We start from the raw sequence: 72,089 nt of genomic DNA on the forward strand, positions 1-72,089 counted from the left end.
CACTGATTCCCAGTACAGAGGGGACGTGGACTGGGGTTTAAAAGGGAATAATCAACATCTACCAGAAGGTGGTCTAAACTGTAACCTATTAGGCACTGGCTAGACTGTGGTATGGAGTCTAAGCAATGCCTTAGACACACACAGGGACAGACAGACACAGACACACAGGGACAGACAGACACAGACACACAGGGACAGACAGACACAGACACACAGGGACAGATGCACACACAGGGACAGACACACACACATGGACAGACATACACAGCTAGGCCTCACCACATTCCAGCCAGGCTCCTGTCCATACAGGAACACAGCTCTCTGCTCCTCCGGCTCCTTCCCCACTAGTCACTAGTGTTGGGCTCGAATATTCGAATAGCGAATATTAATCGCGAATATCGACACTTCGAGAATTCGCAAATATTTAAAATATAGTGATATATATTCGTAATTTCGAATATTCACTTTTTTTTTTTCAACAGTAACCTCCCTTCTTTCTTGTGGGCCAATGAGAAGGCTGCAATATCTTTGTCTGAGCTTAGCAACATCCCTAGCAACCAATAGGAAAGTTGCCTATCCCTTACTATACAAGAACCTCCCCAGCAGCCCTTGTATGCAGTATTTTGCAGATCTGAGAGACAGCAGTGTTATTGCTGTGCTCTCTGCTTTCCTGTGTCATTACATTAGTTAGTTAGTTAGTTAGCTTATATATATAATACAGATAGTTAGTGGGAGATAGTCAGTGTAGGTTAGATAATTATATAGTGTAGCTGACCATACATACATGCTACATACAAAGTGCTGTGATGTCACAAGTTGACAACAATACTTAGTGCACCAATTACTAATAAGTAATCATACCTGTTAAAATGTGAAGTTGCACATATTGCGCCAAAATATTCACATCATTGGTGCCGATTTCGCAATCGCGAATATATTGGAGCACTCTATCTGCATATAAATCTATTGTAATGTTCTGCCGTGCCAACCATTTTCTCCATTCTCAGAAAACTTCTAGCAGCTTGAAAAATTTCGCTATAGTGACCCACTCCCATATTTTGAGCGCATTACACGAATATTACATTGCCGATTTTTCACGATCAAGAAAATAATCTTGAATTCACGAATATATGACCATATATGAATAAAACCACATGGCTTACAAACAATGTAAAAAGGGCAATAAATGACAAAAAGAGGGCCTTTAAGAAATACAAATCTGAGGGGATAATAAAATCTGTGAAAATACACAATTAAATACAGGTGGCCAAAGAAAGTGAGCACAACCCCAAAACATTCTTTAAATACATAAACGCAAAAGGTCAAAACATGTAGGGTCCCTAAATGATGGTAACAGGGTGTTGTCACTGGGGATCAAGAGGGAAGAGCTCTTAAATGTTTTTTTTTTGTTCTGTATGTACAAAAGAAGAGAGGGCATCTCATGAGGGTGGTGCCACTGGTGTAAATACCTCAAATAGTATACTTCCTTGCTGACTGTAGATTTGGTCCTTAACCACTTAGGGACCAGGCTCATTTTCACCTTAAGGACCAGGCCATTTTTTGCAAATCTGACCAGTGTCACTTTAAGTGGTGATAACTTTAAAACGCTTTGACTTATCCAGGCCATTCTGAGATAGTTTTTTCGTCACATATTGTACTTCATGACACTGGTAAAAAGGAGTAAAAAAAAGTAATTTTTATTTATAATAAATATAATATATGCTATTTGAAGCTCTGTATTATGAAGATGTTCTCTCCTAGAAGCATTCTGTAACATATATATTTATCTGACCTGCTTCTGAGAACATCAAGAAATTCTTTCCATTTACTGGAAGATATGTCTGATTACCAAGCCATTAACTGCCATTGGATATTGTTGTCATATATTGGCATCCCTACAATCCTTAATATTTTGCTACGTGGTAAATTATTATGGTACTTAAAAAATGGGTTGAATTGTGACAAAGGGGAATAAAACGGGAACATTCAGGTCTTAGAAGCACATTCATAAACAACAGACATTTTTGGATTAGAATAAGAAGTTTGTGCATCTTTAGCATCTGATCTCCAGAATATAGTCAGTTTCCCATGGAACAGAATATGGTGGGGTGCCCTCCTGTCTTGCCTGATGTCATGGGATGTGTCTATACCCCTGTTGAAAGCTTTCTGTGATTTCTTTGCTTTCCAGATCTGGTTTCTTCTATGTCCTGTGGCTGCCAGCCACTCCCGAGCTGTTAGCTGAGCTGCTATATAAAAAGACCCCCACAGCTCCAGAGGAGAAACTCAGCTCTGCAGGACAACTGGAGACACAAGCAGATTTGGTAAGACCATGCACTTGACAACAATAACTCTCTATTACATATGTAAAAACAGAACAGGAAACCATGTATAACATACAAAACAGGTTAAAATGTTAATAGTATAAAAGATAGATGACAGATTGTTAGATAGATAGATAGATAGATAGATAGATAGATAGATAGACAAATATTAATTTGTATTTTTATTTTTACTATTAATTTTGAACTTTGTTAAACTTTTTGTTTTTGTTAAACTTTTTGTTTTATGTGACATTTTACTAACATTCAGATGCCTTAGAGTTGAAAACCCTTTTCAGATCTCACTTTTTGTTGTGTGTGACATTAGGTATTATCATAGCATATTATCATATTCGTTGTGGAGTTACATTTCTATGAATTATTCATGTATGATTATAAAAGTTATTTGATAGCACTGGGTAATTTATTTGCCAGCATCTACTTTGAACTTTTTGAACCATTGTGACTGGCCATCCTATCCTAATGTATTATTAAGCACGGTCTAAACCACTGACTAAACAAGATAAAAAAGCTCAAAGTTTTCTTATGCTGTATGTAAAAACCCGTAGTATTTTGTAAGTCCATAGAGATCACTGTGGCTGATTATATATATATATATATATATATATATATATATATATATATATATGTAGCATCCACATTGTGGTAAGTGAACACTTCTGCATTCTACTCTTGAATTTTTACATACAAAGTTAGAGCAGCATTACTGCCATATCATATGAACTGCATTTCTACTTAACTTTAGAAGTCCTTTCAAGTTTATTTGTGTCTTCTGAGAGAAGAATCTGATGGCTGTGCCTCAGACTTGTATGCAAAATTACAGATACCTACACAAATGGCATGGAGACTGGTCATTTGACAATGTTCTGGATAGGCGCAGTTTGCTCTGCCAAACTTGATTTACCCTTAGGGCAGCAGAGAAATATGTTGATTATGTTTTTTTCCAATAACCCCTTAAGAACAGGGACAATTCTGTTTTTGCATTGTCATTTTTGACTCTTTGCCTTCCTGGAGCCATAACGTTTTCCGTTTTCTGTTCACATAGCTGTGTAAAGGCTCATGCACATGAATGTGCCATGTTTTGCAAAACGGATAAGACTAGGACATGATCTATCATTTTTGTGGGGCCACGGAACGGAGCAACTGAGTGCTGTCCGGATCTTTTGCGGCCCCATTGAAGTGAATGGGTCCACATCTGATCCGCAAAAAATGCAGCTCGGATGAGGAACAAAACCACGTTCGTGTGGATGAGCTCTAAGGGCTTGTTTTATGTGGGACAAGTTTTACTTTGTAATGGCACCAATTTATACTGCATGCAATGTAGTGGGAATGTAGAAAAAAATTCCAGATGGGGTAGAAGTCGAAAATAAAGCATAGTTGAATGGGTTTCATTTTTTCGAGCGTTCCCTGTGCAGTCAAACTGACCTGTTACCTTTATTCTGCAGGTCATTATGATTACAGAGATATCACATTTATATGGTTTTTCTTGTCTTAATTTTTTTTTCATAAATAAAAAAAATATAAAAAACTTTCAAAAAACATATTTTTTTCTTTGTATCACCATATTCTGACCCCAGAACTTGTTCATAGTTATGCTTACAGAGCTGTGTGAGGGTTTATTTTTTTGCGGCGTCATCTGTAGTTTTTACTGACCATTTTGGAGTGTGTACAACTTTTTGATCACTTTTTATTCATTATTTTGGTGGGGAAATGAAGTGACAAAAAAAAAAGCAAATCCACCTTTTGGATTTTCTTTTTCCATTACAGCATTCACCACACGGGATAAATACATTTTGTTTTTAATAGTTTGGACATGCAACGTTCTGTGGTGGATAGATCAATCACTGAAGTCACTTCCAGAAGATGTTCTGAAAAAGGCTTCATACACATGACCATAAATCTTTATCCATGTGCTGTCTGCATACTTTGGGGACAGCACTCTGACCCATTTATTGTTATGCTGCCATGTGCACGTCCATATTTTTTGCAGATCTGTGTGGTTGTTCCACAAATTATAGAACATGTCCTAGTCTTGTCTACATTGGGGATGAGAATTGCCCTTTCTATTAATAGGAGTGAAAAAAACCAGAATAATTCCCATGGTATAAGTATCAGTATTTTGCAGATCCATTGTTGTAGACTGAAATACGGACACAGCCTTGTGCATGAAGCCTGAACATATTGAAAGAGGGGAGCATGTAAAACCTTGTTTTATTAAAAACATATTTTATTAATAAGTATTAATTTAGAGTGTTCTCACAAAGTGCAGGTACCCATACAAACCGTACACAGGGTGCTGGGGTGCATTATTGGACACATACAGTATATATATATATATATATATATATATATATATAGTATACCGGTATATACTGTGCAGCACGTCCAGGCCTTTATTATGAGATATTAGAAAATGTTTCTTGGAAGGAGTATAAGAGGAGAGCACCACAACTCCCAGCATGTCCAGACCGTTATTATGTGATATCAAAGGGCATTACAGAGAGGAGGCATAAGAGGAGAGAGCTACAACTCCCAGTATGTTCAGGCCATTATTATGGGATATCAGAGGTCATTTCAGAGAGGGGTATAAGAGGTGAGGACTACAACTTCCAATGTTTCTCAGGCTCACCACCATTTCTCCCCTCCAATACTGAGCTGCCCCCTTCTGCACTGATCACACGACGATGATGTCATCACAGGTCCTTCTGCTCTCAGTGTAGCAGATACTGAGCAGGTCTTGTTTGGTAGTCTCTGCTGTTGTTTTTTTAGCAGAGTCACTACAGCATCCCCTCCACCCAATTTCAAGTTACCCTGTTGGCGGGGAAATGGGGGATGCTGCCCCCCATTGGAGGGGGAAGGGTCCCCCCTCCCAGACCCAGGCACATGTCCTCGGTGCCTAATTTTAAATACGGCTCTTCCTGCACTCCAGAATTTTGGCTTCAAAAAGTTGCAAAGTAGAGTTTTGTGACTTTTGGGGCTTATTTGCGCAAACATTTTGCGACATTTTGCATTTTTACAGCCCTCACTACAGTTTTGAAAAGTGGGTGGGAAAGTGGTCATGGTTAGCCTGTTGTGCCCATTTAAGCCAGATTTATCTGAGACTTTTTGAAAAGTTGCAATTATCTCACTTTGGTGAAGGGGTGGCATAGAAAACAAAGTACCATACCATCTCAAGACAAAAATGTTCCACTTAAAGACGCACCAAATATATCAAACTGTACGACATTTCATAAATCTCCCTAATGTATGAAATATCCATTGCTTGCTGCATGCTGTAGAATGACTATGTGAAGTTATACTTGTATCTATCACAAAGACTTTGGGAATCATGATAATACAAAAGGGTCTTCTTCCCCCCTGTGCAGGGTGAGTTTGGTCCACCAGAGCACTAGAGAATCATACATTGGGCCCAGGCTTTAACAGAATAATGGGCCCCAGTGGTCCAGATTAGACCTGACTTTGGAGCCAATCACTTGCCACTAGGGTCTCATTTTTAAGTCAATTACAAACTTAAAAATTAGATCTTATTGATGATCTGTACTATGTGTACAATAATAAGGCCTCTTTCAGACGGGCGTTGCTGGAAAATGTGCGTGTGCGTTGCGGGAACACCCGCGATTTTTCAACGCGAGTGCAAAACATTGTAATACGTTTTGCACTCACGTGAGAAAAATCGCACATGTTTGGTACCCAAACCCGAACTTCTTCACAGAAGTTCGGGCTTGGGATCTGTGTTCTGTAGATTGTATTATTTTCCCTTATAACATGGTTATAAGGGAAAATAATAGCATTCCGAATACAGAATGCATAGTAAAATAGCGCTGGAGGGGTTAAAAAAATTAAATAATTTTACTCACCTTAGTCCACTTGATCGCGTAGCCTGGCATCTCTTTTGTCTCCTTTGCGGAACCGGACCTGTGGTGAGCATTCATTCCAGGAACAGGACCTGTGGTGACGTCACTCCGGTCATCACATGATCCATCACCATGGTAAAAGATCATGTGATGGAACATGTGATGACCGGAGTGACGTCACCACAGGTCCTGTTCAGCAAAGGAGACAGACGAGATGCCGGGCAGCGCGATCAAGTGGACAAAGGTGAGTTAAATTTTATTTAATTTTATTAACCCCTCCAGCGCTATTTTACTATGCATTCTATATTCAGAATGCTATTATTTTCCCTTATGACCATGTTATAAGGGAAAATAATAATGATCGGGTCTCCATCCTGATCGTCTCCTAGCAACCGTGCGTGAAAATCGCACCGCATCTGCACTTGCTTGCGGATGCTTGCGATTTTCACGCAACCCAATTCACTTCTACGAGGCCTGTGTTGAGTGAAAAACGCACAAAGAGGAGCATGCTGCGATTTTCACACAATGCACAAGTGATGCATGAAAATCACCGCTCTTGTGCACAGCCCCATAGAAATGAATGGGTCGGTATTCAGTGCGGGTGCAATGTGTTCATCTCACGCATCGGATCCGCGCAGAATACTCGCCCATGTGAAAGGGGCCTAAGATGCAGGATTGCAATGCACATAAGCTGGCTATTCACATAAGATTTATGTCAGTACGGCCACCCTAAAGCATCCTACTGACTTTCCCACAATGGTCAGGGCCGTCTTTACCAAGGGGCAAAAGGGGCAGCTGCCCTGGGCCCAGTTGCTCCTGGGGGGCCCAAGGCAGCTGCCTCTTGAGCCCTGCTAGCTACTGCCCCGGGTGTCAGGCTGTCGGCTACACAGGCATCATGATCGTACTGTGTTAATGATCTTAATTCTAGGACCTTAATGAGTTTTGCTCTAGGACCTTAATGACATCATTACCATGTGACCAGTAACCTAGCAATTACTGGTCACATGACTATGAGGTCATCACAGGTCCTACTGAGTGTTGCAGTGTGGAGCTTTTTTGTGTAAAGATTACATCAGAAAAAGGTGACAGGGGCTGTTATGTTAATATACTGTAAACTACTGTATAGTGGGGTGCTGTATATTGTGTGGTGGGCTGTATATTGTGTGGTGGGCTGTATATTGTGTAATGGGCTGTATATTGTGTGGTGGGCTGTATACTGGGGGGGGGTGGCCTGTATACTGTGTGGTGGGCTGTATACTGTGGGGGGCATGTATAGTGTGGGGGGGAGTGCTATACTGCTGTACTGTTTAGTGTGGGGGGCTGTATTGTGTATAGTTTGGGGTGCTGTATACAGTCAGGTGTTGTATACCGTGAGGTGCTGTATACTGTGGGCTGCTATACTGCTCTACTATATACTGTGGGGTACTGTATAGTGTGGGGTGCTAAACTGCATACTGTGTGGTGCTGTATACTATAGGGTGCTATACTGCATACTGTGGGGTGCTGGGGTGCACTGTAACACTAGGGTGAGCCGAGCCCTGGTCTCCTTCCTGCAGAGCGGTGCCCACTTCCACCCTGAGCCCAGCTGCCCAGAGCACTGATCCTGAGCCGCTGGAGTCTTCAGAACTGGAAGTATTTACAGTCATTCGCTGTACTCTACTAGATGTGTGTATTTTTTGTGTGTGTGTTGTGGTGGAGGGCGTGATTGCCTGCTAAGGTGTGGGAAGGCGGGATCCAGGGGGCCCAAGTAAATTTTTGCCCAGGGTCCAATCAATATTAAAGACGGCCCTGACAATGGTAAGTTGGATTTCAACCGCCTGTTCCTTTTGCTTTCGGGGGAAATAAGCCGCTGCCTGGACCTTTCTCCCCATTCACTACCATACTGCATGCATAGCCGAGCATTGATGTGTCAGAAGATATAGCTGTCGGCCAAATGAGCGTTCTGTCCACAGTTATCTCTTGTTTATTGCCAGCTTATCATGTTCTGTATATATATCTACAGCGGGCCCAAGGAGCTCTCTAGATCAGGGATGCCCAACCTACAGCTCCTAGCATGCCCAGACAGCCTACAGCTATCAGTCTACAGCAGAGCATGGTGGGAGTTGTAGTTTTACAACAGCTGAAGGGCCACAGGTTGAGCATCCCTGCTGTAGATGATTTCCTTATTACACTGTCTGTCTTAGCGGTGATATGAGTATAGCTACTGTATAAAAACCTATGTGCTAATTCTATAGGTGTGGGCCGTCAATTACTTCATAAATACTTTCGCTACTTTCAACTGAAGTTAACTTTGTATCATCTTGGAAACATTACATTAGCTTTGCCAGTTGTTTTGACTAAAGCAGTCCTTCTGGTATGTAGAATACATGATATGTTTTTTTTTAGCTATTTCTTTAGTTAGTATCTTTTTTACTTAAATGTAGCCCTTGTATGTATTTGTGTGTGTAAGGCTACTTTCACACGTGCATTTTGGCTTTCCATTTGTGAGATCCATATTGCGCTCTCACAAGCAGTCAAAAATGGATCAGTTTTGCCCTTATGCATTCTGAATGGAAAAGGATCCGCTCAGAATGCATCAGTTTGCCTCCGTTCTGCCTCCATACTGCTCTGGAGGCCGACACCAAAACACTGCTTGCAGAGTTTTGGTGTCCGTCTGACGAAACTGAGCCAAACTGATCCGTCCTGACACACAATGTAAGTCAATGGGGACGGATCTGTTTTCTCTGACACAATCTGGCACAATAGAAAACAGATCCGTCTTGGCTATGTTACAGATAATACAAATGGATCCGTTCATGACGGATGCATGCGGTTGTATTATTGTAGCGGATCCGTTTTTGCAGATCCATGACGGATTCGCCCAAAACGTGAGTGTGAAAGTAGCCTAGAACAGATCATCAGGAGGATATTGTACAACTAATTTGGCTTCTGTTGCTTTATTTGATTTATTCTGTAGGCAAAACGACTATCGGAGCCATAAGGAATCTACAATACAACGCACAGGTAAAGTCGGAGCTATGTCTTCATTCTGGTGGAGGTCCCAGACATCTAATCCACACCAATACTGACGGCATATCCTAGAGTTAATATGTCAGTTATTATTTGTACGAAACCCGTAAAAAAAAATTGAAGTTCCTTTAAAATGAGAACAATGGATGGATGCAAGTATGTAAATACAATGGGGAAATTTACTAATCAAAATGTGCCAGAACTCTGGGAAAAAACTGGCATATATGTCTTCTGCCACATTTAATAAAGTTGTTGGCCACTTTCTGGTTATTGTTGACTAATGCCTATATGACACTTACTAATATAGCCTTTGTTGAAATTCTGCACCTTTTTCTATATTTCATAAGGTATGCCGCCTTGTTTGTCAAGTCTTTTGTGCTGTCGTATACAGTATGAGGCAGAACAGGCACAATGGGAAAAAAAAAAACTAAAAACTTTACTGACCCTTTTGATCCCCTGTGCTGCTGTTTCGACATTTATCAGTTCCAGGCAGGTTTCCACCTCATGGCCGCAGCTGTCCTCCTGAACAACCCCTTAAGGTTGAGTTCACACAAGTGTCTTCAGTCCAGGACACACACTCCGCGTGACGGCTGTATTTCCTGGAATGAACATTGCTTATTTGATGCAAACTCACAATATCATAATGATTTATGATGCTGTGAGTACCTGCCTGACTGCGGCGTTATGTGAGCACAGTACAGTAGGACCGCCATAACGTATAAGGTACATAGGAACGCACAGCATCATAAGTAATTATGATGCTGTGAGTTCGCTCAGAGGAGCATTCCAGGAAACGCAGTCATCGCACATCATACTCTTGTGGGAAACTGGCCTAAAAAATAAAATTATTCTAAAAAAAATCATCTAAAGCATCTTTTGGACAATCCCTCCTCAGCAGGCAGTGTCGTCATTGCCTATTAATGGCTTTTTGAGACCTACACATCATGAATATTAATATTTCTACAAATGGCATGCACATGAAGGTCATTTCCGTCTTTACACTCGGCTATTATCATGATGATCATTTGGAGACTTCTCTTTTTGTAAGTCTGGCACATGAACCAGTAGTGGGAATATATATTTTTTATGTAGACTCCAAGGTGGGTCATGACAATGTCGGTGAGGAGGCATCTGGCAGGACACCGCACACCATAGTGCATGACATCATGAGGCCTCATCCAAACACATTTCATGACAATGGTGCAATGTAGTGAATGAATGCCAGGCTTCCCTGTGAACAAGGATCCTTTATGTAAACTCCCGCAGCCAGTTAGAGGTTCTGTGTCCGTGAACCAACAGTCATATGTTACGCATTACACAACATTAATGCATAACATAATTGTTATAATGTAAAATCAAAATGCTCTGAACAACATATGTACAATACATGTTCCAGGGTGGAATAGAACACAGAACATAATACAGTCATTGGACATAACATGCATTTGTTATTACATCCATTGGTTTAGCTGGACAAGAAATGCTAAATGGCATTAGTGTGCCAATGTCAGGATGGTTCAAAAAATAAAGAGATACAGCACCCATCGAGAGTAAAGCTAAGTTCACACTTCCGTTATTTGGTCAGTTATTTAAATCAATTGTGAGCCAAAACCAGTAAGATCAGGTATAATGGAAAGATCTGCACCAGTTCTGTGTTTTTGACCCACACCTGGTTTTGGTTCACAATAACTGATGGAAATCACTGACTAAATAACTGAAGTGTGAACTTGGACTAAGAGGGAAAATGGGTGCAAGCCCCAATAGATGCTAGGTCCACTTGTAGTACTTCTACTACTCCTATGACAACAGAATTACTAGAATCACAGCAACTAAAATCACCACCCCACCTAGTGATCTCTCCATCCACGCCAACTCCCAAGATGATATTTCTTAGTAATTTTTATTTTATTATTCATACCACCTCCCCCATCTAGGCAGCCATGGCCCTGTAAGCCTTAGGGCTCATTCACACAACCGTGGTTTTGTTCCACATCCAAGCCGCATTTTTTTGCAGCTCATGTGCGGACTAATTCACTTCAATGGGGCCGCAAAAGATGCGGACAGCACACGGAGTTCTATGGACCCGCAAAAATTATGAGTCATGTCCTATTCTTGTCTGTTTTGCGGACAAGAATAGGCATTTCTATAATGGGCCTTCTGTTCTGTTCCGCAAATTACGGAAGGCACACGGGTGGCATCCATGTGGAAAAAATATATATATTTGGCGTTCAGCAGTGCAGTTATAGGTTCTAAATCCCTTTTTGGCGTGTATTAGTGCCAAAAAATATATATATTATTTGCCATTCAGCGGTGCAGTTCTATGTTCTAAAGGCCTTTTTGGCGTGCATTAGTGGCAATTTTTTTTATATTATTTGCCTTTCAGCGGTGCAGTTATATGTTCTAAAGCACTTTTTGGCGTGTTTTAGTAGCAAAAAAATTTATATTATTTGCTGTTCAGCGTTGCAGTTATATGTTCTAAAGCCTTTTGTAGCATGTATAAGTGGAAAAATGTAAGGGCCTATTTGCCGATCAGCGGTGCAGTTCTATGTTCTGAAGCCTTTTTTGGCGTGTATTAGTGGCAAAAAAATCTATATTATTTGCCATTCAGCGGTGCAGTTATATGTTTTAAGGCACTTTTTTGCATGTATTTGTGGCACAAAAAAAAAGTATTTGGCTTGTGGTGAAGTGAGAAAATTACAGCCCTTTTTGGTGTGTATTAGTGGCAAAAAAAATATATATTTTCCTTCAGCAGTGCAGTTATATGTTCTAAAGCCCTTTTTGGTGTGTATTATTGGCAAAAAATATATATATTATTTGCCGTTCAGCGGTGCAATTCTATGTTCTAAAGCCCTTTTTGGCGTGTTTTAGTAGCAAAAAAATGTATATTATTTGCCGGTCAGCGTTGCAGTTATATGTTCTAAAGCCTTTTGTAGCGCGTATAAGTGGAAAAATGCAGCGGTGCAGTTATATGTTCTAAAGCACTTTTTTGCATGTATTTGTGGCACAAAAAAAAGTATTTGGCGTGTGGTGAAGTGAGAAAATTACAGCCCTTTTTGGCAAAAAAATATATATTTGGCGTTCAGCAGTGCAATTACAGTATATGTTCTAAAGCCATTTTTGGTGTGTATTATTGGCAAAAAAATATATATTATTTGCCGTTCAACGGGAAGAACATGGTGTCAGCACTGCATCAAGGAAGGCTGACCCATGCGCCCTGCATGGCACATGTGTTAAATCTGGTTGTGAAGCTGTTCCTGAAGTCTTTCACCCACCTTCAAGACATCCTAATAATGGCCAAGAAACTTTGCATGCACTTCAGCCACTTGTATACCGCAAAGCACAGCCTCCTTAAAGGGAACCTGTCACCAGTTTTATGGTGTCCTAACTAAGGGCAACATACATAAGTGACTGATTGTCTTAGCAAAATGCTGGGTCACTTTCTTTAATTGACCCAGTCAATCTGCCAACATCTTGTATTGAAAAGCTCTAGCTGATAATGATGAGTCATGAATATTTATGAGCTCCTGACTCTCCCCGCCCACCTGCTGCTAATTGACAGTTTGTTTCCATATGAATCAGAAGCAGGTGGGCAGGGGAGTGGCTATAGCTCTGAATTAAATATACGCTGGACTCAACGACATCACGCCGGACTCGAATCAGCTCATTAGCATGCGGCATCTTTGTGTGTATATTATGAGGTAACCATCTGTCACACCAGTAAGTGAATACATCTAAGGTACTTTTTAGTAGTTAATGATTGTATATAATTAGTTAGATTATAATCAAATATCCACATGACAGGTTCCCTTTAAGCTGCAGCGGCTGAACGGCATCCCCCAACATAGGCTGATATGTGACATTTCTACTCGTTGCAATTCCACCCTCCATATGTTAGACCGACTATACGAACAGAGAAAGGCCATAAAAGATTTCTTGATGATCCAAGCAGACAGAAGTACTCCCCTGTGTAACTTCTATGTCAGCCAGTGGCAGCACATGCGTGACACCTGACGTTTGCTCAGGACCTTTAAGGAGGCCACGTTATTTGTCAGTCACCAGGACTACGGGATAAACAACATCATTCCACTGCATCATGTCTTGGAACAGATGCTGGCAAATCTGGCTGGTCAGTGGACTGGAGGCGTGGTGCATAGATCTCACGGCCACATGAGCCCTGTGGGGGGGTGAACTGGAGTAGTGTTGATCACGAATATTCAAATTGCGAATTTTTATCGCGAGTATCGGCACTTCAAGAATCCACGAATATTTAGAATATAGTGATATATATTCGTAATTTTGAATATTCCATTTTTTTTATTTTTTTTTAAGTACACATGATCCCTCCCTGCTTCTAGCATGTGGGCCAATGAGAAGGCTGCAATATCTATGACTTTAGGAGTAGTGTTGATTGCGAATTTTCGTACTGTGAATTTTTATCACAAATTTTTCAATTGCCGATTCACGCAATCAAGAAAATATGGACTAAGATAACAAATTCTCGAATTTGCGAATATATGGCAAATATTCGCAAAATATCACAAATTTGAATATTGCCCCTGCCGCTCATCACTAAATTGGAGGAGGAGGACATTGGAGCAAAAGCAATGTGTAGCGAAATGGGTGTTTTTTCTACACAGATGACAGGAGAGGAGGAGCAGGAGGAGCTACAGGGCGATGAGGAAGACGAGGTAGAGGACCCAGACACACTGTGGCAGTATGCAGTGGAGATGGAGGCAGGTAGTCCCTCCGAGTCACTTGCACAAATGGCCCGATGCATGCTCACTTGCTTGCATAGTGACAACCGAATTGTCACTATTCGGCAGAGGGATGACTTTTGGCTCTCCACCTTGTTGGACCCTCGCTACAGGGTGGAGAGGTAGGAGCAGTTCCAGCTTCATCAGCAGCAACTTGAGTCTAGAGTTGCTGATGAGCAGCTTTTTTCACCCGCCTAGTGAAGAATCTACTCACCATCAGCAGAAGCTAGACCTGGAGCAGGACCTAAACCAGCAGTTGTGGGCATACTTGGACAGCACCCTGCCACCCCATACTGAGGATCCACTGGTCTATTGGGCAACCAAACTGGATTTCTGGCCGCAACTGGCAGAGTTTGCCCTGGAAAAGCTGTCCTGCTCGGCCAGTAGTGTGGCATCAGAGCGGGTGTTTAGTGCAGCAGGGGCCACAGTTACCACAAGAAGAACTTGCCTGTCCACCCAAAATTTGGAGAGACTGACCTTTGTCAAGATGAATCAGGCATGGATCAGCCAGGATTTCCACCTACCAATGCCTGATGCATCAGACTAGATCATCCATGGTGCCACACCAACACTTTGACAAAAGAGACCGGTTTCTTCTGGCTTCCTGCCTCAGCTGTATTCTGACGCTGTCACCCGCCTGATGCCACACATCTGAAGCCAAGTGCTCCTTCTTTTACCCACCATCTTCAGCTGATACTGGTATTGCCACCCACCGCCCCACTCTGTCATCGGGTCACTCTGTGGTCTCCTGATGCTGCTGCCACCTTCACACTCTGTCACCGAGTCACTCTGTGGTCTCCTGATGCTGCTGCCACCTCTACACTATGTCACTTTGGCACTCTGTGGTCTCCTGATGCTGCTGCCACCTCCACACTATGTCACCTTACCACTCTGTGGTCTCTTGATGCTGCTGCCACCTCCGCACTATGTCACCTTGCTACTCTGTGCTCTCCTGATGCTGCTACCCCCACCACACTATGTCATTTTGCCACTCTGTGGTCTCCTGATGATGCTGTCAACGCCACACTATGTCACCTTGCCACTCTGTGGTCTCCTGATGCTGCTGCTGCCACCTTCACACTATGTCATCTTGCCACTCTGTGGCTTCCTGATGCTGCTGCCACCTCCACACTGTCATTTTTCCATCCTGTGGCCTCCTCCTGATGCTGCTGTCACTGTCTCTACACTCTGTCATTGTGCCACTCTGTGGCCTCCTGATGATGATGCTGCCAACTCCACACTGTCATTGTTCCACCCCGTGGCCTCCTCCTGATGCTGCTATCACCTCCACACTGTCATTGTGCCACTCTGTGGCCTCCTGATGCTGCTGATGCCACCTCCACACTGTCATTGTTCAATTCTGTGGCCTCCTCCTGATGCTGCTGCTGCTGACACCTCCACACTCTGTCATTGTGCCACTCTGTGGCCTTCTGATGCTGCTGCTACCTCAACACTGTCATTGTGCCACCTTGTGGCCTCCTCCTGATGCTGCTGCTGCCACCTCCACACTATGTCATCTTGCCACTCTGTGGCTTCCTGATGCTGCTGCCACCTCTACACTGTCATTGTGCCACTCTGTGGCCTCCTGATGATGATGCTGCCAACTCCACAGTGTCATTGTTCCACCCCGTGGCCTCCTCCTGATGCTGCTATCACCTCCACACTGTCATTGTGCCACACTGTAGCCTCTTCCTGATGCTGCTGCCACCTCTAGACTCTATAATTGGGCTACTCTGTGGTCTCCTCATGCTGCTTCCACCTCACTACTATGTCATAGGGCAACTCTGTGGATTTCTCATGCTGTTCCCACCCTCCCCACTTCATGACTAGGCCACTATTTTGCTTTTCCGCCCGGCTGACATTATCATTTATTTGACCCATCTTCTGATCTGTCCTGATGCTGCTGCTGCCACCACCTCCACACTCTGTCATTGTGCCACTCTGTGGCCTTCTGATGCTGCTGCCACCTCAACACTGTCATTGTGCCACCTTGTGGCCTCCTCCTGATGCTGCTGCTGCCACCTTCACGCTCTGTCATTGTGCCACTCTGTGGCCCCCTGATGCTGCTGCCACCTCTACACATTTTGCTTTTCCGCCTGGCTGACATTATCATTTATTTGACTCTTCTTCTGATCTGTCAGAAGGAAGGAAAAATGAGACGCACAACGGATCCTTTCTATGTAACAGCTGTAAGGCCTGCATGACATGGTCTGTTTTTTTTGCAGATTGAAGTGCTGATTTAGTCAAATATTATCTACTTTTCTGCATCTGTAATGCACTGCAGGTTTTCTCTCTACGATGCCAGAAAATCTGCAGTGTATCCACTACATGTGAACACATCCTTATGCATTAGAGTACGGCCATGCATTCAGGTTTCTTGATGCAGTTTTGGAAGCCAAAACCAGAAGTGAATAAAAAAAAAGTGCAGAAGTCGTATTTGTTTTTTATAGGTTCTCTTCTTTTATGATCCACTCCTGATTTTGGCTTCCAAAAGGAGCCTGCCCTTGTGTTCCTACCCTTATAGCACTAATAGTGTTTCGCTCATCCAGTAGATGTGGATGCTCTTTTAATAAGACGGAAAACTCGTATTAATGTTAGAAGTTAAAACGGAGATTGTCAGTACCATCGTCAGCCAGTTAACAAGAGGAAATGTGGAACACGTCCTTTTAGACATTGGCAGACGTTTCTGGAGGATGTTGTTTCATGGTAAAATAGTGCCAAGGATACTAATGGCACGTGTGGCAGCCTGGCGGGGGTGGTAGATATGTACCTATACAGATGTGAGTATATATATTTTTATTGGAAGACATGCAGGGAACTAATTCTAGGCTTCTACCTCAAGGATACAGGAGCAGATGGCAGCAGGGCCAGAAGTAAATAATGAAAAACCCAGACGTTTCTCCGAAATCACTCCTCTATCAGATGAATGCATCCAGAGCGAGAGAAGCTATAAGCTTACAGCCCAGTGAAACATATAGCAGAGGACTGTTCCAGCGTCTCCCTTCAGATAGCACTGATGCATAAAGCAGCCTGTGTTCTCGTAACATCTTCAAACAATAGCACTGCATGATGTCACACACCTTCACGCAGTCAACTGGTTAGGACATACGATTAGACGCTTGGTTAACAAGTAGCACTTTTGTCTTTTATGTCAGTTTTTTAGATTCTTATTTCAAGGTAAAAAAAAAGTTGAAATTTATCCGACAGACTAAATAAAAGTCTTACTTCTCCTTAGATTTGCAATGAATGGGGTTTAGGCCTCTCGCACCCATGAATCGATGTCTGTTGCACAAAAAACACCAGCAAATAAGAAAAAAAATTCAAATGTCATGGACCCCAGAAAAAAGCACCACAAGTGAAGAATACCGCCTGTACAAAAAAAACTTTGTACTGTGCTTCAGAATGACCATAGACTTACAGCTAACATCTTAAAGTTTAGTTTTTGCCTAAAAATCTCAGCAAAAATGCTAAAAATAAAAAAATATGTGAAAATGCTGCAAATAACTTATGAATGAAACCAGCTTTAATAAAAAAAAAAGTTTACAGTAGAGCAGCAGTATGTTACCTAGTTTAGGCGTATCCTTTTAGTAGGAAAAGAGTCCGCAGAGGGACACGTGGGTGCAAGCAGTGTCGGACCCCGGCTTGGGGTCCCAGAAGTACATCCCAAAATAAATCAGCAGAACTCCTTCCGTTCAACGCAATGTGATGTATTTAGTAACCAAAACGCATCATTAGAGAACGCGATGTTTAAACTCTCCTGAGTCTTTTTCAAGCTTATTGCATTGAATGGAAGGAGTGCTGCGGCTTTCTTTTTGGATGAAACCAGCTTTGGGAATATATCACTAGCTGTAGCAACACATGTAACCCCCTTCGGTACCCCGAAAATAAACAGGCCACTCTTCTATGATTTAAAGCTGCAACTTTGCCCTTCTAGGAGCAGTTTCCATATAGAGGTTGCTGGAAGTTTCGTTGGGTGCCTGTTCAAGATTTATCTCCATTCGGTGGGATTAAACAGCGAGCAGGTCAGCGGCATTTAAAGTGAAAAACTTTGCCAAAAACCGCTGTGGTTTCTGTTGTGGAATACGCTGCAGATTTTACCTCTGGATAATCCGCTGAACATACCCTTTTGTAGAAAAAAACACCATCTCCGGATGTTAGCTAAAAGTCTACGATGGGGGCGTTGTCATTATTCCTAGAGGCTCTGCTCTCTCTGCAACTGTCACACCTGTCACACCCTCTCCACTTTGATTGACAGAACCAGGTATGCGTGATCACATTTACACTGCCTAGGCCTATCAAAGTGCAGAGGGTGCAGCAGTTGCAGAGAGAGCAGAGTCTCTAGGTGTAACAGCAACGCCCCCGTTGCTCCTATAGGCTCATTTGCATATATAAAAAAATATTTTTTCTCAGCAATGCGGGCACATATGTACATAGGACCAACACAGATGCCTTCAGCTGCCAAGTGCACATGTAACAGGTCAGCCAGTTTCATAGGTACAACCTGCTGACAGATGTCCTTGAACACTGGTAACACTGGCGTTCAGTTCAATTTATGATCAAGATATCACCATTTGCAGATTTAGAGCATGGGAAATCTGCAGTGAAATCTCCCTGTGTGGCTATACCCTAGAAAGGGACAGAATCCAATATATCATCCATGAGGTTTCCTCCGTGGAGCTTCCCATAACAGCTGTTTTTTTCTGGTTTCATGTTTCTCTCACAAAAGCAGATTGATTCTACAGACGTCTACCAATCTTCCCATTTCCCGGGGGTGGGGGGTTAGTTGACAGAACAAAAGGTGTGTGAAGCAGTCATTTTTTTGACACTTGAGGATTTTCAACTTCTGGCCTGAAGCTTCCTCCACTGCATGCTAATCTGGGCGTAGGCAGCAGATGACTTTATGGTCTTTCCAAGTTATATGAGACGTAGATGTAGGCAGAGTAAAATGTCACAGAGACACTTATTGATATCATCTGATGTAATGTCTCAAAGGACAGGAGTAGTGCTGCCCTCAGGTAACTACAATCTATGGTGCCAATGGAATCACAAAGATTTCATAGTGTACTAATAGATTGGTTTGTTGAATCCTCAGTGTCATATGTGTTCATTGGCTTAGAAATGCAATAAAATATGGTCAGTCTGGAGAATTTAATTTGAAGTGCGGAGGTGGAAATGACTAGGGAAATTCTGCCAAGGCGATGGAACAATTTTAAACAACAAACAAAATCTAAGAAAGCACCTTTCTCTGCAGAATCTGTTAGAAGTGGCACATGTGAGGTAGAGCAAGCACTGAAAACACAGGATGTTGTCTGCATCTGAACACACAGCGTTTAAGGGGTTATCCGAGACTAACAAATGCTCCCCATAAGTCCAGGCCCATCACCCTGAATCTACTTACCTGGCTCCCTGCGCCGCTCCTGGTCCCTGCACTGCCGCATCTGCTTCTCCCCGTGCGTAGATGAAAACATCTGGTGTCGGAGGGAAAGAAGGGCGTGCCTCCCTACTATTGCGGTTGATGTTAGAGATGCACGCCCTTCTCCCCCCCCCCCCCCCTCCCAACACTGGATGTTTTCATCTGCGCATGGGGAGAAGCAGCTGCGGCGGTGCAAGGACCAGGAGCGGCACAGGGAGCGGGGAGCCAGGTAAGTAGATTCACTGTGAGGGGCCCGGCATATGGGGTAGCATTTGTTAGTCTCGGATAAGTAGTTTAAAAAAATTGCCTTCTTTTTTTTTCAAGACACAGCAGCACTTTGGACCATTGGCTGTACCAATTCAACCCATGGACTTGATTGGTGTTTTAGGGAAAAAAATGTTGTTCCCCTCTTCTTCCTTTTGGAAATGTACAAATAATGTGACAACTAAATGTTCCCATTCCTCTAGGTAATGTCCCTATACAGTGCTGGCAGTGTCACACCACAGAGGCACATGTCCAAATGAAAGGGCAAATGGTAATTAGAGATGAGTAAAGTTTTGAAAAATTCTATTCGGCATCTTCTATGACGTTCTACAAGAAATTTGATTCATTATAAATTAATTGGCCACAAATCGCTATAAATCAGGTATACCCAGGCCACTCTGTCTTAGGGTACAGCCACATGGAGCAGTCGTGCTGCTGGCGTGTTGCTGCCATGCTGTGAAGTAGAGCCACGCAGCCGATTAGCCCGCAGCTGCCTTTTATTTAATAATAAAGACCGCATATATAGTGTATAGTGTTTAGTCCTTCTTCATTGTTAATGGCTGTCCGGCACCTTTAATGCACCTTTAAACATGGCCTGTACCCACTTCTCCAACCCCAGCACTCTCCTGCCCCACAGGTGGGAGACCTTCTTCTGCCATCTGCTTTTCCTCCTTTTCCACATCATCTAATATCAATGAGAATATGTCATCAGGAACATTCAGCTCCTCCACTCTCTGCATCTTGCTGAATTTTCTAATACATGGAGACTTTGAAGGATGATTTGGAAGAAGTAAAGCCTGCAAAAGATGAGGATGTTCATCATTAAGACCTGGCCCCCCTAAGGGGTGCAGACTGGATGGTATTGGTTGGCACTCTGGCAGTAGAATAATAAAGACTTCCACCTTATTGGTATTGAATTACATACCTTAGTTTATGGCTTATGTAGGAATAAGTAAATGTAGGAATAAATAAATGAAACTGATGTGGAATAAGTCTCCCTGCACTGTCCCTGCAGTCTCCCTGAACTCTCCCTGCACTGTCCCTGAATTGTCCCTGCACTCTCCCTCTCCAATATTCTTTTATTAATCATTTTCAACAACACTGTCTCTAGCGCATGAGCACTTGCCACGTCTCTCCCTATGCTCAGCTCACAGGAAAATGGTGGAGACTGTGCGGGATGAGGGTTTTATAGCACTGCGACATCACAAGGGATGGCTATCTGTGGATTGGCTGGCTGCACAGCATTATGGGTGACCTTGCTTTCCTGGGCTTGCCTCCTCCACATTTAGTTTCACTTTGTAACACATACAGCCGCCATTTTTGAAAAATCTGATTCGTTACCACGAAGCCCAAGGAAATTTGGATTCGTTGTGAATCAAAGTTTTCCTAAACTTCAGACTGAATTCCGCTTTGAATGCTTCGCTTTGCTCAACACTAATGGTAATGTCCAATTATTTATTTATTTGTGTATCTCCAGACAAAATAGGAGCGGCGCAAGATAGAGTTATGAAGAGATTTGCCAGCATTTTTATTTTATAGGGAATGCAAGTATATGCTGCTATATAAATGTGACATATTACATCCAGTATCCTAATATCATCTTCGAAGGGTTCTCCAGTCATTTCATTTATTCAGTGCATGGTAATACCCTGTGGAAGGAAGATCTTTACATAGCACTTACTTGTCCCTTGTTCTGCCGATGCCGTCGCTGTTTCTTTTCCTGTTCAGCTGCATTTACTATACCTGGATGGAAGAGCCTGCAGCACGACAGATGGGTAAGTACTATGTAAAATAACTTCTTTCCACAGGTTATTACCAAGCATTGATTAGACAAGGGGACTAGAGAATCCTTTCAACATACACCATGGGGCAAGTTATCATGAGTATCAGTTTGCGTTGCTGTCATTTGTGCTGTGTGTATGTCACTGTGGTTGAGAGAATGTATGGAGTGGGCTGCTGTGGTGAGCCTGCTCCATGCACAGCGATTGCTGGCTATTCAATACAGCAGGCCCCAGCCACAGTAATGGGGAATGGCAATCTCACTGAACCCCATCATTTAACACCTCAGATGTCGCGATCAACAGTGGTCACGGCATCTGTGAGGTAAGGCAGAGAGATGCGGCTCCCTCTGCCTTCCAATCAGAGCCACCAATAGTGAAATTGTGGGGCTCCGATCATTTACCATGGCAGCCTGAAGTCTTCCAGGCCTACCATGGTAAGCCCCCTGCTGAACTATGTACAAAGCACAGCTCAGCAGGAAGCACATCCGAATCCTTTTCACCCTAATGGATCTCTATTAAGATGAATGGTTCAGGGGATAAAAAGATCCCAGGTTCTAGCCCCCTAACGGGGTTCAAAGTTAATACTGTAAAAATATTAAAAGTTCACCCCCCTTTCCCAATTTTACATACAAAAATATAGTAACAATAAAAAAATAGGCATATCAGGTATCGCCATGTCCAAAAATGTCTGAACTAATAAAATGTTACAAAAAAATTCCTGTGTGGTTTACAAACAACATCTCCTAGCAACCATCAGTGAAAAACGCATTGCATCCGCACTTGCTTGCGGATGCAATGCATTTTTCACGCAGCCCCATTCACTTCTATGGGGCCAGGGCTGCGTGAAAAACGCAGAATATAGAACATGCTGCGATTTTCACGCAACGCAGAACTGATGCGTGAAAAACAACGCTCATGTGCACAGACCCATTGAAATGAATTGGTCAGGATTCAGTGCGGGTGCAATGCGTTCACCTCCCGCATTGCACCCGCGCGGAAATCTCGCCCGTGTGAACTCAGCCTAATAGTGATCAAAAAGTAATATGTACCACAAAAATGGTACCAATAAAAACTACAGTTCGTTACACACAAAAAAGCCCTCATACAGCTCTCTAAACAAAAGTCTAAAATTTTTTTTTTAAGTAGTAAAAATAAAATAAAAACTATACAGGTTGGGTATCGCCATATTCATATTGTGCTGCAGAATAAGGACATTGTTTCATTTTTAGCGCACAGTAATGTGATGTAAAGACCCCCAAAACCTTGGCAGAATTGTAGGTTTTATTCAATTTAACCCCACAAAGAATTTATTTTCCGTCTTCCAATAACAGATATGGTAAAATGAAAGGTGCCCTTAAAAAATACAACTGATCCCACAAAAAATAAGTCCTCATACGGCTATATGAACACAAAATTTCAAACAGTTATGGCTATTGGAACATGGGGAGGCAAAAACGAAAATGAAAAAACTAAAATGGGCCTGGTATTTAAGGGATTAAACATAACATTTTATTTCTTGCTGTGTTATTCCAGTTTTTGTGCAAATTTTCTTACTGGAGAAATGTCATGCCTTTTTTGCATCCTAATTAAAACCTAATTAACATAGGTAACCAAGGCTACTTTTAAACTCTTTTTCGAAAGTGTCGAAAGATGTGTAAAAATCACAAAATGTTGAAAAATGTGCACCAAAATGGTGCGCACTGTGCACCAAAATGTGCAACTTTTATTCTGCCATAATTATGGCACAAAAAGAAAGATATATTCCCTCCACCCAGCAGAAATATCTACCAGCATTCCCTCAGCTTGTCCAGATATGACCCAATCCGGAATGGAGTCTTGTATAGACAGTTTACCAAAGAAGGAGGTATGACAACGGTGGCATACACTCCAGAGTGACAGTCACATAGTAACTGCATTATCATGTATTAGACTATGATGTGTATGAACATAGCCAAGCTCCCTAGCCTATAGCTGGGTTTAAACGGCCTCTGGCTCCCAGTCATACTAGTGGGACAGATTGCCCACAGTGGGCATTGTAAACATATTTTTGCATAAATTGCACTCCTCGGCTAAATCGGAACGTTAAAGTTTGCTACCTTTGAAAGTTCTTTAGGGAGCTCTTAGAATCAACCCTTTAAGTCAGCTTCAGGAATGTTTGCAACTTTTTAAAAACTGTGCCTCCATTTTATGTGGATGATTGTGGAAAACAATTATTCTTGAGTAAAGACATGTTATATGTTGAACTTTACCAGCTACCTCATTCCTCACCTGACTGGTTCCTGCCTTGCACCTTACTGCTATTAACATCAAAGGCACCCCATGTTCCAATAGGCTGGAAACCCCTACAAGGGTGCACCAGGGTAAAAACCCAGGGGATCTCTGGAGCAGGACAGTCACCACCCTGAGTAACACCACCATCCTCACACCACTACTACTCTCGTCCTCTACCCTCATGCCTCCCACTCGGGGCCTATATGAAGAATACATATTTAATAGATGTTGATAAAATGTTTTGGCAGGTGTTTGCTGTCTTGGACCAGTGAAACCCAGGAGAAGACGCTCTAGGGTACGATGCGATCTGGCTTATTAATTTGCCTGCTGCTCTTAGAGGTGGCCTATGTAACTGGACAAGGTATGTGTTCATTGTACAAGATTTTCTAATCTGGTAGCATTTATGTGAGGAGAATGATTTGCACGGGTTACAGATGTCTTGAATAAATCAAGAATAAGGAACATTCATTTCAGATTTATCTACTGCCATTGGGGAAATGTTACCATGTACTTTGTGGCGTTTTCACGCACTTGCAGCTGTCTGCATCCTGTCAGAGTGATATGTTTATTTCAAACCTGTGTTGACTTAATGCACATTTATTTTACATTAATACAATGCAGCGGTTCACATCAGGGAATGATTATGACTTGTAGAACTCATTATTAATGATATTCATAATAATAAGTATCACAATGTTACTGGTTGATGCAAGCAAAAAGGACAATTTTCCAGAGCTTGCTATGGGTGCATAGAAATATCCTACCAATTTGTGTGTGCTCCTATAAAACGTTATGGGTCTTCATGGTTACTGACCAGAAAAAAAAAACTGTAATTAAAGAATCAGACTACACAGGGTTTGTTTCTAGTCTGTATCCATGGAGATGCATCTGTAGATACAATATGCCAGTCTCAATGAAAGGTTTGTAGAGACACAAGCTTTTTAATGATTTTAGCTTATTTTCTACCAGTCCATGTACCAGAAAAGCAAATATATACCAGCTGTGAGCTGCTGCGGATTTGTACTACAATTTATGCCAGTGTCTGGTGTAAATTATAGTGAATTTGTTAGGCCAGACCCCTCCCACCATACCCAATCCACTTTTCTCATTGCTTTCCAAAAGTGAAAAAGTCACAAATTAAAACGCTGATACTTTTTTTACACCATTAAAATGGTGTAAAAACAATGATCAATTTTCCCCAAAAAGTAGGACATTCTTCATCAAGGCTATTTCTTTACTGATTGGGATGGTGGACATACCCTTTAACTTTAACAATATGAACTATGTTTAAATGAATTAATTAATTAAAGTATTAGGATAAGGCCAAACAATGCGATTCCAGTCTGGCTGATTGCAGGCAGGCAAACATTCTGGCTACTATAGGTGGCCATGGCGATTGTGCATTTGGCCTAACCCTTAGGATGTCTGTACATGGAGCAGTTTCTGATGCATAGCAGCATCCATGCGGTTCTCCTATACAAGCTACACAGTCAAAAACTGCATCACAAAGCCATGATAATTCATGTAAAAAAAATGGTAACTTGGCTCTATGTGTATGAATAGCCTTATTTATCACAATATTGTTCCATTGGTCTGCTATAAAAAAGAATCACCTGTCAGTAGTTGAGAAGTTCAAGCCTATCTACATCTTCCACAAGTTCAGTGGAGTGCTAATAGGACTAATGTTTGTGATCTGTGATCAAATATCCAGCAGACTTGGAGTTTTTTGCGATGATTACATCATGATCACATCACATGTATTACGGGACCATGACCTTTTTGTTGTACTACTGTACTAAAGTCATCATGTAGCTGTCACGAATACAGGGGAGGGGAGGGACACAGAACTAGGCCTCAAGACTAGGGAGAGGGAAAAGGTCACCTCCTAGGCCTAAACCTGGCCTTGACTCCTGTCAGTATGTATAGACCCTGAAAGTGAGAAAATACATACGCTGGAACCTAGACTCTAGGAGCCCTGAAATGCCCTAGGTAGTGGCAGGGAATGAGACTTCTGGTTCCTTCCCAGGTGAACAAACCAGCGTCTCCCTGAGGCCTAGTAACAACAAGAACAGGGGAACAACCAAATACAAAGAGCAGTACAACTTATCTTATAGAAAATGGATGATCAGGAACACAGGTAAGGTCCACACACCAACTCTTTCAAATCCAAGCAGAGAACATCAACCGCATGGTATGAAGTGTGAGACCAAACTAACTAGGGAAAGCAGTAATGACCACGGGCTGCACCTGGCGAGAGGTGTGGTCATTACCAAACCACAACACTGAGAATCAAGAGTTAACCTCACGTGCAGTCAGTCTCTCCGATCTTCTAACCTCTGTCACAGAAGGTACCGTGACAGTAGCCCTATAAAACTACATTTGGTATATTAATCCCCAAAAATACTTTAAATTTATAAATGCTAAAAAACTAAGGTCAGAGCAGGTAGTTCCCCTAAATAATAGTAATGGGTGTATGGTCACTGAGAATCAGGGAAAGGCAGAGTAACTAAATGAGTTTTTAGCTCTATATATGAAAGAAGAGAAAGGAGATAATGTCAGTGGTGCCAAAGTTTTTAGTACATCTGTTAATATACTAAATTGGCTAACTTAAAGAACCCAGTTCAGTTATTGCTATGCCCCTGGTCATAATTTTTAGCAATTCTTTAGTGACTGACACAGTGCCAAGCGACTGGAAAAAGTTAGATATGGTGCCGATATTCAAAATGGGCACCATATTGTAGATGAGTAAGTTTAACTTTTGTTGCAGGACAAATGTTTTAAGGACTCTTTAGAGACTATATATAAAAGTATGTGACTGTTATCATCATAAGTGATAACCAGCATGGGTTTATCCAGGACAGAAGTTGCCAGACTAACCTGATTTGTTTTTATGAGGAGGTGAATAGAAGCCTGGACAGAGGAGTGGTTGTGGATGTTGTGTTCTTGGACTTTGCAATGGCATTTTATACTGCCCATCATAGACATTTAATAGGTAAAATAAGGTCACATAGACTTAGAAATTATAGTTTGTAATTGGATTGCAAACTGGCTGAAGAACCGTGTCCAGAAAGTTGTGGTCAATGATTTCTATTCTGAATGGTCCCTGGTTATAAGTGGTGTACCCCAAGGCTCAGTGTTGGATAAATATATAAAAAGTGATCAAAAAGTCATACACACTCTAAAGTGATATCAGTAAAAACTACAGATCTCCCTGAAAAAAATAAGTCTCCATACAGCTCCATAGACATAACTATAAAATTTTTTTTTTTTTTACATATTAAAACACAAGAAAAGGTATGCAAATGTGGTGTAATCGTACTGTGGTATAATCGCTGTAATCATACTGACCTGGATAATTAAAGTACCAGGTCAGTTTTACCACCTAGTAAAAACAAAAACCCATAAGACTTTTGTGGAATTGATGTTTTTTTCCAATTCCCCCATATTTGGTTTTTTAACAGCTTTCCATTAAAGTTATAGCTCCAGGAAGGCAGGGAGTAACAAATTAAAACACAAAAAAAAACTGAAAACCCAAGGGTCAGGAAGGCGTTAAGGGGTTGTTAGAGATAAGCAAATCAATTGTAAAATAATAACATTCTCCTTGATGTTTCCCCAAAATTCTGATTCTAGCCATACCCAAATCTTTTGCAATTCAATTCAGACAAATCTTTGAAAATAGCAACCACCATTTTACAGTTCAGAATACAAAGAAGAAGGCATTTGCCACCAAAAAAGGAAAATATTTGGACCACATTTTAATTTAAAAATAAAATCTGACAGTGCAGTGTGTAATTAAACAGTCTATTCGTTACCACCGGCTACCATCTCGTTTTACCCATAGTCACACATGTTGATATTACTTTGACATTACCAATACTGTATTGGCATTAAAGAGCTTGGAAGGGGCTGGCCACAGTCCTGCAAGACCTCAGAGTGTCATACATGACTTTTCAGGGAAATCTGAGCACTTTTGATTTGGATAGAGTTTCTACATCACCAAATCAAATCTGCCAAACAATTTTCTAGCATTGGATCCAAAACGAATTTCAAGAAATTCGCTCAATTCTAGAGGTTACCTCAGTAAAGATTGACTGCATATTACTAAGATATGCCATCAATATTTCATCAGTGGAACGGAGTAGCCAATGGCCTACAGCACTACCTCCAAAAAAAAGCCAAGAGAGGCCTACAGGAGAGACAAGAGTGACAGCTGTTCTACCACTTCATTCCATAGAACTTGGACTCTTTAATGGAGTCAGGTACATTAAAATGTGATATATGCTGTACAGTTTAGTCCCATACAGAAAAGTATCTTGTTTGACTGTCGTAAATGCCCACTTATAGCCTGACAGGGGGATGTGTTCACGTATGTGATTATTTAGAGTGCAGTATGCACTTCCTGAATTAGATGTTCTCACGATGGAGCAGCTGTTGCATGATTTCCACCCATCCCTGGAATTCACCACTGAAGAATTTTCCTTGTTTCTACACAGTCTAACTATAGAATACTTGAGATCAGGTGGCCAAAGCTTTATTTTTGGGATCTTGACATTCATTGGATGTCAAATAATAGATGAAGAATTGTCTTCTTCAGACACATGATGATGTTGAGTGGGTCATCCTTAAATAACCTGCTAGTCAAAAGTACAAAGACCCCCCCCCCCCCCGACCCCAACAGTGATTTATATTGTACTCCAACTAGTACATCTCTATATTTATCATGACTTGAATGGCTTTCAAGTACTAAAACTAATAGTTATAGCATCTTTAAAGGGAAACTACTAGTACAAATAGATAAACATTTGTTAAATTTCATTTAGGTTAAGGCCACTTGGTGAATTTTGGCTGCATAGCATTAAGATTGCACCACCACGTTCACCTAACAATAATAAACATGACAAAAAGAAATGCAGCAGTTTGGATTTCTGTGGATACTGTGGTAATGTGGTCAAAGCAACTTGTGACTCATAACGCAACCACATTCACCATCATTGGCTGTCTTGTTTAGCGCAACTACACGTCACATGTAGTCCGAGCCTTAAATACCTACAGTACTTTTATGCTAGCATATGATTCATTGAGTTTACAAGCCCAAATTCTGAGGTTGCTCTACTAGAAGATTCTGTGTGACAACATGTCCATCAAGCTTAGTGTTCTAATGTAGACACCGGAGAAAACGCATTAATACTGCCCCCATGTGTGTTAGAGTATGACCACATGGTGAGGTCTTCATTAGTTAAATAAGAGGCAGCTGAGGCTCACGACTGCGCCGCGTGGTTGTGTTCTTTTATTTTGCAGCATGATTTTAGAGTTAATTTTGTGGCAAACTTATCTAATATATTTCACCCCATTTTTCACTCTTGTCACATTTTACAGAAGGTGTGGTCATTTTTGTTACATTTGTGGCTTTATTTTGATTTATGCCAGTCTGCTGGTGGTGCATTTTATTTAAGGCTCCTTTCACACTAGCGTTCGTCGGTCCGCTCGTGAGCTCCGTTTGAAGGAGCTCACGAGCGGACCCGAACGCCTCAATCCAGCCCTGATGCAGTCTGAATGGAGCGGATCCGCTCAGACTGCATCAGTCTGGCGGCGTTCAGCCTCCGCTCCGCTCGCCTCCGCACGGACAGGCGGACAGCTGAACGCTGCTTGCAGCGTTCAGCTGTCCGCCTGGCCGTGCGGAGGCGAGCGGATCCGTTCAGACTTACAATGTAAGTCAATGGGAACGGATCCGCTTGAAGATGTCACCCTGTGGCTCAATCTTCAAGCGGATCCGTCCCCCATTGACTTTACATTGAAAGTCTGAACGGATCCGCTCAGGCTGCTTTCACACTTAGAATTTTTTCTAAGTTATTAATGCAGACGGATCCGTACTGAACGGAGCCTCCGTCTGCATTAATATGATCGGATCCGTTCAGAACGGATCCGATCGAACGCTAGTGTGAAAGTAGCCTAAGTTGCATTTCAAAAGTAACTTCACTCAATCACTATATCTTCTTGGCTAACATAAAGCGCAAAGTGGTACAAACAGAGATTTATTTTATGCAAAAACTTCAAAGGTATTACAGGATTACAAAAACATGGCTGCTTTGTTCCACAAAAATAGAGCCACGCTAACATCGATGGAGCAGAGTGGCAATGCTAGACTCCACCAATGGGCAAGGGTGGCACTGTTTTTTTTTTTTATAAACAACTGCGTGAACGAATTTTTTTTCCCCCCAATAGAGGAGATGTCTAAACACCAGAAAAAAATGGCAAAAGCTTCAAAATGTTGCATTAAAAAAATGCAATAGACCTGAAAAACTTCACCTAATTAACAAAAACACTAGTAGCATAAAAACACACGCATGTCCTGCTTTTCAAATTATTTTTACTGAAAATGATCCCAGTGGGATCTCTAAATCACTATTGACATGAATATCTACTGTAAATCCTAATTGACTTGAACAGTGGATGTTATGTGGTAGCTTTATTTCATTATATTACATAGATTAACCAATGTCACATTGCAGCCTCACAATGCAATCATTCAATCCACTCCTTTTTTATTTAATACTACTATACCTAGTAGGTTTCACACAGACATAATCATCCACCTGCATTTCTAAAAAAATTTAAAGCGAACCTTTCACCTGCATTTCACTTAATAAACTATCAAAAGTACCTTATAGATCATCCTCATTGTGTTATCATACAGTCTTGTCCCGCTTTTCTGCCATGTATATGCATGAAAATATTGCCTTATAAAGTACTCTTCTCCAGCTCTACAAGTCACAATAGAAGTCAAGGGGGTAGCCCTTCCCTCGCTGTAACTCCCCTGTCCTAACGCCGCCTCTATGCAGTCTAATTGACACCCGGCTCAGTCGCTGGGACCGCGCTTGTACAGGCGGCGCATGCGCCGTCGGCCTCAGTAGCAGCGCGATCCCGTCTATCGAGCGGACTCAAGCGCGATCCTGTAACTGAATCGCGCATGCGCCGTCCCCGATGCCTGCCTGTCTTCTCTGCCTCACGCGCGCGCCCCAATCTTCACACTCCATGCGTCCACGTGATCACTGTTGACTTGCCGCAGATCGCAAGCCAGTGATCATCTGGAGCATTGTTATCATATTCAGCAGGTATTATATGTCAAAAACTCATAACATATTTCATGGGGCTATCTATCTATACATAGATATACACATGTGACAAACCCAGATTTAATTAGATGGCTATCTTGAATTCACTGTATACAGTTATAAAAAAGTAATTCTTTGTTTCAGTTACAGGATCGCGCTTGAGTCCGCGCGATAGACGGGATCACGCTGCTACTGAGGCCGACGGCGCATGCGCCGCCTGTACAAGTGCGGTCCCGGCGACTGAGCCGGGTGTCAATTAGACTGCATAGAGGCGGGGTTTGGGCAGGGGAGTTACAGCCTGGAGTGAGAGAAGGGCTACCCCCTTGACTTCTATCGTGACTTGTGGAGCTGGAGAAGAGTACTTTATAAGGCAATTTTTTTCATGCATATACATGGCGGACAAGACTGTATGATAACACAATGAGGATGATCTATAAGGTACTTTTGATAGTTTATTAAGTGAATTGCAGGTGAAAGGTTCGCTTTAAGGGAATCATATGAGAATCCTCAAAAGGCAACTGAACAGCTCCTGTCCTGAGTAAATACGTAGTAAGGAATTTAAACATATTCCATACAATATTGTATCAAATTCATCTCTTTCCTGGGACTCTCCAGAACTTCCTCTTGAGGATCCAACAAAACCTGTTTTCTTTTATGAATAATCCTTCTATAGATGAACAAATCCTTAATGGAAGTCAGCCCTGCTAGAGGCATATGGAATCAATAACCATAAGGCAGAACTTGCGAGTAAGACAGCAATACATAAAGCCATGGCCAGGTTGCCAAGATTCCTATAAAAGCTGGATACCTTCACAAATCGTCCATACTCCGATAAACATGTTATTAATTGCAGGACCTCGAAAAGGAGATGCTGTGCTGAGTCATTCCACACGGAAAATTCGTCCCGGGAAAAAAATCTTACCAGGTCCAGTAAAGATCAAAGCCGATGGTAAAGAAATTACCCTATGATATATAATATAAATTATGGGGGTCATTTATGACCAGATAATCGCCACTTTTGTGAAGCATATCTGGTGCAGATTCTGTCGCATTCCATGGTGTGGCAGAATCTAAGTTGGTTTAGGTGTAGAAAATGGTCTAAATGTAAGACATCAAAGATGCTGACATTTAGAATCGGGCTGATGCGCTGAAGTCATGTAGAGGGCAGCGCCTCTTCATAACTTTGGCGGATCCTCAGCCAGCTATGGGGCTTTATTAAGACCGGTGTCTAAAACGCCAGTCTTAATAAATGTGCCCCTATGTTCCTATGATATATGTACCTATAATATCTCATTGAGGATAAAGGTTGAGAATGGCACATAATCAAAAAAGTGAGAGATGTTGCTTACGCACACAAGCGTATTATGGCTCCTTACAATCTGCAAGCCATAACAGCTGTCCTGTAGACATCTATATGTCGATATGTTACCTCTGTATGCCTACGATACAGAACAATACATAGGGGGTATGTATTGTTTACTAACATCCTACACCAGTTTATTATTATTATTTTTTATTAGATATCTCTTTATTATCAGTTTTCAGTCTTTTTAACATCATTATGTCCTGCTTGTAGACAACAAGAATATCCATTGTCAGTTATATACAATAAATATAGTACAAAGCATATGGCTACATAGTCAAGACATACATCCAAACATGAAGTAATACAATATAGGCATCTTTAAGGTAATCAATAAAACCTCCCTTTAAATAAGTAACCCCCTTATCCCCCTCTCCACCCCTACCCCTACAAAAGCAGGACACAATTATAGCAATCTCCCTTCATCTCCACCCCTGGGTTACCGACACCGCAATACTTATTAGCAGACTATCACACAACACTATCCTCCAATCACCTATGTATCCATAGAGTATCTCCTACAAGCATCCATATCCACATTCAGCCATATCCTAACCAGGGGCGGACTGAGAACCCTCAGGGCCCCTGGGCAAAATAAATCAAGGGCCCCCTTACAGGCCCCACCCATGTTCTGCTGCAAGCCCCACCCTTGTCCCGCCCCCATGCCCCGCCTCCAGCCACACCCTACACAATCTTTAATAAGATTTCAAAGTTAAAGTGACACAAAAGGCACCCAGACCACTTCAGCTCATTGAAGTGGTTTGGTTTGGGTACAGTGTCCCTTTTGCAAATCGAGCTGCAATGTTCTAGAGAAACTGCATTGTTTACGTTCCAGCAATAAGTCAGTGTCTAGTGGCCGGCAGCCACCTGAGGGCTTCCTGGATTAAAACAGACCTTTGGTCTGGTATCTGACGCTGGACGTCCTCACACCCTGCATGATGACCTCCAGGGTCAAATTTTTCCCCATAGGAAAGCATTGATTCAATGCTTTCGTATGGGGTGATCTAATCTCAGCGTCCATTAGTGAGCCTCTGTTAGAAGCAGTGTGGGCATAACTACTATGAAGGGGGCACATATCTGGGCATAACTACAGTGAAGGGGGCACATATCTGGGCATAACTACTGTGAAGGGGGCACATATCTGGGCATAACTACTGTGATGGGGGCACATATCTGGGCATAACTACTGTGAAGGGGCACATATCTGGGCATAACTACTGTGAAGGGGGCACATATCTGGGCATAACAACTGTGAAAGGGGGGGCCCTTCACAGTAGTTATTAATCCCTTTCAGCAGTCCCCCCTTCAGTGAATACTGTGAAGGGCCTGCCCACAGATCATCCCCCCACCCACCTTGTACTTGTTCCACTGATCCGCTACTTGCTGGCTACATGGGCATGAGTTCAGTCACTTCAGTGCGCAATCCCATTCTGTGGCACGTGATCCCGCGAGACCCGTGGCCTACCACGGCAGGTCTTGCGGGATCACGCGCTGCAGGACGGGATTGCTCATCAAAGTGACTGAGCTCATTTCCGCGCAGCCCACAAGTAGTGGAACAATTACAAGAGGGGTGGGAAATAGCCAAATTTAAAAATATTTTTGAACCAAAAGGTGTTATGGGGGCTCTGTGGATGGCACTGTTATGGGGGCTCTGTGGATGACACTGTTATGGGGGCTCTGTGGATGGCACTGTTGTGGGGGGGGGTCTGTGGGTGACACATATATAGCACCTTATGCTATATATGTGTCATCCACAGATCCCCCCATAACAGTGTCCCTGTGAGTGAATGATCCCCAATACAGGTACTGGGGGCCTGCATCTGGTGGTGTAATGGCAGCGGGGCCCGGTGCACTCACTGTATTCTATTACACCGGGCCCCGCTCACTGTAATACTAATATTCATATGCGAACAACTTGAAATCCTCAGCGATCCTCTCCCTCTGAGCTCTCTGTACTCACAAACTCAGTAGAAGGCTGGGCGGCAGCGCAACTCACTGACGTCACGCGCCTGCTCCTCCCACTTTATGAATGAAGTAGGAGGAGCAAGCGCATGATGTCAGTGAGTTGCGCTGCCGCCCGGCCTGCTACTGAGTTTGTGAGTACAGAGAGCTCAGAGGGAGAGGATCGCTGAGGATTTCAAGTTGTTCACGAATGAATATTAGTATTACAGTGAGCGGGGCCCGGTGTTATGTTATTCTGCGGCGGGCCCCCATCCCGGCCGGGCCCTCGGACCATGTCCGAAGTGCCTGACCGGTGAGTCCGCCCCTGATCCTAACTCCATTTAAGTCGATCAGCAACCAGTTTGGCATACACACATCACATATATCAACAACTGTGGTCTTCCCTCCCTCCCCCCTCCCCATATATTTGCTTCCTAGTCATATTTACCTTCCATACTCAATACACTCACCTTGCACACAAAAAGCTTATTGTAAGCGCCAACCAGGGACTACAGCATCCAGAATTATCAATCCAGGTTCCCCATATCGCCTCAAATTTGGACAGATTTTTCCTTTTTTGGTATATTCCCCTTTCCAGGCGAATCACCATATTTAGTTTAGCAACATATTCCGATATATCTGGAGGTGTTGATTGGATCCATTTTGCCGCTAGCGTTTTCCTTGCCTGGTATAGCATTCTCCCTATTCCAGTGGTTATAACAGATTGTAGATTATCTTCCGGTATAATGCCTAATAGGCACAGCCTAGGGTTTAGAGTAAGTGTAGCACTATATACCTTATTAACCAGGTGTATTACAGCCTTCCAATACGATGTCAATGAAGGGCATGCCCACAACATATGAAGTGGATCTGCCTCAGCACTTCCACATTTCGGACAAGCCGGACTATCTCTACAACCTATTTTGTGTAAAAACACTGGGGTCTTGTACACTCTATGTATTAAGTACAGATGGGATAGCCGCGCCGCTTCACTAAGAGATAAGTCAGGGGTGAGGTCTAACACCTCCTCCCATTGCTCATCCGTAATATCACCCACATCTCTTTCCCAATGTTGTCTAGTTTTAAGAGTGTATCCTTTAAGAAAGTCCTCAAACAAGGTTTGATATATCATGGAGCTACACCAGTTTATTGACGTAGAAACATCACAAATTTTGTTGTAAGTGCCATTTTGCAACAAGATTTGCAACTTTTTAGCTATTTATAACCCACCACATGCTTTTCCAAAGTGGGCAGGGTGTAAGCAGTAGGAGCAGGCCGTAGGCGAGAGCTCAACTCTTTAATCAACACATTACTGTACATTGGAAATCTACTCCAGCTCCTGGCGCACAAACAGCAGAAGATGCAACACATTTATCAAAAGGCATATACCTCTTAATAAATTAGTTGGATCTTGAACCAGCTGGGTTTTTATTAAAGGGTTTTTTGACTGGTCATTAGTATCTGATCGGTGGGTGTCCCGGGTGTTTGAGAAGGTACTGGTGCTCGCAGTAGCACAGAGGCCTTCTCACAGCTTTGCCTAGGCCATGCAACGTCACGTTCATCAGTCACATGGCCTAAGTGCCACTCCCCCCTTACTTTATAGAAGAAGTAATCAATGAGGTCTCAAGTCTTGTGAATTAATAAATCTTGTAGAACCCCCCTCCTCTTAGTCTTAATGAGGTCTTAATAGAACAGAGCTCTTTCTTCCACTTTCTTCTACCTGTCTCTTTGACTTTTACTTCAGATAAGCATAGAATTCATAAGAAGTGTTCAATATCCCTCTCTTTATCAAGGGAAAGGTCATTATGGTTTCATTCAACTTTATCTAGTGTAAATGTGGTGATTTTGTTACCTGTGTCATATGTGTTTCTAATTCCTTCATTCTGCTACTGTTTAGAGTTTCAGCAGTGGACAACCTGGTTCAACATTGATCACCCAGGTGGCAATGGAGACTATGAGCGCCTGGACGCCATCAGGTTCTATTATCCTAACAGGGTTTGCCTGAAACCTCTGCGTATGGAGGCACGAACTACAGAATGGGTCCCAGCAGGAAAGACTGGAGAAGTTGTGCACTATAGCCTAGCAAAAGGATTTTGGTGTATCAATACAGAGCAACTGGAAGGCAAAAACTGTTCCAATTATTCAGTCCGCTTCTTGTGTCCCGTTGGTGAGTTCATGCGTTATACTTTTTTTATCATCTACAAAACAATTGAACTTCTATGATGTGTGAATGGTGAGGGTTTGTTGAGATCATCTGGATTATGTGCATAATGCAGCATAAAACATTTGGTGAGTGTGTAGTACTTACCAAGTTTATATTGCATTTCAATATTAGCCTTTACAATGGTATAATACGTTTACATTGGAGATTTTTTTATGTAAGTTATTAATGTGACCATTTCAATATGAGTGAGTGTGGACTACTGTATAATGACTTTTAAATATGCATTTCTAAGATGGATGATAGTCCTTATGGTCCACTTTTCTGCAAGCCATTTTTTTTTCATGTGTTTGTTTAGTCTGTAGTCAATTCTATTAATTGGCAATCATTAAAACTTCTTTGAGTTGACCACTAAAAATTGCAGCAAAAAACTATCTACTAGAGAAGCTGTCCTTTGAAGATATAGTAAGTAAGGGAAATCTGATCTAGAATAAAGATGGTTCTCTCAACATGGAGATCTTTTGAAGAGGTTTCTCTGTATCAGCTGTCATTTTTGGCATTTAAACCACACAAATATACTTGGGTCAAAAGTTTTTCTGAACAAATCATATGTTCCACGGTGTGGTCTGTTTTGTATCACCATGTCTGAAAATGTCTGATCTATTAAAATGTCATGTTATTTCCACCCAATGCCTGAATATGTTGTAATTTTTTTTGTCACCTCACCTTCCAAAAAATCAAATAAAAAAATTGTCAAAAATGTATATGTATCCCAAAATGATGCCAATAAAAAAAAAAAATGGATTCTTACATACCTCTATGACAGGAAGAAAAAAATAGTTATGGGTGTAAAGCAAGGCACCAACAAACAGACCAGTGATGAAAGCAAAAAGGTGTTTATTCACCAGAAACATAAACGTCCAGGACACTTGCTGGTAACAAGGAATAATGACAAAAAAACAGGCAAGGAGATTCCAGGAATAGTCCCAACCAGTGCTGAATGATGCTGTGCACTTGGCAGTCGAGTCACTCCAGATCTTGGGTCCGCTGTAAAGGACAAAGTTCCTGGCCATCTTCAGTCACTAGGAGTTGTGACCTATACCTGGTTGAGGGAAAATAACAGTGGGCACTGATCACCCTGAGAGACCTCCTTTTAAATGCCTGCTGACCAATCCCAGGGTGCCAAGTGTCCACTACCATAGGTGAACAAATTGCCCTGCACCTGAGTACAAGGCCTAAGGCAATCACAAGTTGATTAACCCATGGCTGGCTCCCTAATCCACTTTGCTCTTGTGAGTCAGTATAATATGCGCCACTGGTCGACGAAGTGCATAAGAAGCCTTTGCGAACCTGCCCTCGTGCGTACGCACGGACGCATGATTGACTCAGCGCGAGTATGCGAGCGCGTGGACCCAGATGCGGAAACGGAAGTCGCAGGAGACACCGGAGACAACCCTGGCCGCGGCGTCTTGTCACTCGCCTGGCCACTCTGTCCCCGGGACTCCGACGGTCCTCCCCTCCGATGTCCACACGAACGCATCTCCGCACTGGCTCGCAAAGGGGTCAGCGCTGGTGCATCAGAGACATGCATAGCCTGTCCCGCAACTCCACGAGGACCCCTCTTGGTTCCCCTGGAGTGCAAAGCAGGTGAGGATCTTACAATGGGTGTCAGAATATGGAGACACAAAGCCATTATTTTTATTTATTTTTTTTATTTTTTTTGTAGTAAAACAAAATAGAAGCTATGAAAATTTGGTATCGCCATAATCATACTGACCCTAAGAATAAGTTTGTCATGTTGTTTTTACCGCATATGGGACACTGTCAATTTTTTTTTTAAGTTTCACATTAAAAGTACAACTTGTCCCACCAAAAAAAAAGCTCTCGTATGGCTATATCAACAGAAAAATAAAACGTTTATGGCTCTTGGAAAGCAGGGAGGCAAAAATGAAAAAATAAAATAAAATTTGGCTATGACAGCAAGCGGTTAATAATCATGTTTTCTGGTTGTACAGTTCCCCTTGGCGATATGTGCATGGTATAAATTTATTTCGAGCTAAAGAGCGGCATGTAGTTATTGCCTTGTAGAATAAAACTCTGTATAAATACACATTCAATCTACTGTTACAGTTCTACATCCCACTGTTCCAAAAGAGACATGGTCAGAATGGTCCCCATGGAGTGCGTGCTCAGCCAGATGTGGTAGCAATGGCATGCAGGTACGGAGAAGGACCTGTTTAGCGGAGGATCACTGGCAAGACCACTGTAATGGACCCACAGAGGAGGGACGCATGTGCACTGGAGCGCTGTGTACAGGTAACAGCAGAGATAGACTGCCTATAGACCCTACAGTGAAATTTCCCTGTGCGCTGATGCTCAGGGAGTTGCCTGAAGCCCTCCTCATGGCCACATACCAGGTACATAACGATCTGATGCTCTCATCATTAATTTGGTACACCACTGTAGGGGCAGTATTTTGTGCTGCACTGTAGTACTTGGTTCTGCTGGGGCAGTATATTGTGCTGTACTATATATTTGGTTCTGCTGGAGCGGTATTTTGCGCTGCACTAAGGTATTGCTGGCCCTGCCTAGTTCTGTGGTCCCTGCCTACTTGTGTTGCTCCGCCTTCTGTCTATTTGGACACGTCTACAACATGCAGCCACTTTTAGATTTTTTTCCAGGGCCATTTTAAGTTCTCAGTCTGCCCCCGGGTAACAGGAAATGAGTCTTAACCACTCTACATGACTTTAGTATTTCAGATCAACCACTTCTCAACTAGTCACCCCAAATTTTTATGTTGTATTCATTCTTATTACTCTTCACAGTGTGTAATCTCAGCTGTCCTATGGGGAAAGCGAGCGCAGACTGCAGTGTGTGCGAATGCAAGAACCAAATATTGTATGGCACAGTCACCCTACCAGACGGAGCGCCCGCTGCTGGTGTTAACGTGTACGTCATCTCCAAGAAACCCAGAGTAAAAGCTGTATCTGATGCACAAGGGCATTTCCGCGTGGTAGGGTTATGTCCCAACAGCACATTGCAGTTGAAATTGGAAAAATACTCTGTGGTGAATGTGAGAACTCCTAAAAGCGAAGGATCATCTTCATCTATCAATATCAGTATGAAGAGGAGAGGTAAGAGTATTGTAGTAATATTCTATTTTCTTCTCACATAGGTAAGAAGCAGACATTTCTGATCAGCATTTCACTTGGAAATATTGATATCATTGAGACTTTCTTTGTATGTAGTATGTCTGACATTTCAACAGCTCATGAACACTGGGCCAATCGCAAAAAAAATGATAATCGGGTCAAATCCTGCATGTTTTCCTTCTGTATGCAAATTTTAGACAGGAATTCACTTACTGAGCAAAGCTCATTTAGCAACACAGATACCTTTTCCACAACAGAATTAAAGAGATCTTGTAGGCTTCTGATATTGATGACCTATTCTCAGGATAGGTCATTAATATATTAGATCAGTGAGGGTGGTCTGACACCCGCACCCCTACCAATCAGCTGTTCCCTGCAGCCTCTGTCTCAGGAACTAGATCTTGAATGGAACAGGAAGCACAGCTCCGTTCAATGTGTAGTGGCCGTGCTGGGTACTGCAGCTCACTTCCCATTCCTCCCAACAGAATAATAATTAATAATAAACACGCTTGACAACCATTTGGAATAAATATTGATCACTATGTTTATTCAGGGTTACACCAAATAAAATAATTAAAATTACCACAAATATTAATTTATATTAAAAACCAAGTTAAAACAACAATAAAATTAATGTTCATGGATCAAGTCCACTGAGCCCAAGCTGTTCGACAACACCCCAACAAATAAACATTGTGACAAAATAAAGAAAAAAGAAGAGTAGGAAGGTTGTAGGTTTAAATATGTGCGCTAAGCAGCCAATACCCTGCTTAGCGCACATATAAAGGGGGATTTCCCCACCTTTTGCCACCATCCTTCCAATTAGATTAAATGAATCTTTCCGCTGTAGTCTTCACCAATCTGTTGCCCCCATTAATTGCATGGCTACGCAGGAAGACCTCAGGAACTTGCTCGTACCGCAGCACAGCTGACCTTTAATTTTTTATATACCTGAAAGAGAATAAGGAGAGACAAGGGGAGGGTGGGGGACAACGACAGCAAGAACAGCACCCCAAAACATTAACATTGAAAAACTATGTTACCATGTGCCCCCCCAAGCTAGGATGTTCTGGGGGGGGCCTTTAACATTCACTTCAGTGGTAACAGAACTGCAGTAACCCAGCATGGCCACTACGCTCTGAATGGAGCTGTGCCTCCTTTCTGCATTCATTAGCTACTTCCTGAGCCAGAGGCTGCAGAGTACAGCTGATTGGTGGGGGTGCAGGATGTTGCACCCTCAACAATTGGATATTAGTGGCCTATCCTAAAGATAGTTCATCAATATCAGGTTACTAAAAAAATCCTTTGACTCCTCCCTTTATAAATTGTGTTTTCTAGGGTAAGGCCAAACTGTTGGGGTACCATGTGGCCAGCCCTGTGCAGCAGGCAAAGCCCACCTATTTTTTGTGTGGCCATTGGTCCACAAGAAGCCAGACTTTTTGACTTTATATTGAGCACAAGACTCATTTTGAATCCACATTCAGTATATCTCTATACATTGGCCACTTCACTGTGATAACTGCAAACAATCTTTATAGAGAACTTGAAAATGGGGTCTGATCTTCAGACACTATGATTTACAGAAGGAGAGTTTTAGTAGATAGAGTCCTTTATCTGTTGTCAGGTAGAATACGAGTCCAAATATCTATTATTCTTTATCTCCACAGAAAAGCCGTACATTATAGAAAACCCTGAAGCCAAGGTGAGGAGAGTGGGGCAAAGTGTGACATTCTGCTGCAATTCTGTGGGAGAGCCAGCAGTAGAACAGTACCTGTGGTAGGTAACATTTTCCACATATTTTATCTGTACCTAAATGTAATCAGCATTCTTGTATGAAGTTGCCATATGTAAAAAAAAAAAAAGGACATGAAATCTCAGAATATGATGCATTGCAGTGGTCATGTCCGTCTTTAACAAGGGGCAGCTGCCCCAGACCCAGTTGCTCCTAGGGGCCTAAGGCAGCTGCCTCTTGAGCCCTGCTGGCCACTGCCCCGGGTGTCAGGCTGTCACCTACACAGGTGGGTGCTGCCATGCCATGCCTTCCTGCCGACACTCCAGGCAGTGAACTGTGAGAGCTGTGATTCTCTTAGGAGAAAGGACCTTAGATGACATCATCACCATGTGACCAGTAACATAGCAATATTACTGGTCACATGGCTATGACGTCATCAAAGGTCCTTTCTTTCTACCAGGAGTGTTTCTGCAGGAAAAGTTTGCCTTAACTGTGGAGCATTTATTGTGAAGATTACATCAGGAAAATGTGACAGGGGCTGTAAGCTACTGTATACTGTGGGGGGGCTATATACTGTGAGGTGCTGTATACTGTGGGGTGCTATCCCGCTCTACTGTATACTATGTGGTGCTGTATACTGTGGGGTGCTGAATACTGTGGGTGGCTGCATACTGTGGTGGGCTGTATACTGTGAGGTACTGTATACTGTGGGGTACTGTATATTGTGGGGGGCTGTATACTGTGGGGTGCTATACTGCTCTACTGTATACTGTTGGGTGCTGTATACTGTGGGGTGCTATACTGCTCTACTGTATACTGTGGGGTGCTGTATACTGTGGGGTGCTATACTGCTCTACTGTATACTGTGAGGTGCTGTATTGTGTATAGTTTGGGGTGCTGTATACTGTATACCGTGAGGTGCTGTATACCGTGAGGTGCTGTATATTGTGGGGTTCTATACTGCTCTACTGTGTACTGTGGGGTGCTCTATACTGTATACTGTGAGGTGCTGTATTCTGTATAGTTTGGGTGCTGTATACTGTATACTGTGGGGTGCTGTATACTGTATACTGTGAGGTGCTATATACCGTAAGGTGCTGTGTACTGTGGGTGCTGTATATTGTGGAGTGTTATACTGCTGTACTGTATACTGTGGGGGTCTGTATACTGTGGGGGCTGTATAGTGTGGGGGGCTGTATAGTGTATAGTTTGGTGTGCTGTATACTGTGAGGTGCTGTATATTGTGGGGTTCTATACTGCTTTACTGTATACTGTGAGGTGTTGTATACTGTGAGCTGCTGTATACTGTGGGGTGCTATACTGCTCTACTATATACTGTGGGGCGCTGTTTACTGTATACTGTGAGGTGCTGTATACCATAAGATGCTGCATACTGTGGGTGATGTATATTGTGGGGTGCTATACTGCTCTACTGTATACTGTGGGGTTCTGTATACTATGGGGGACTGTATACTGTGGGGGGCTGTATAGTGTGTGGTGCTGTATAGTGTGGGGTACCTTATAATGTATAGTTTGGGGTGCTGTATACTGTGAGGTGCTATTTATTGTGGGTGCTGTATATTGTGGAGTGCTCTACTGTATACTATGAGGTGTTGTATACTGTGAGCTGCTGTATACTGTGGGGTGCTATGCTGCTCTACTATATACTGTGGGGCGCTGTATACTGTATAGTGTGGGGTGCTGTATACTGTGGGGTGCTGCATACTGTATAGTGTGGGGTGCTGTATACTATAGGGTGCTATACTGCATACTGTGGGGTGCTGTATACTTTAAGATGCTATACTGCATACTGTGGGGGTGCTGTATACTATAGGGTGCTATACTGCATACTGTGGGGTGCTGGTGTGCACTGTAACGCTAGGGTGAGCCGAGCCTCGGTTTCCTTCCTGCAGACTTCCAGCCTGAGCCCAGCTGCCCAGAGCACTGATCCTGAGCCTCTGGAGTCTTCAGAACTGGAAGTATTTACAGTCATTCACTGTACTCTATAAGGTGTGTGGATTTTTTTGTGTGTGTGTTTTGTGGTGGAGGGTGTGATTGCCTGCTAAGGTGTGGGAAGGCGGGATCTCGGGGGCTTAAGTAAATTTTTGCCCAGAGTCCAATTAATATTAAAGACAGCCCTGAGTCGGGTACTACATTCAAGCTCCTCAATGTCTAGGTCCTTCACCCAAGATAGGAAAATCTACCCCCAGCCCCCCTCCAACCCCCCCCCCCCCCCCTAATTCTATGGATGACAAGTACTACATTACTTAATAAAAAAAACTGTGTAAAATTTTACATATATGTTTATAAGGGAAACATCCCGGTGATCATAAATAAAGTGACTAGTGCTATCAGAGAAACAAGTACATAATGAAGCTGACTATCATATGATAATACATAAAAATCCATAAATCCTGCCAGCTATTCCTTATACATTCATTATATTTAATGATACTTTAATTGTGCACATATGTGCCGGGGATATAATGATGAACTAATACCTGGGGGAGTGATGCAGCCCACATATACCATCGCGTTGTTGAGCGCGTCTCAAGGGAGAAAGTGCGCATGTCACAATCACATACACCTCATAAGTCTGTGTCCGAGCAACACCACATTGTTCCAGTGATGACGCTCTCAAATTACGTAATAGACGCACGTTGTTGACTCATGTTGAGTCGCGTCCGCTGTCAGTAGGAAAAAGAGCGCATGCGCACTCACATCATTGAGGCTCGGAATCACCATTTCTGTAAAGGGAGTTTGGCCAGTATATATTATCTGCTGAGTTAGATACTACAGAATTGCTGCATTCTATATCAGGTCACAATGAATGATTTCCACTAGTTGCAACCAAGAGGAGCGTCCCCACTTTTCCAAGATAGGAAACTATCCCCTAATAGCGGCCCCAATGCTGTAAGCACGCCAGTACCACCAGCATCGCGGGCCGCATACAAGTTGCGGCTCGTGACCCAGAGGGTTCTCCTCATCAATATATGCCAGAACTATAGACTACAAGCAGTCAGAATAGCCAATCCCCATATTACCCTACCTTATATGTGATCGAGACAAGAGCATCAACCCCCAGAGAAAAAAATAAATAAAATAAAAATGCAACAGTTCACATAATGAAGTAAAAGCAAATATTTTGTGGGCTCCTCATCCACCGTCCAGGCTCATCATTGTTCTTCCATTTCTTTCCCCGAAATTCCAGTGCATCTGTAATAATACACAAAATTAGTGATACAAGTGACACTCAAAAAACCATTAACCTTGTTTTACTGATTTTCTGTTAATGTTTTTTTATAATGTTCTTTTTTCACAATTTGCATTTTTTATAAATTTTTTATCAGTGAACATATCCTCCGCAGGAGAAATACTCCACACAAAATCATCGACAGCATATACCTTAGGCAAACTTTTCTCCTCACAGAACGCCTCCATATCTGTAATCAATGTTCAAACCATTAGGCTGTAAAGTATTAAGAGTTTGAATCCAATATGATTCTTTCTTTTTGAGTAATGATACACGATCACCTCCCCTACAAGGCATTTGTATCTGATCAATAATCCAGCATCTCAAGTCTTTTTCACTATGTTGTTTAAGTGAAAAATGCCTTGGTACTAGAAGATCTGTCCGGCCCTTTCTAATAGTGAACCTATGATTGTTGAGCCTAGTTTTCAGGTCGGTCGAAGTTTCCCCTACATACAAGAGATGACAGGGACAGGAAAGAACATACACTACGAAAGTGGAATCACAGGATAGATGGTATTTGATGGGGTATGATATACCAGTATTAGGATGTGTAAAAGACCTAGATCTGCTAATAAAACGGCAGTTGACACAATGCAGGCACGGGAAACATCCAGTGCCTGATGGTGCCAGTGTGGTCTGTCTGGTAACACTTTTAGGTCCCATTTTTGCACTTTCTATATCCACAAAGGGGAGGTGTCTTAAACTCTGGCACAACTTTTTTGCAACCACTTAACACGGGCCAGTGTCGTTTCAAGATCTTATATTTATATATATATATATATATATATATATGAGCTAATATTTATACTGAATAATTTAACACCTACTTTAATTATAGGAATATTAGAAATCACCAAGGAGTTATGTGACTGTATAAGAGAGAAAGCCTGCAGGCAGAGTACATGTATGCTGGTCATGAAACTCTGAGGTTACTTTGTACATTCTTAATAATTTATAGTAGGAAGTACATGATTCATTATTATATACTTTAGCTATTGCAGAACCTTGAAAAGTAAGGGGGTGCTTTCTGTCCACCATGGCTTGATTGATATGATAAGTCCTCTTAAAGAGGACCTTTCACCAGAAAAAACTTCTAAACTAACTATACAGACATGTAGAGCGGCGCCCAGGGACCCCCCTACACTTACTGTTATACCTGGGCGCCGCTCTGTTCTCCCGTTATTGCCTCCGGTATCTTCATAGTTAGGCTCCACCCAGGGGAACCTGCCGGCGTCTCATTCTCCCATGCTGTAGCGCTGGCCAATCGCAGGGCTCAGATCATAGCCTGAGAGAGAAAAAAGCCTCTCAGGCTATGAGCTGAGCGCTGTGATTGGCCAGCGCTGCAGCATGGGAGAAGGAGGCGCCGGCAGGTTCCCCTGGGTGGAGCCTAATTGCGAAGATACCAGAGGCTATACCGGGAGAACGGAGCGGCGCCCAGGTATAACAGTAAGTGCAGGGGGGTCCCTGGGCGCCGCTCTACATGTCTGTATAGTTAGTTTAGAATTTTTTTTTCTGGTGAAAGGTCCTCTTTAAGTATTTTAGCACCTTTAAATGTAACTCTAATATTTGGTTTCCATTTGTTTCTAATTGTATAATTTATTTTTCAGGTACCATAATGGAACCCTTTTGGACCAAAATATACATAAATCTAGCAATGAGCTGACCCTTCGAAAGCTCAAGGTGAGCCAAGCTGGAGAGTACTATTGCAAGGCTAAAAATGATGCAGGATTTGTAAAGTCCAGCCCTGCCAAGCTTACTCTCATTGGTGAGTTGAAATATGGATGTAGAAAAAATACTTGCAATTCGTAACACATAGAATAATGATGCTTCAGTAAATAAGTATTTGAACTATTGTTTTTATGTCTTAAATTGTGCTTAGCTTTATGTGTTTTTCTGACAAATAAATTGACTTTATATTGTGATATTCCTTTTTCAAGTGCGTATTTTCAATTGCTTGCTTGTCATAACCATTATGTGGTCAAATCTGCTATTAATCTTATTGTGTATGGCTGTCTTTAGTGTGGTGAATGCACGTTTTGTTTGTAAATTGTCATGCTAAAAATGACTCTTTTTCTACAGATCAGGATGCTCCTGCCTGCATTCCAAATCCAGAGATTCATCTCATCCAACTTCCTCATGACTGTTTTCAAAATGCCACTAATTCGTTCTACTACAATGTTGGGAAATGTCCGTCTACATTTTGCCCTGGGGATCTGGATAATGGACTAAGATGCAAGGACAATGTGCCCTACTGCTGTGGGATTACTGAAACAGAAGTAAAAGAAGTCTCCTGTCAGGGTTATGTTCTCCCAATTAAAGTTGCTGTGCAGTGTGGTTGCTTAAAGTGTACAGACACCAAAATAATTGTTCGTGGAAGGGCAATAGCATCTGATACTGGAGAACCCATGCGATTTGGACACATATACATGGGAAATGCCAGGGTTAGCATGACAGGTTATAAAGGCACCTTTTCAATTCAGGTTCCTGCAGAAACAGAGAGGTTGGTTCTTACTTTTGTTGACCGGCTACAAAAATTTGTTAATACCACGAAAGTTCTTCCATTCAATAAAAAGGGAGGTGCTGTTTTTCATGAGGTTCTTCTTCTCAGGAGAAAAGAGCCGGTCATATTGGACTCCATGAAGACAAACCAGATATCTCTAGGAGATGTAGAAAATGATGATCCTATAGCTGAACTGGAAATTCCCCCAAATTCTTTCTATAGACAAAATGGAGAGATCTACAATGGAAAAGTAAAGGCAAGTGTAACATTTTTAGACCCAAGAAACATATCAACAGCCAGAGCTGCACAAAGTGACTTAAATTTTGTCAATGAAGAAGGTGATACCATGCCACTACGCTCATATGGGATGTTCTCAGTAGATTTTACTGATGAGAAAGCCATTGAATCCCTGAATGCTGGAGCAGTTAAAGTATACCTTGACTCTTCCCAAGTCAAAATGTCAGAGCACCTTGAAAGCATGAAATTATGGTCTCTAAATCCAGAAACTGGACTTTGGGAAGAAGAAGGAGACTTTCAACAAGCAAGAGTACGGCGAGGTAAAAGAGAGGAGAGGACCTTTCTTGTAGGCAACATGGAAATTAGGGAGAGAAGATTGTTTAACCTGGATGTTCCTGAAAGTCGAAGATGTTATGTGAAAGTTCGTGCATATAGAAGTGAAAGGTTCTTGCCAAGTGAACAAATAGAAGGTGTAGTAGTAAACCTAATCAACATGGAACCTATGTCAGGATTTGCATCCAATCCTCGAGCTTGGGGACGTTTTGACAGTGCTATAACTGGTCCAAATGGGGCATGTTTACCTGCATTTTGTGATGACAACAGCCCAGATGCTTACTCTGCGTTTGTAACTGCCACTTTACTAGGAGAGGAACTGGAAGCAGTTCAATCTTCTCCAAAGTTTAACCCAAATATAATTGGTGTCCCACAACCCTACCTAAATAAACTGAATTATAGAAGAACAGATCACGATGATCCCAAAGTAAAAAAGACAGCTTTCAGCATCAGTGTGGCCAAACCAACTCCAAATGTTGCTGAGGAGAGCAACGGTCCTGTTTATGCCTACAACAAACTTCTAGAGTGTGAAGAGGCCCCTTCTAATGCCGGACATTTTAGATTTTACAGAGTAGAAGGTGATAGATATGACTTCAACACTGTAACATTTAATGAAGATGACCCAATGAGCTGGACTGCAGATTACTTAGCCTGGTGGCCCAAGCCAATGGAATACAGAGCTTGTTATATGAAAGTTAAAATTGTTGGGCCTCAGGAAATTATTGTAAGGTCTCGAAATATGGGTGGCACACATCCACAAACAGTTGGCCAACTCTATGGAATTCGAGATGTACGGAGTACCAGAGACTTGGAAGAATCCAATCTCTCTACAGCATGTGTGGAATTCAAATGTAGTGGTATGCTGTATGATCAAGACAGGGTAGATCGTACACTCGTGAAGATTGTCCCTCAAGGAAGCTGTCGGAGGGTATCCATAAACAGCATGCTTCATGAATATCTTGTCAATCATCTTCCAATGGCAGTTAACAATGACACCAATGAGTATACTATGCTTGCTCCTCTTGACCCACTTGGACATAATTATGGCATTTATACAGTTACTGATCAGGATCCAAAAACAGCTAAGGAGATTGCCCTTGGTAGGTGCTTTGATGGCTCATCTGATGGGACTTCTAGGGTGATGAAGAGTAATGTAGGAGTAGCCCTTTCTTTTAACTGTTTGGATCAGGATGTCAGGCAGCAAAGTGTCTTTCGTGGGAATGGACTAGCAGCATCAAGTGCATCTAGACAGGGAGGCAGAAATACAAGGCAACAAAGAGCAAGTAGTAGAAACAGGTCAACAGTTAGAATAACCTCTCTTTTAACATCAAGAGAGCGCAGTTCAGATCAGTAAGAACAGAACAAAAGCCAGAACAGGCTTCTACTACACTCCTTTACTTCATGGCTATAAGAGAGTTTTCAGAAAATTCCAGACTCATTTGCCAAGGTGAGATGTACAGAATTATAGCTTAATTTACTACATAATCAACATTTTTAATTTAGAAGAAAAATCAAACAATGAGAATTATCCTAATAAAATTGCAGCCAACAGCTAAGATACAAAATCAACAGAAATATCTCCTATCTTTCACAAACTCCTTTTTTTTTTTTCTTTTATTCAATATGCTGAAAAATAATGAATGGTACACTTGCGTTTTGCCTACTTAAATGCTTATTTCATCTGACTTGTGGATCAGATTTAATGGCTTCCTTCCTTCTGTCATCCTTTGATTTGTATCTTTTAGCATTCAAAACTGCCTCCTCCCATTGGGAACTGATAAAATAATGTATAATTTATTTCCCACCACTAGTACAAAGCAATAATAGTTTTCCAGATGTGAGTCCCACTAAAGATTAACGTGGAAACCAGAACTAGAATGTGACTAATCTCTTACAACTGACCTAAATTACATCCAAAATATTTTACCGAAATCCTAAGGCAAAATCCATACAATCTATTAAAGGAGACCAAGTGTTCTAGAGACTGTATTTTCAGATTCCAGAACCAGAGCAAAAAGGTCACATATGCATCTGATAAATGCAGTATTGTACAATGTTTTCTACTATCACTATGGCTTTAAACAGATATACTGTACACATGCAGTTTATTATCTCATGTACATCGTCCCCATGCTTTTCTTTACAATTTGGACTCTCCTGACCTTTTCTAACCATATAAACGTATTCCTCTGGTTTGTTTCCATTCTGTATGTAGCATTTACGTTGCTGTATCCGACCAAACCCACACTTCTCCTTTCTCTGCCACAGCTCCAGCCCCGTCCCTAACAACACCCAGCTAGTTCATAGCTCCTCCCACCAGCTAGTTACATAGACACTTCCCTATCACTGCCCCTAACAATACCCAGCTAGTTTATAGCTCCTCCCACCGAACTAGTTACATAGACACTCCCCTATCACTGCCCCTAACACCCAGCTAGTTTATAGCTCCTCCCACTCAGTTACATAGACACTCACCTATCACTTCCCCTAACAACACCCAGTTAGTTTATAGCTCCTCCCACCCAACAAGTTACATAGACACTCCCCTATCACTTCCCTTAACAACACCCAGTTAGTTTATAGCTCCTCCCACCCAGCTAGTTACATAGACCCTCCCCTATCACTGCCCCTGCATGGACATGAATAATGAAATAAGAAAGAGCTGCATGGACAAGGTCATGTGACCACAGCCCAGAACGGGAGATAGGAGCAATAAAGGTAAAAGAAACAATTACAGCCACCTTCATAAATGATTATTTAAAAGGATGTTGATGCAAACCAGAAAACCCCTTTAAGTTACTTTTCCAAACAAATGTATCAAAAATGTTTCCATAATATTCCCATATAAAACAAAGCTACTTTCTTTTACCCACTGATTTGAAACTTAAACTGACTTTACAATGAGCAGAGCAAGTTCTGGCCACAGCCTCGGGAGTGGAGTGGCTATTTGCCAACATTAATGAGTAGGAAACATGGTTTCAATCAATGTTCACTGAAAATGTGCTATGGCTATCAGTTCAGTTGTGCATATTGGTTGCTTCCTTTCTTGAATTGGCTGTTCCCCTGTGGAAGATTATTCACATTAAATTTTTAATTCTGTAATACTGTACTTGAAAATGTAAATAGCATTTTATTTATTTTCTTTTTTATTATTTCTTGTAATTGTACCTGACTGAATCCTTTTTTTTTTTTTTTTTTTTGCTTTACTGGATAATGTGGAGGCAATAAAATGTTACTGTAATTATTAAAACAGGAAAGTAATAAATATATCCTGACTGAAGACGAGTTATTGTGTGGAAGTCAAGCCATTTTCAGATATTGTGCCATATAAGAGTTTTGGCCGAGAACAATAGAAAAATACACTTCTGTAGCTATAATGTTAGACAGTAGAGTTCTGTAAAAAAAAAAAAATATATATATACAGTACAGACCAAAAGTTTGGACACACCTTCTCATTCAAAGAGTTTTCTTTATTTTCATGACTATAAAAATTGTACATTCACACTGAAGGCATCAAAACTATGAATTAACACAAGTAGAATTATATACATAACAAAAAAGTGTGAAACAACTGAAAAAATGTAATATTCTAGGTTCTTCAAAGTAGCCACCTTTTGCTTTGATTACTGCTTTGCACACTCTTGGCATTCTCTTGATGAGCTTCAAGAGGTAGTCACCTGAAATTGCCTTCCAACAGTCTTGAAGGAGTTCCCAGAGATGCTTAGCACTTGTTGGCCCTTTTGCCTTCACTCTGCGGTCCAGCTCACCCCAAACCATCTCGATTAGGTTCAGGTCCGGTGACTGTGGAGGCCATGTCATCTGGCGCAGCACCCCATCACTCTCCTTCATGGGAAAATAGCCCTTACACATCCTGGAGGTGTGTTTGGGGTCATTGTCCTGTTGAAAATGGTCCAACTAAACGCAAACCGGATGGAATAGCATGCCTCTGCAAGATGCTGTGGTAGCCATGCTGGTTCAATATGCCTTCAATTTTGAATAAATCCCCAACAGTGTCACCAGCAAAGCACCCCCACACCATCACACCTCCTCCTCCATGCTTCACGGTGGGAACCAGGCATGTAGAGTCTATCCGTTCACCTTTTCTGCATCGCACAAAGACACGGTGTTTGGAACCAAAGATCTCAAATTTGGACTCATCAGACCAAAGCACAGATTTCCACTGGTCTAATGTCCATTCCTTGTGTTCTTTAGCCCAAACAAGTCTCTTCTGCTTGTTGCCTGTCCTTAGCAGTGGTTTCCTAGCAGATATTCTACTATGAAGGCCTGATTCACACAGTCTCCTCTTAACAGTTGTTCTAGAGATGTGTCTGCTGCTAGAACTCTGTGTGGCATTGACCTGTCTCTAATCTGAGCTGCTGTTAACCTGCGATTTCTGAGGCTGGTGACTCGGATGAACTTATCCTCCGCAGCAGAGGTGACTCTTGGTCTTCCTTTCCTGGGGCGGTCCGCATGTGAGCCAGTTTCTTTGTAGCGCTTGATGGTTTTTGTGACTGCACTTGGGGACACTTTCAAAGTTATCCCAATTTTTCGGACTGACTGACCTTCATTTCTTAAAGTAATGATGGCCACTCGTTTTTCTTTACTTAGCTGCTTTTTTCTTGCCATAATACAAATTCTAACAGTCTATTCAGTAGGACTATCAGCTGTGTATCCACCTGACTTCTCCACAACGCAACTGATGGTCCCAACCCCATTTATAAGGCAAGAAATCCCACTTATTAAACTGACAGGGCACACCTGTGAAGTGAAAACCATTTCAGGTGACTACCTCTTGAAGCTGATCAAGAGCATGCCAAGAGTGTGCAAAGCAGTAATAAATGCAAAAGGTGGCTACTTTGAAGAACCTAGAATATGACATATTTTCAGTTGTTTCACACTTTTTTGTTATGTATAAAATTCCACATGTGTTAATTCATAGTTTTGATGCCTTCATAGTCTTGGAAATAAAGAAAACTCTTTGAATGAGAAGGCGTGTCCAAACTTTTGGTCTGTACTGTATATATATATATATATATATATATACACACACACTGAGAGAAAATATTAACGCAACACATACGGTTTTGCTCCCATTTTGCATGAGCTGAACTCAAAGATCTGAAATATTTTCTACATACACAAAAGATCCATTACTCTCAAATATAGTTCACAAATCTGTCTAAATCTGTGTTAGTGTGCAATTCTCCTTTGCCGAGATAATCCATCCCACCTGACAGGTGTTGTATGTCAAGTTGATGATTAGACAGCATAAATATTTCACAGGTGTGCCTTAGACTGCCCACAATAAAAGGCCACTCTGTAATGTGCAGTTTTATCACTGTTACGGATTAGGGACTCCTACCGCGTCCCTAATCCTCTCCCTAACTCCTTTACCATATGAGCGGACCCCGATGGTAGGACGACTCATACTCAGGATTCCTAGAGACCCTAAGTCGCCCGGGTAATCCCTCACCAAGCAGCAGGGAAGAGGCGACCTGTTCATCCCAGTCATGGAGGAACAGGAGTCTCTATCTGAGGCCAGGCTGCAAGGAGAGGGGAACACATACAGCATATGGGGATGGCAGGTAAGCGAAACCAATAACACACTGACTGGAACCCGTGCACTAGTGCTGCTGTCCACACCAACATTAAAGGACACAGCACACACCACAAACCACACAGGAACCCAGGACACCTATAGCTGCAATAACATGAGACAGAGAAATGTCTAGTAAACATGCTGGACACCAAACACCACCAGACATGTAACACCAAACTAGACATACAACACCCTGAACATAACCCACTCCATACAAATAGGGACAGGAAGGGAAGGAGACACCGGGATAGCATTGCAGAAGACGCCCAACAAGGTGGTTAACCCCTCCAGCACCGGACAGAGGAGGAAACAACTGACAGGGTAAGTGCACACACCAGCATAAAAAGCTACACGTTGCCGCAGGCAACAGCATGCAAGGCAAACATGTAACGGCACACACCACAAAGGCCGTGACACTGCCCCCGCATGCTGAAACAGCAACACGTTTCCACAGGCAACAGCAAGCGTGGCATAAGTGTCACAGCGCACACCAAAGGCCGTGAAAATCACACAGCACAATGCCACAGATGTTTGAGGGAGCGTGCAATTGGCATGCAGATTTTTGCAGTACATCCAACCAGCCTCACAACCGCAGACCACGTGTAACCACACCAGCCCAGGACATCCACATCCAGCATGTTCACCTCCATGATTATCTGAGACCAGCCACCCGGACAGCTGCAGGAACAATCGGTTTGCATAAATAAAGTATTTCTGCACAAACTGTCAGAAACCGTCTCAGGGAAGCTCCTCTGCATGCTCGTCATCCTCATCGGGATCTAGACCTGACTGCAGTTTGTAACCAACTTGAGTAGGCAAATGCTCACATTCGATGGCGTCTGGCACGTTGGAGAGGCGTTCTGTTTTCACTGTTATGGGCAGATGGCAGACAGCGTGTGTGGCGTGTGTGGGTGAGCGGTTTGCTGATGTCAACGTTGTGGATCGAGTGGCCCATGGTGGCAGTGGGGTTATGTTATGGGCAGGCGTATGCTATGGACAACAAACACAGGTGCATTTTATTAATGGCAATTTGAATGCACAGAGATACTGTGACGAGATCCTGAGGCCCATTGTTGTGCCATTCATCCAAGACCATCACCTCATGTTGCAGGATGATAATGCAAGGCCCCATATTACAAGGATCTGTGCACCATTCCTGGAAGCTGAAACATCCCAGTTCTTGCATGGCCAGCATACTCACCGGACATGTCACCCATTGAGCATGTTTGGGATGCTCTGGATCGGCGTATACGACAGCGTGTTCCTGTTCCTGCCAATATTCTGCAACTTCGCACAGCTATTGAAGAGGAGTGGACCAACATTCCACAGGCCACAATCAAAAACCTGATCAACTCTATGCAATGGAGATGTGTTGCACTGCGTGAGGCAAATGGTGGCCACACCAGATACTGACTGGTTTTCTGACCCCCTCCCCTTCATTTCCCCGGTAAGGCAAAACTGTGCACATTTCAGAGTGGTCTTTTATTGTGGGCAGTCTAAGGCACACCTGTGCAATATCCATGCTGTCTAATCAGCACCTTGATATGCCACACCTGTCAGGTGGCATGGATTATCTCGGCAAAGGAGAATTGCTCACTAACACAGATTTAGACAGATTTGTGAACTATATTTGAGAGTAATGGGTCTTTTGTGTTTGTAGAAAATGTTTCAGATCTTTGAGTTCAGCTCATGCAAAATGGGAGCAAAACCAAAAGTGTTGTGTTTATATTTTTGCTCAGTATATATATATATATATATATATATATATATATAAAATATATTGTGGTAAGGTGAACAGAAAAGTGTATGGTAAAGTCCTGGAAGGGGTGTATATCCCAACCAGCTTCCTCAACTAGGTGAGGTAACTAAAATCCAGGACAGGTTTTCCCCTAGCCTGAGGGATCCCAGCTGAAGCCAGCTGGGATCATCAAGGGGAAATAAAGCTCAGTCCAGGCTGTCAGTCTGAGGAGAGGAATGCCTGGAGAAAGCCTGGGAAGCTGGCTGCCCTGCTGGCTAGAGAAGCCGAGTGCTCTGTGTGAACGGTGTTAGGTGAGTTAGGATCTTCACTGTATTAGCCAGAGCCCAGACAGGCAGGTGTTTATTTGAGTTTGGTTTATGTTTTGTGGTGCTGGTCCTCCACCTTACCCAGTGAATTATAACTGGGGTTGCTTGTATTGCTGGAGTGTGATAAATAAAGCAGCATTTGGACTTTAACCCTGTGGTCTGCAATGACCCAAAACACAAACAGAAATGGTTAGCAGACAACAACATTAACGTTTTGTAGTGGCCCAGCCAGAGTCTAGACATGAATCCAATTGAGAATCTGGCGAGGGAGCTAAAGATCAGGGTGATGGCAAGAAGACCCTCCAACCTGAAAGATTTGGAGCTCATTGCTAAAGATGAATGGGCAAAAAAAACTGTGGAGACATGCAAAAAGCTGGTCTGCAATTATAGGAAGCGTTTGATTGCTGTAATAGCCAATAAAGGCTTTTCTATTGATTATTGAGAAGGGTATGAATAATTCTGGACTGGACACTTTTGGCTGAAATGTAAATAAAAGCTGAGAAATGTTTTTTTTCCACAATAATGCTTCTTGTACATCGTCTTATTATCTTTTCGGAGACACCTATGTCATTTCCCCTCAAAAAAGTGTGAATAAAGACACATTTTTTTCATCATTTTCAAACAGTGGCGTCGCCAAGGGGGGGCCAGAGGGGGCAACGGCCCCCCCTGCATCAAGCTGTGCCCCCCCAACTAAAATGTGCCCCCATTCATTTTGGTGTGCACTGTGCTGCAGGCAGCCGGCAGGGCCGGAGGACAGAGTGTATTTCAAAACTACGATTCTATCTGACCGGACCGCTCCCCACATCCCCAGGACCTGACCAGTGCTGTGCTGCTGTGCAGAAATCAGCAGGCCGCTCGCGGTAGTATGGTAACAACTACTCGCAGTGCGGGCGGTGCGCCTGCTCCTCCTCCTAGGCGGCACAGGGCCAGGCGTGTGACGTCACTGTGAGCGCTCAGCGCAGCCCGCGCACTGCCTGTAGTTCAAGTAGTTGTAGCCTAAGCCCTAAAGCCAGGCCCAGTGACAGTGTGGCGTCATCGTGGCCCTACCCTAACCCAACCGAGTACCGAAGATATCAGCCTGAAGCCTGACCTATAGTGGAGTAGGTTAATAAGGTACTAAGTGACTAAGTCTGTCTAACTAGAGAGATCTCACTCTGAGACGAGAGAGCGGCCGCTGATTCGCAGAATCTTCCCGATTTATAAGTTAAAGTTATCTTCTGCAGCCTGGATGATTACAGTGTTTACTTTACTGTTTAGAAATGTTCAAATGTGAGCGGTGGGGAGGGGGATCTGTGGTCTGTGGATGTCATGACACTGTTATGGGGGGGATCTGTGGTCTGTGGATGTCATGACACTGTTATGGGGGGGATCTGTGGATGACACTGTTATAGGGAGGGGGGGGTCTGTGGATGTCATGACACTGTAATGGGGGGGATTTGTGGATGACACTGTTATGGGGGGGAGGATCTGTAGATGACACTGTTATGGGGGGGGATCTGTAGATGACACTGTTATGGGGGGGCGTCTGTGACACTCTGTAGATGACACTGTTATGGGGGGGAAGATCTGTAGATGACACTGTTTTGGGGGGGGGATCTGTGCCACTCTGTAGATGACACTGTTAGGGGGGGAAACTGTTATGGGGGTTAGGCTCCAATCAGACGTCTGTAACGTGTTTTGCGGATCTGCAAAACACGGACAGCGGCAATGTGCGTTCCGCATTTTGCGGACCGCACATTGCCGGCACTAATAGAATATGCCTATATGTTCTATTTTTTCCGGGAACAAAATTGCAGACCTGGAAGTGCGGGTCCGCATTTCCATATCCGGGCAGCACATCATACTGCCCCAAAGAAATTAATGGGTCCGCAATTCCATTACGCAAAATGCGGAACAAAATTGAGGATGTGTTAATGGGGCCTTATAGGGAGGTGTATCCCAGGATGACACTGTTATGGGGTGGATCTGTGGATGACACATATAGCATAAGATGGTATAAACGGTATGTGTCGTATCCACAGATCCCCCTCCATAGCTGTGTCATATCCACAGATCCCCCTCCATAGCTGTGTCATATCCACAGATCCCCCTCCATAGCTGTGTCATATCCACAGATCCCCCTCAATAGCAGTGTCATATCCACAGATCCCCCTCCATAGCAGTGTCATATCCACAGATCCCCCTCCATAGCAGTGTCATATCCACAGATCCCCCTCCATAGCAGTGTCATATCCACAGATCCCCCTCCATAGCAGTGTCATATCCACAGATCCCCCTCCATAGCAGTGTCATATCCACAGATCCCCCTCCATAACAGTGTCATCCACAGATCCCCCCCCCCTCCATAAGTGTCATCCACAGATCCCCCCCCTCCATAAGTGTCATCCACAGATCCCCCCCCTCCATAAGTGTCATCCACAGATCCCCCCCCCTCCATAAGTGTCATCCACAGATCCCCCCCCTCCATAAGTGTCATCCACAGATCCCCCCCCTCCATAAGTGTCATCCACAGATCCCCCCCCCTCCATAAGTGTCATCCACAGATCCCCCCCCCTCCATAAGTGTCATCCACAGATCCCCCTTCCTCCATAAGTGTCATCCACAGATTCCCCCCCCCTCCATAAGTGTCATCCACAGATCCCCCCCCCTCCATAAGTGTCATCCACAGATCCCCCCCCCCTCCATAAGTGTCATCCACAGATCCCCCCCCTCCATAAGTGTCATCCACAGATCCGCCCCTCCATAAGTGTCATCCACAGATCCCCCCCCTCCATAAGTGTCATCCACAGATCCCCCCCCCTCCATAAGTGTCATCCATAGATCCCCCTTCCTCCATAAGTGTCATCCACAGATCCCCCTTCCTCCATAAGTGTCATCCACAGATCCCCCTTCCTCCATAAGTGTCATCCACAGATCCCCCTTCCTCCATAAGTGTCATCCACAGATCCCCCTTCCTCCATAAGTGTCATCCACAGATCCCCCTTCCTCCATAAGTGTCATCCACAGATCCCCCTTCCTCCATAAGTGTCATCCACAGATCCCCCCCCTCCATAAGTGTCATCCACAGATCCCCCCCTCCATAAGTGTCATCCACAGATCCCCCCCCCTCCATAAGTGTCATCCACAGATCCCCCCCCCCCTCCATAAGTGTCATCCACAGATCCCCCCCCCCTCCATAAGTGTCATCCACAGATCCCCCCCCCCCCTCCATAAGTGTCATCCACAGATCCCCCCCCCTCCATAAGTGTCATCCACAGATCCCCCCCCCCCTCCATAAGTGTCATCCACAGATCCCCCCCCCTCCATAAGTGTCATCCACAGATCCCCCCCCCTCCATAAGTGTCATCCACAGATCCCCCCCCCCTCCATAAGTGTCATCCACAGATCCCCCCCCTCCATAAGTGTCATCCACAGATCCCCCCCCTCCATAAGTGTCATCCACAGATCCCCCCCTCCATAAGTGTCATCCACAGATCCCCCCCCCTCCATAAGTGCCATCCACAGACCCCCCCCCCCCCCAATAGCAGTGTCATCCACAGATCAAAGAGAAGGGGACTTACCTCTGACACAGCCGGTAGATGCTGGAATTGGAGTAATTCCAGCATGCCCAGGCAGCTAGGACATGTTGAAATCTGAGTGATTGGTTTTTTTCTTCCCTATTGCGTTTTTAGTTATTGGGTAAAGTATTGCAGCATTTCTAAGCATACTTGTGTAAATGTATCGTTGTTATAGCTGCCCCCCCCTACTTTTGTCCTGGCCCCCAGTGTGCCCCCCCCCCTAAAAAAAAATTTGAAAGCTAGAGACGCCACTGTTTACAAAGGTGTGCCATGGATTTTCATATTTTATGCATATACCTGGAATCAAAGGTCTAACGCTGGCACCCGGTTTGCTGCTCTGAAGGAGTGCTGCCCTACTTTCTGAAGTATATACAGTACATACCAAAAGTTTGGACACACCTTCTCATTCAAAGAGTTTTCTTTATTTTCATGACTATGAAAATTGTAGATTCACACTGAAGGCATCAAAACTATGAATTAACACATGTGGAATTATATACATAACAAAAAACTGAAAATGTCATATTCTAGGTTCTTCAAAGTAGCCACCTTTTGCTTTGATTACTGCTTTGCACACTCTTGGCATTCTATTGATGAGCTTCAAGAGGTAGTCACCTGAAATGGTCTTCCAACAGTCTTGAAGGAGTTCCCAGAGATGCTTAGCACTTGTTGGCTCTTTTGCCTTCACTCTGCGGTCCAGCTCACCCCAATCCATCTCGATTGGGTTCAGGTCCGGTGACTGTGGAGGCCAGGTCATCTGGCGCAGCACCCCATCACTCTCCTTCATGGTCAAATAGCCCTTACACAGCCTGGAGGTGTGTTTGGGGTCATTGTCCTGTTGAAAAATAAATCATGGTCCAACTAAACGCAAACCGGATGGAACAGCATGCCGCTGCAAGATGCTGTGGTAGCCATGCTGGTTCAGTATGCCTTCAATTTTGAATAAATCCCCAATAGTGTCACCAGCAAAGCACCCCCACACATCACACCTCCTCCTCCATGCTTCACGGTGGCAACCAGGCATGTAGAGTCCATCGGTTCACCTTTTCTGCGTCGCACAAGGACACGGTGGTTGGAACCAAAGATCTCAAATTTGGACCCATCAGACCAAAGCACAGATTTACACTGGTCTAATGTCCATTCCTTGTGTTCTTTAGCCCAAACAAGTCTCTTATTCTTGCTGCCTGTCCTTAGCAGTGGTTTCCTAGCAGATATTCTAACATGAAGGCCCGATTCACACAGTCTCCTCTTAACAGTTGTTCTAGAGATGTGTCTGCTGCTAGAACTCTGTGTGGCATTGACCTGGTCTCTAATCTGAGCTGCTGTTAACCTGCGATTTCTGAGGCTGGTGACTCGGATGAACGTTTTCCCAATTTTTCGGACTGACTGACCTTCATTTCTTAAAGTAATGATGGCCACTCATTTTTCTTTACTTAGCTGCTTTTTTCTTGCCATAATACAGTAGGACTATCAGCTGTGTATCCACCTGACTTCTCCACAACGTGACTGATGGTCCTAACCCCATTTATAAGGCAAGAATTCCCACTTATTAAACCTGACAGGGCACACCTGTGAAGTGAAAACCATTTCAGGTGACTACCTCTTGAAGCTCATCAAGAGAATGCCAAGAGTGTGCAAAGCAGTAATCAATGCAAAAGGTGGCTACTTGAAGAACCTAGAATATGACATATTTTTAGTTGTTTCGCACTTTTTTTGTTATGTACGGTATATAATTCCACATGTGTTAATTCATAGTTTTGATGCTTTCAGTGTGAATCTACAATTTTCATAGTCATGAAAATAAAGAAAACTCTTTGAATGAGAAGGTGTGTCCAAACTTCTGGTCTGTACTGTGTATGTGTATATATATATATATATATATATATATATATATATATATATGTGTGTGTGTGTGTACCAAGAAAAAATGGCGGCACTGGTACAAAATCAAATGAAACTAGGGTGCACATCCCCAGGGGAATAGGCTTCTTACCCCAATGTATAGATCCAGAAAAACGGGCGGCACTTTTTGAAAAAGGCTCAAGTGCAGAGCCGAAACATTGCACCACCTGGGTGAATAAAGGTTCACTTGTTCTTATCTTTGGAGTGCTGCCCGTTTTTCTGGATATATATATATATATATATATATTGTTTTATGTGAGTAAGGGTGCTGGGTGGTTGGAGAAGGGGGGTAGAGAAGTGGGAGGGAGCTACAGTTGTTAAATAGGTCAAGCTAAGGACTTATTTGTGAACTAGTTCTTTATGTTTACATTATTCAAGTTTACTACTCTATGAGGTGTGTGTTTGTTTTTTTTGTGTGTGTTGTGGTGGAGGGCATGCTAGGGTATGGGAAGGCGGGATCCAGGGGGCACAAGTAAATTCTTGACCAGGGTCCAAACAATATTAAAGACGGCCCTGGACACAGTGTCACCACCAGACATCTGAGAAGCTCTGACAGACGTCCTTCAGAACCTCCTCCTTGAGGTTCCTTTTGTTTTGCTTTCATTTTCTCATCTCGTTAGCCTCTCTCAGCTGTCATGTAGTTGCACTGATTGCATGCCTTTAAATCCCTCCCCATACTGCATCACTTTGCGGTTTATATTACTTCCTGGAGTGTGTGCATGCTGATGCTACTACTGAGTCTTCTACAGATAAGTTTTGTTCGTTCATTTGTGTTTTCCTGTTTGCTGGATCCCAGATGACCCTGACTCCCTCCGTATCAAGTGTAGGGAGTCGGTGGTCGTGTCCCCTCACTATTATAGGGTGTTCAGGTGTTATACAGTCGAGGTACGAGGATATGCGATCATCTACCCTTGGGATTTTTGCATAGGCTGAGCAGGTAGGGAGAGAGCCAGGTCTGATGCAGGGCTCTCCCTTTTGTTCCTTAGTTTTGGATCTAGTCAGTCTTCTAGTTTTCTGTACACCTTCCGTGACACACAGTTGCCAATAAGTCACCGGCAATTAGTGTCTCAAGAGGTTGATGATGAGGATGAGACACAGTTGTCAATAACTGAGGTTGTTGTTAGGTCAACAAGTCAGGAGCATAAGCACAGTAATGAAGTGGAAGAGGAGGTGGTGGACGATGAAGTCACTGACCCAACCTGGGAAGGTGGCAAGCCGAGCGAGGACAGCAGTACAGAGGGGGAGGGATCCGCAGCACCGCAACAGGCTGGAAGAGGCAGTGGGGTGGCAAAAGGGAAAAGGCGGGCCACACCATACAGGCCAGCAACTGTTCCCCGGAGCGCACCCTTGCGGAAATCTCACTTGCTAAGGGGTAGGTATTCCGCAGTCTGGCTCTTTTTTGAGAAAAGTGCAGACGACAAAAGAATTGTAATTTGCAACCTGTGCCATACAAAAATTAGCAGGGGTGTGAACACTAGCAAACTCACCACCACCAGCATGATCCACCACATGGCATCAAAGCACTGTAATAGGTGGGCCGAACGCCGGGGTCCACAATCTGTGTCTGTGGGTCACACCACTGCCTCCTCTTCCCCTGTGTTACGTAGTGGCCAATCCCCTGTCGAAGGCGCAGGCCCGGGTGCCTCTCAACCTGCACCTGGACATTCGCAAGCCCTATTAGCGACCACATTCACTTCCATGTCCCAGCGCAGCATACAAATATCTTTACCCCAGGCATTTGAATGCAAGCACAAATACCCAGCCACCCACCCACAGGCCATAGCCCTTAATGCGCAACTTACCAAATTACTGGCCCTGGAAATGTTGCCATTTAGGCTTGTGGACACTGAGGCCTTTCCGCAGTCTGATGTTGGTGGCCGTCCCTCGTTACGCAGTCCCCAGCAGCCACCATTTTTCACGGTGTGCTGCGCCCGCCTTTACCAACATGTGTCCCGTAACATCACCTTTGCCCTGACAAACGCAGTTACTGGGAAGGTCCACTTAACCACTGACACATGGACAAGTGCTTTTGGCCAGGGACGCTACATTTCCCTGACGGCACACTGGGTGAACGTTGTGGAGGCCGAGAGCGAGACGTACCCTGGGATGGCACAGGTGCTACCAACGCCAAGGATTGCGGACCCTAATTCCATCAGGGTTTCCGCCACCACCTACGCTCCAAACCGACATCTTCTCCTACTCCGCCTCCTCCTCCACTTCCACCTCAGAATTATCCTCTGGCAGCATCAGTCAGCCATCAGTCGGTAGCTGGAAGCAGTGTAGAACTGCTCCGGGAAGCATCAACGGGCCGTGCTTAAGCTGATCTGATTAGGTGAGAAACAGTACACTGCCGCAAAGCTGTGGCAGGGGTAAAGAGACCAGACTAAGCTGTGGCTTACGCCACTGAACCTATAACCAGGCATGGTTGTGTCTGATAATGGCCGTAATTTGGTTGGCAGCTTTGGAGCTCGGCAAGCTCACACACATTCCATGCCTAGCCCACATCTTCAACTTAGTGGTTCAGTGGTTTCTCAAAACCTACCTCAATTTGTCTGAGCTACTGGTGAAGGTGCACCGCATGTGTGCCAATTTCCGCAAGTCATCAACAGCTTCCACCGGTCTGTCAACGCTGCAGCAGCACTTAAAATTGCCATCGTCTTCTCAGCGCAAATTGGGTGATGATGAGGAGAAGCAGGAGACGGTTGCCTCCGCTACAGAGGGTAGTACCCATGGAAGTTTAATTCCATCTGTTCAGCGTGGATGGGAAGAAGAGGAGGAAGAGGATGATGAGATTGAGAGTCATCCTCCTGATCACGACAGCGAAGTCTTGCCTGTTGGGACTCTGGCACACATGGCTGACTTTATGGGAGGCTGCCTTTCCCATGACTTATGCATTTTGGACAACACCAATAACTGGTTCTTCACCCTTCTCGACTGCGGCTACAAAGAGAACTTCTCATCTCTCATTCCTGTGGTGGAGAGTATGAGCAAAATTGTGCAATACCAGAAGGTCCTTGTGGAAAATTTGCTCCAAAAATTTCCATCTGACAACGCTGGCGGCAGAGTACGTAGGTTATTGGGCAACCGAGGAGGGGAGACGAGGGGAACACACAGCAGTTCCAACAGAGGCAGGGCAACACTCTCCAAAGTCTGGGGCAGTTTTATGACACCCTGCCAGCACCCTCAACCTAATGCGCGGCCTAGTGTCACAAGGAGGGAAAATTTTTGGAAGATAGTGAAGGAGTACGTAGCAGACTGTGTCAGCGTCCTCAATGATCCCTCTGTGCTTTACAACTACTGGGTGTCCAAGCTGGACACGTGGCACGAACTGGCGCTCTACACCTTGGAGGTGCTGGCCTGCCCTGCCACCAGTGTTTTGTCAGAGCAGGTATTTAGTGCTGCTGGGGGCATAATAACTGATAAGCGCATCAGCCTGTCAACTGAAAATGCTGACAGGTTTACTCTTATAGAAATGAACAAGGCTTGGATTGCCCCTGACTTCTCTACTCCACTAGAGGAAAGCGGCTGAACTTAAAGGCACTTTAAATGTGTTTTTCGGGGCGGAGCTTAGCAGCAGAGCAAGACACACATGCCACTTTGAGCTCTGCTCTGGGTCTAGTGGAAACAAGCTTAATCTGATCCCGCTACAAGCCAGAAAATGGGCAAGACCCTGAGAGCCAGGTCCAAGGACACTCTAGGACCGAACAAACCCGGCACCAGACACGGGGAAATGGACAAATTTGTCCGAAAGCAAAGTGCTGCTGGGGGAAAACAGGTTTCCAAGATCGCTGCAGCTTCGGAGATGTCCGCAGACTCTGACAGAGAAAGCGATCACGAGCCAGAGCAGGAGGAAGAAAACTTGCCAATATCTAGAAAGTTCATGAAAGATCTCCTGCCAAATACAATAGCCCCTCTCCGCAAAGATCTGCAGAACTTTAAACGTGACTTCAGCCAAGTGAAGGAAAGAGTGGCTGTGGTGGAAGGCCAACAAGAATCCATTATTACTCACAGTGCGACTGTGGCTAGTAGCCTGGACAGAACCCAGGCACATATCAATCCCCTATACGAAATGGTGGAAGATCAAGATAACGGCGGGCATTGTAACAATCTACGGCTGAAAGGCCTGCCAGAAGCAAAAGGGCCAGACTCTCGGCGCGGTTCGGTAACTGAACTTTTTACAACGCTGGTAGGCCCTGATTCTGTGGGAGATCTCACCATGGACAGAGTGCATAGGGCCTTGCGCCCCCCCCCCCCCAAACAGGGGGAACCCCCAAGAGATGTGATATGCCGTTTATCTAGCTTCTTGGCTAAAGATCAAATAATGAGGGCGGCTACAACCAAAAAATCTATCCCCTTCGGAGACACAGGAGTGTTGCTATTTCAAGATCTGTCTCCTATTACCCTCGAAAAGCCGCTCTTAGACATCTTGAGGGGAAAGAATAATACTTACCGTTGGCTACATCCTTTTGGGCTACTGATAAACGCCCCGGGCCGAAAATTAACTATACGTTCTTCAGCAGACATTCCTCTGGTATGTGACGTCCTGTAAATCGCCTCCCTGGACATTCCTGACTGGAACTCGGTGAAAGATCTGACGGACCTTTCGGACTTGCCAGGGGTGGACCCGTGGATTCCCGCTGGTCGATTGAGGGACCATCGCAGGGGGAGGAGGTCGGGAGACCCCCTGCCGAGCAACCCAAGACTGGAAATTGAGTGATTGGGCTCACTCCAGCTATTACTAAAGGTGGGACAGCCTACCGTTGCAGGTGTTCTACAGGCTCGCTATTGTCTGGATCGGGTCTGAAGTCCCGTAAGTTGCCCATTCACTTGGACTGTGGTGAGCTAAGTTTTCCAAGTTTAGTCTTACATGACAATTTTGGGCCAGTTGTTTCTAGTACAGCAAGTACAGTCCTGATCAAAAGTTTAAGACCACTTTCCACCTGTCCACTTTCCACCTGTCCTGGAAGCGGCATCCCTCACTGTCAACTTTTTGTTTCTTATTTGTAGTTGCCATTATAAAAATTGGCCAGAAGGGGAGAATTTATGTAGAAAGTACAAGGAGTAGAGGGTGGAACAGCAAAGATAGGATGCTGGTGAATGTATAGGGTGGAACAGGCACTCAATCACCTGAAGCTGCAAAGAGGTACTTATATAGATGGATGTTATATTGATATAGTGTACACTGAGACAGTATATCGTAGGGAAATATTCATTTATTTGTTTAGAACATCAAATTTAAAAGGTAGATAAAAATGGTAGATAAAAAAGGTACAAAAAATGGTGATAGAAAGTGGTAAAAAGTGGTGAAAAAAGAAGGTCGGTCTTAAAAAAGCAGTTCATGCAAGAATATAGTAAAATCCTAAAAAATATTCATGTGAGAGTGTTCATGCGAAGGTATTAGTTCATACGAAAATTGTAATAGTTCATTCAAAAAAGTTATGACAGAGTAGTGCGTTCGAAATAAAAATGTAAAAAATATACGAAAGAATAAAAATATATTAGAAAGAATATATTCGAAAAAATTTGAAGATGGATATACCAACCGGGAGAGGGGAGTCGTATTATCGGTATGGATATTGTTCACCTTGTTGGTCGGATGACTCCTCAGCGTCTCTCTCTGGTGTTTTCAGGTGGCGTGTCTCCCGGCGTGCGGTGGTTGATAAGTGCTACTTCTGGGTGGTAGATCACGTGACTGCCGGCAGGTCATGTGGCGTCCCACGTGACCAGAGTGCGGCCAGAGTTTTCTTTTGGTGCGCTGTTTGAAAATATCAAAAAAATATCGCTGTTCCTCCAGATTATGTGGTATAACTGTCACGACCCTTGGTCATGGTCGTGACTCCTTGGGAGCCGCATGCAGTTATCCGCGGTCTGGTGTTGTCGCAACCGCAGCTGGGGGCACTTAGTGGTTTGCCTCAGGTGCGGTTGCCGCGAATAACAGGCATGCGTGCGGTTGCCCTTGGCAACGTGTTTTGGTGTGCACGTCCTTCGTCTGTGTTTGTGTGCACTTCCTGGTCTGTTTGTTGTGCACGAGGTTGTATTGGTTGTATGCACTTGGACACCTCCCTTCACCTGCGGTTGTCTGCGGCAACGTCTGGTGTTGTGCATGTGGTGGCAGGGTCTCGGCCTGCTGGTTGTTCTGCAGGACACGGTTGCCACGCATGCCGTTGCCAGCGGTGACAGGTGAGTGAGTGTGTGTGCTATTCCCCTTTAAGTTGGTGTTTTCCCTTCTGTGGTGTAGGAAGGGTTAACTCCCTTCCCAGTGTGTGTGTTGTCACTGGGTGTGGTTGACCGGTGGGTGTGGCCTTTAGGCCTATAAAGCCTCGTTCTCTGGCTGGGCTCAGTAGGTTGCTCTCAGCCATGCTGGCTGGAGCAGCCTCCTGTCTCCTCCATCTGCTTGGTGGGGACCATCCTTCTGGTCATAAAACCTTGTTAGTAAAACCTTTGTTACCTTGTCTGATGTTATGTTTATGTGGTTGCTGGCTTGTTGCACTTTATGGTTCCTTGGTTCCCTGTGTGATGTATGGTGTGTGCTGTTGTCTTCTCTGTTGTTGTAGACAGACAGCACTTTTGCATGGGTTCCGGGCGGTGTGTTTGTGGCAGGTATGTGAGGTTGAAGTTCCACATACCTGCCACTGCCATAAGTGGTATTGGATTCCCTTTATTTCCAGCTTGGCCTTTCTAGGCTCCTGTTCCTCCGTGTTCTGGAGGAACAGGTAGTCTATCCAGCTCCTAGCCTAGGGACCTGCGGAGGGATAGTAGGGACCCGAGGTTCCTGCGCATGGGTCCTCCTACCCTAAAGGTCAGCCCATGCAGGTTAGGAGTTAGGGTCAGATCAGGGAGACTTTAGGAGGTGACCTGCTCCCTGATCCTGTGGTCCTGGCCTTGCAGCGACCCAACATCTACGGGTACCGCACGGCTGGGGGTTTCCCCCACCGCCAGCCGTGACAATAACCTAATATTTGTGCGATTTTCTTGCGGGGATAATGCTACAGGCCAGATGCGTTTTGAAGCAGAACTGCTTCTTCCTCAGTGGTTTGGCATTATCCCTGATACATGCGTTTTTTATATCCGCCTTTGGGGTGTGGCTGGATAATTCATTGGGGTTGCTCGAAAAAGTGGACCGGGATTTCAATCTTACTGAAATGGCTAAGTAAATAAATAAATTAATAAATTTTTTGTATTAAGAAATTCATAATATGTCAGATTATGTATATAATCAACCTTGGAGGGGTTCTGCAGTCCACTTCAGTCGTTGAAGTATGTGTGTATGATGTTGGAAATGTCTGTGCTCATTAATTCGGAAAAAAAAGCAATGTGTGGAAAAAACGCATATGCTTTTTGGTGCGATTTGTGGTCTCATTTGTTTATTTCCATACTAATTTGTTGGGACAAGGTGTGTTATCCTACTAGATTCGGGTTTGTGGTGTTTTTGTGATTTTTGTTTCTATGGTCATTTGAGTGAAGGGGGTGGTAATTTTTGTCTCCATGTCGATGTGGGAAAGGGGGGTGGGGGTGTTTGAACGTCATTGTTTTTTCTTGTTGGTTGCATGTGTGTCTTAGTTGCATTTTTTGTGCCAGTCTGTCTTTTTATTCAAATCTTTTTTATTCCTGGTGGCAGCATACTCTATGAATACTGTAGCACTCTATCTTCACATGCGACTGAAATGCTGCAGATTAGCTTCATCCGACAACGTTATGTTCTACAGAATCAGAAAGAAATCTCGTCCACATGCTAGGTAAGAAAACCGCAATGTAAATTGACCTGCATGCCGTTTTGAAATCGGTGGCATGTCAATTTCTGCTGCGGATATCATACAATACCATGGATTTCATCCTATGCAATTGAGAGGGTGAGAGCCGCAGTATTTCTGTTGCAAAAACCTCAGTGGACTTTTCTGCTATATTTTCAGTAAAATGTGGACATAGGCTAAAAGTCTAAAAGCTGCTCTATTAATCTTCTACCTGTCTACATGTGTCTGTCTAGATCCACAATGAAAACATTATGCAATCTGTCCAAGTTCAGGGACACGTAAAAAAAGTTCAGAGTAAGATGATGGAAAAACACATGAAGAAACTGGAAGGAATGTAGCCAGTAAGCATCGGCTGCAATACTGAAATGTCATCAAACTGTCGATAACAAACAGTACAGACTACAAGAAATGTCATGGTACAAGAGGAATAGACAGACATGCAGCCCATTCTTTACACAAAATTATGACTTTTGTACCAGGAGACACAGTGATCTGGATCTATCACAGTATATTCAGACTTGTCAGACCAGAAGAAGACTTTATCCTGTACCGAGCACCTTACTGGATTAAGTGGTGTCTGCTTAAATTCCTATGAAACGCCGCAACTGATGACAGCATAATGACATCATGTTTGTGCTGTAACATGGAGACACTATAGTATCTGTTTCCTATTTTCAGTCTAGCCGCTATAAACACGACAGATATTTTAGTCTGGTCAAATATATCGCATTTCACGTTAACTTGAGTACAAAGTATATCCAAAAATAAACTGCCTATGCCTAACTGGGAACTTTACATGTTTAGGGACCAAATAAAATGACTGTGTGAAATGAAATGTTAAAGTCTTATTATACACCCCATTAGGTCGCAAAAACTATAGCCCAGATTTACTAATGTGTCTGCACCTAGAATCTGTCTAAGAAGGGGAGCAAATTGGCTCAGATTCGGCTCAGCTAGGGTTTCTATACATTTTCTGACTTGCATGAGGCTTAGCGGGGTAGGGTGGAGCTTCATGGGAATGGGGCATGGTCTAAGATGCAACATTTTGTGCTACAATTCTGCTCTAATATTCCGCACCAACAGTTGGTATAGAGCTGGACAACAGTGTCTATCCTACACCGCATTTACAATACTGTATTATCAAACTGGATGATATTTTAAGAAATTTCATCCACTTGCTGCATAAGAAAACCATAGCGTAAACTGACCTGCCTGAGTCCCTATGATAAATCTGGTGCAGGTCTAGACAGCCGGTCTAAGTTAACGCCATTTATAGGAATAGCAAATTTAAGCCTATGGTTTCAATGTTTGCTTCACTTACAGTAAATTATATTTACACCGATCAGTGTCTGATGGCAAAAAAAAGTGACAACCCTCAGACTGAAGCTCCCTAGGGCTGGACAGTGACAGGAGGGCACACCCTTTCTTCCCTCGGTGCACACCCTGATGTTGGAGCTCCTGCCCGATGGTAGTTGAGGAGCCCTTGGTGTTATGAGTTTGGTACGGGTAAAAGGCAGGAGATGTAGGTGTTGTGGTCAGGGCCGGCCTTTGGGGTGTGCGGGCTGTGCGGCCGCACAGGGCGCCATAGCAACAGGGGCGCCGGGCGGCCGACAGCCCGCAATGTAATATGGGCAGGCGTGGCGGCACTTATGTTTTCTCCCCCCCCCCCCCCCCCCCCTCCCCCTCCTCCTATATTCAGCAGGGGGCGCCCGGCGCCCGTTGCGGTTTAAAAAAAAAAAAGTTACTTATATAAGTTGGGGGCGGCTGGCGGCGCCCCTCATTCTGCGCCGCCTGAGTGGCTGAGGCTGAGCGCTTGCCGCTCTAAAGAATCCTGCGCCTGTTAATGTAGCGTGGCCGAGCTCTGTTAGGTCCGCGGTACAGGAGCTTTTGTTTCCTGTACCCGGCCGGACTGACAGGAAGTGCTCACTTAGTGTGCACTTCCTTTCAGTCCGGCCGGGTACAGGAAACAAATGCTCCTGTACCGCGGACCTAACAGAGCTCGGCCACGCTACACTAGAGGTGGAGGTGGGAGTAGAAAGAGAGTGACAAGGGGGGAGGGGGGAGGAAAGAAAGAGAGTGACAAGGGGGGAGGGGGGAGGAAAGAAAGAGAGTGACAAGGGGGGAGGAAAGAAAGAGAGTGACAAGGGGGGAGGGGGGAGGAAAGAAAGAGAGTGACATGGGGGAGGAAAGAAAGAGAGTGACATGGGGGGGGAAAGAAAGAGAGTGACATGGGGGGGAAATAATGAGAGTGATGGGGGGGGAATAATGAGTGATGGGGGGGGGGAATAATGAGTGATGGGGGGAATAATGAGTGATGGGGGGGGGAATAATGAGTGATGGGGGGGGGGAAATAATGAGTGATGGGGGGGGAATAATGAGTGATGGGGGGGGGAAATAATGAGTGATGGGGGGGGAAATAATGAGTGATGGGGGGGGGGAAATAATGAGTGATGGGGGGGGGGAAATAATGAGAGTGATGGGGGGGAATAATGAGAGTGATGGGGGGGGGAATAATGAGCGTGACAAGGGAGGGCGGGTGGAATAATGAGAGTGACAAGGGAGAGGGGGGATAATGAGAGTGACAAGGGAAGGGGGGGGGGGGAAGAGTGACAAGAGAGGGAGGGGGGGGGGAAGAGAGTGACAATGGAGTCCCCAGAGCCAGACTGCAGCCAGAGTCCAGATCATCTAATTGTCCTGGCGGTAAGTAGACAATGCAATATGTTTATTATTTAATTGTTTAGTTATTAATACTACATTGGAAACGAATTTTCTCAGCTGGACACCGGCCGACACTGCGCTGGGGGCCTCACCAGCGGTTAGGGTAGGGAAAAAGCACTGGCCCGTACGTAATTTTTCCCTTCCCTAACCGCTGGTGAGGCTCCCGATGCATGCGCAGTGTCGGCCGGTGTTCAGCTGAGAACATCCATCCGATCACTGCGCCTGCGCATTGGCCCATAGTTTTTCCCTACCCTAACCGCCGGCGAGGCTCCTGGCGCATGCGCACTCTGCTGTGAAATTTCCCTAACCTGTCGTTGTGCGCCTGCGCGGCACACCTCCTCACGTCATGTCCGGTGCGACCGGAAGTGACGAGGGTAGGGAAATCTCACGAACTAGGGAAGTATAACATTACACCGGCCTTTGGGGTGTGAGGGCTGGTAACTACTTGGTTGGATAGTCAGCCAGCCTATGCCATGATGCCAGCAACAAGCAGTGTTTTTTTTTTTTTGGGGGGGGGGGGGGCGCCACAAGGTTATCTCGCACAGGGCGCCTGAACACCTAAGGCCGGCCCTGGTTGTGGTCATCAGTTGTGCTGGAGTCAATAACCAGGCCAATTATAGAAAATAGACAAGTCTGTCTTTACTAAAGTGCAGAATGGAAGTTGTAGTACACTCAACAGTATCAAATCACAGTTCCAAACAATTCACAGTGCAAATCTACCCCAATAGAAATGTATAGATGTGAGCAATGATGGTGGCTGTAATACTCCTTCTCCAGGCTTGGTGGTAACATGTCCTTTTATTGATACAAGGAAGTACAGATCGGCATGGGACCGAGCAGTGTTGGATTAAAATCAGTTTAGGGATTCGTGTGTTTATTTTTTATTTTTTTCACAGCCTCATGAGCTGTTTTAGACACACATAGAAGTGTACTTAGTGCCTTGAGACAGTATTCATCCCTTCTTGGCGTTGTTCCTGTTTTTTTGCATTACAGCCCAGAATTAAAATGGATATTTGTGGAGTTTTTACC

The 72,089-nt window shown here is 43.7% G+C and overlaps 1 protein-coding gene across 1 annotated transcript; it reads left to right on the forward strand.

Annotated features, from left to right (window-relative positions):
• The first annotated feature begins 2,227 nt into the window (after window positions 1–2,227).
• Window positions 2,228–49,829, forward strand: LOC122929551 (cartilage intermediate layer protein). The gene is made up of 10 exons (XM_044283165.1): window positions 2,228–2,321; window positions 9,150–9,196; window positions 23,934–24,046; window positions 31,651–31,746; window positions 35,999–36,268; window positions 38,393–38,578; window positions 39,088–39,396; window positions 41,082–41,190; window positions 46,007–46,164; window positions 46,479–49,829. The coding sequence occupies exons 3-10, from the start codon at window positions 23,986–23,988 to the stop codon at window positions 48,821–48,823; spliced, it is 3,534 nt and encodes a 1,177-aa protein (XP_044139100.1). The 5' UTR covers window positions 2,228–2,321; window positions 9,150–9,196; window positions 23,934–23,985; the 3' UTR covers window positions 48,824–49,829.
• The last annotated feature ends 22,260 nt before the right edge of the window (window positions 49,830–72,089 follow it).

The sequence above is a fragment of the Bufo gargarizans genome, chromosome 2 (assembly GCF_014858855.1).
Source record: "Bufo gargarizans isolate SCDJY-AF-19 chromosome 2, ASM1485885v1, whole genome shotgun sequence".
Lineage (NCBI taxonomy): Eukaryota > Metazoa > Chordata > Amphibia > Anura > Bufonidae > Bufo > Bufo gargarizans.

Bases quoted from the DNA above. Each gene is read 5' to 3' on its own strand.
- LOC122929551 (XM_044283165.1), top strand. From the start codon at position 23,986: ATGCGATCTGGCTTATTAATTTGCCTGCTGCTCTTAGAGGTGGCCTAT. The intron at 38,579-39,087 runs GTAACAGCAGAG...TACTCTTCACAG, and splicing joins CACTGGAGCGCTGTGTACAG to TGTGTAATCTCAGCTGTCCT. The intron at 39,397-41,081 runs GTAAGAGTATTG...TTATCTCCACAG, and splicing joins TATCAGTATGAAGAGGAGAG to AAAAGCCGTACATTATAGAA.